The sequence below is a fragment of the Esox lucius genome, chromosome 12, assembly GCF_011004845.1.
Source record: "Esox lucius isolate fEsoLuc1 chromosome 12, fEsoLuc1.pri, whole genome shotgun sequence".
NCBI classification, from domain to species: domain Eukaryota; kingdom Metazoa; phylum Chordata; class Actinopteri; order Esociformes; family Esocidae; genus Esox; species Esox lucius.
Window position 1 is genome coordinate 17,290,697 of NC_047580.1, and position 71,840 is coordinate 17,362,536.

Below are 71,840 nucleotides of genomic sequence, written 5' to 3' on the forward strand. Positions count from 1 at the left end.
CTCCCTGCGCAGGAGCGGGGGAGTCAGGCACTACCCAGCGGGCACCGGTGGGGGGGCCATGCAGGGTACTGAAATCTGAGGCTGGCCCAGTGACACTGGGAACTGCACACACAGCCCTGACATTTCTGGCCCTGGGTTGTCTTTCATCTGAAGTTCTGGGTTCAGGAAGAATGGGAGCCATGATTCTGAAAACTAGATGATTCTGAAGACCGTCTCAGTAAAGCGTGGGACCCTCTGCTTTGAGCCTTGTCCACCTCTTCTACTGAACTGAGAAGGGACACCAGGTTGTTCTGAACTGAAACGAATGGCAGAACTGAACCACAGGGTGGGAACTGAATGACCTGAACGTGACGGTTGGTGGGTGTGATCTCTTGTGTGCAGGGAGACTGAAAGTTATGTCCATGTCTGTGGATCTCTTTGGTCCAATTTCATTTGAACCAGTGTAAGTATGTGTGCTCACACAACGTGGGGGTGTGACGTATGTGTTCTTGTCGTGTCATGTTGTGTAGCCAAGTATGTACATTGTGTAGCCAAAGCGCCTGGGTGTACGGAGGCTGTCACAGCCTTAGCAGGGCAGTAATTGGTATTTTTACTCATGACTGAGTGGAATGTTGACATGTGGCACTTCTCCCCAGGCGGTACCAGGTGAGCTGCTGTACATATCTGCTTCGTCCACTGGTGTCAAGATTAAGTCACTCTTGTAGCATTAAGTTCATCCATCATCCAAGAGTTAGTCATTCCATATTCATCAACCAGAATCTTCTCAAGATGGATGCATTTCTAAAGATGTGAGAATTCAAACTGAGTTTATTTTTCTTAAGAAAATATATTGAAAAAATTGGTTATGGGCCATTTTATTTGGGTGTTGGCAATGAGCGTAATATGAAATACAATTATGGCAGAATCCGAGTGTCTTGTAAAGAAATGTAGTCTTCGAGATTAATTGAAAGGCTGAGAAAAACATGTACTGTAATGGTGTTATTCTTTCTTAGGGATGTTTGAGCCAAACGGGGGCTAACTCACATCATAAGATTGTGATGCAAGAAGCAAAACCGTCCTTTGAGTTGAACTATAATTGTTTTCTTCAGAGAAGAAAAGGAGTCAATCGTATTTCTTTAGTAGTTGATTAACCTTTTGTTTTGCACTATTATTCACTTTATGAGGTTAAGAAATTACTTGAAGTCAAGTTTGTGTATTTCCAAAGTCTAACATGTCCAAAGTTTCATGTCTGAGGGTTTTTGTGTTGAACATACTACTGTTGAACAGCATCACTTTTAGGGGAATTATGCTTTGAAAACAAGGTTTGAAATAATTAGCTGTAACCACATTGTGAGTAGAATTGAGATTGTGGTATAGAAAAATATTATATTCTCTTTAACATAGAAAAACACTTGCATTGCATCCACGTATTTTGCTTGACATAACAGGTTTAGCCTTAGGGAAATATTCTTCTGTCCTTGTCTGATTGTTTTGCAGCTTTTTTCAACATGCACAACATGTGCATTTATTTTGTTGTCCATTCTTTCTGTTGCTTGACAATCACTTCTGTGTGTGTTCATTCTTATTTGACTCATTGCTATGACATCTAACACTAACAACTAGTGAAACACACACGAGCAGCAATGAAAAGATTGATGAATGACCTGCTTTGAGGCCTCTCATAGAACACATTTTTTACTACTTATTTCAATATCAGCTCTCTCCCGCACCTTGTTGGAATTTGTGGTGTGACTACACATTCTGCCTGTATGTAATTTCTCTGCACCTAACCCCCCCCACCCCCACCCCCCCCCCCAACCACTGTAAGTGGTTCAGGAAGCCTCTAAATGTTTAATAAAAGCCATATTCCTACTTGTAAGGGGAAGTGATTAAGAATGTATCTAGCATAAAGACAATAATAAAGGTAGTGAACTCTACAGTGAACATCTGTGACTCAAGTCTCCCCAGCAGTACATGGTGTGTGGGTCTGCACCAGCACAGTCTCTGTGACTCACCCAGTCAAGCCAAGGCTGACCTTTATCAAAATCACAGGCAACGTTGTGTGATCTGTTTCTCCTAAATGCATTCATTAGGACCTGAACTATTTTAGCTTAACCCCCATTGGGTTTAAAGAGTTAAACAATACCCGCTCACCTGGCACCTCTCAACAAAATACTCTTTTGCAGTAATGTATCTTAACTGAGGTCCATAACTGCTTATTAACCAAAATATGACATGTGCCAGTTTTACAGTACAAGCATAGCACTTCAAAAAGATTAACACAATTATCCAATTGAATTGTCCTACCTACTGTTAATGTACTGCTATAATGTCACATACAGTAGTTTCTGTCTTGTGACATTTTATTTTAGAATTTCATATTCCCAGCTTGTACCAGTATAAGGCTTATCATCAACAACAGAAGATCATGGTAACGGATTCATTGATTTGTGCAAAAAATCTACCCAAATCACAACAGCAGTCATTGGAGCATTCAGTAGTTCATGTATAACCATTGCTACATAAACTTAACATTGTGAAAATGTTTTAGGAAATCCGTTCTGAAAGGTTGTGACACTGACAAAGCAGCAGCCTACTGTGTAATGAAGAAAGCCTAGTCTTTAAATGGGGTAGTTACTGTATCTTACATCCTTTCAAATTGAACTCTCATTTCATTGTATCATTAAAAGACATCTCACCTCAGAAATATTATTTGAGCTTTCTATGTTTAGACCTGTTCTGAGACTCACTGTACATGTGTATTGATATGGGATGTGAAGATATGATCATGTTTTAGATTGTACTGCAAATCAAAGCTAAACCAACACGATCTTGGGGGAAATCATTTGAAGTCCCCTTTAAGCGATATTGTATTGAATGTAGAATTTTTCTTTGTCTAAGTGTCCAATTATTTGTTCGATGTGTAATGGGATCTATATGAAAGATGGTTTGAAGTGCTATAATATACCTGGAAGACATTTTCCCTCTTAAATGCCTTGGTGTTCAAGCAGCCACGATTATTAATAGCTATAGATAATCTTAATGTAAATTAAATATTTTAATGGCAATATTGGTGTACAGTACAGAAATCACTGTTCATGACTACAGATTCATTTTCACTCCCATCATAACATATATTGAAAAACCAAAAGGCCCTATATTAAACAGCATGGAGTAAAACTGACCCGTGTCTCCTTGGTCTTCTTTTAATTATCCCACAAGTTCTGTCAAATGATTTTAATAAGAGGTCATGGCTGTACAAATAAAATGGAATGAAGCCTTATTGTGGAATTTGCATTTTGGTTGGACCTCGTAATGGACATTTAACAACTGCGTTCTGGGAGGAGTAATGTTGTCTGTTGATAAAGTATGCAACTGGATATCCATTCCTCCTATACACTAATGTTGAGATAACTTGCCATTATTCTTAGCTAATTAAAGTTTGCCTTTGTGCATTTAATTCAGTCCATTTGGGGGAATGAATTAATCCCTCCAGTTTATTCTAAAAAATACAAACCCGATTCCAAAAAAGTTGGGACACTGTGAGTAAAAAGGGAATGGAATAATCTACAAATCTCATAAATTTATATTCAATTCACGATAGAATATAGATAACATATTGAATGTAGAAAGTGAGACATTTTGTAATGTCATGCCAAATATTGGCTCATTTTGGATTTCATGAGAGCAACACATTCCAAAAAGGTTGGGACAGGTAGCAATAAGAGGCCGGAAAAGTTAAATGTACAGATAAGGAACAGCTGGAGGACCAATTTGCAACTTATGTCAATTGGCAACATGATTGGGTACAAAAAGAGCCTCTCAGAGTGGCAGTGTCTCTCAGAAGTCAAGATGGGCAGAGGATCACCAATTCCCCCAATGCTGCGGTGAAAAATAGTGGAGCAATATCAGAAAGGAGTTTCTCAGAGAAAAATTGCAAAGAGTTTGAAGTTATCATCATCTACAGTACATAATATCATCCAAAGATTCAGAGAATCTGGAACAATCTCTGTGCATAAGGGTCAAGACCGGAAAACCATACTAGATGCCCGTGATCTTCGGGCCCTCAGATGGCACTGCATCACATACAGGAATGATACTGTAATGGAAATCACAACATGGGCTCAGGAATACTTCCAGAAAACATTGTCGGTGAACACAATCCACCGTGCCATTCGCCATTGCCGGCTAAAACTCTATTGGTCAAAAAAGAAGCTGTATCTAAACAGGATCCAAGGATCATTTACAGGGCCAAAGATCATTTAAAATGGACTGTGGCAAAGTGGAAAAGTGTTCTGTGGTCAGACGAATCAAAATTTGAAGTTCATTTTGGAAAACAGGGACGCCATGTCATCCAGACTAAAGAGGACAAGGACAACCCAAGTTGTTATCAGCGCTCAGTTCCGAAGCCTGCATCTCTGATGGTATGGGGTTGCATGAGTGCGTGTGGCATGGGCAGCCTACACATTTGGAAAAGCACCATCAATGCTGAAAGTTATATCCAAGTTCTAGAACAACATAAGTTCTAGAACAACATCCAGGCATCGTTCTTTCAGGGAACACCTTGTATTTTCCAACATGACAATGCTAGACCACATACAGCATCAATTACAATGTCATGGCTGCATAGAAGAAGGATCCGGGTACTGAAATGGCCAGCCTGCAATCCAGATCTTTCACCCATAGAAAACATTTGGCACATCATAAAGAGGAAGGTGTGACAAAGAACACCTAAGACAGTTGAGCAACTAGAAGCCTGTATTAGACAAGATTGGGACAACATTCCTATTCATAAACTTGAGCAACTTGTCTCCTCACTCCCCAGACATTTGCAGTCTGTTATAGAAATTAAGAGGGGATGCCACACAGTGGTAAACATGGCCTTGTCCCTACTTTTTTGAGATGTTTTGGTGCCATGAAATTTAAAATAAACTTATTTTTCCCTTAAAGTGATACATTTTCTCAGTTCTATGTTGTATTCTGAATAAAATATTGAAATTTGAAAATTCCACATCATTGCATTCTGTTTTTATTCACAATTGTACAGTGTCCCAACATTTTTGGAATTGGGTTTGTATTGTCAGATGTCTAGAGAACTAGTTTATTTGCTATGAAATGTATCCAAAGCCAATAAACTACCTTTTACTCAAGGCAGAAGATGGGTGTTCTCCAATAAACATGAAGTTGATAATCTGTGGGACATATCCACTGTAAGCAAAGTTGGGACACTGCTATAACAAAATCCATGTGAACAGGAAAGGATTATTTATTTGTTTTACAATAACTATCTTGGCTATATAAAATGTTTGATTCTACCATTTACAGAATGACAGCTGCATGAAGTGATTATCAAAGATTATAAGAAGAAAAATACATCCAAACAACAGAAAAAGTAACAATCTAGTATTAAAAATGAATTCACTGATAAGGTCATAGTTTTCAGTCTGGCTGTGGACATCAAATCAAGGAGTAAAGAATTATATCCTCCAAACATAAAACCCACACCGAGCAAATTATTGATTGACCTCTACATACGTACATTAGTAACGTCAACGTGTTGATTACTCTCCGGAACAAACAAATCAATACCCAGGGTTAACGTAGTCTTGTTGACAGATTTTCTAATACATTTTGACTTGAATGATAACAAAACTTTAAAATGGTTACAAGAAAGACAACCTCTAACAGGAAGTGGAAAGTGCACTTAGTGGGTCCGCCCACCGTAATGTCCCAGCGGCATAAGGGAACAGGCTTATGAACAACCATTGGGTCATTGGCTTTTACAGCATTTTGACACAAAAGGTGACAGATCGAGCCAATACTCCATTTCCGTGTTCTTTGAGGAAGCACTGGATTTATGGTAGCATGCTTGGTATTAAAATAAAGGTTTACTTCGAATAATGTACATACATAACACGATGAATGTAATGACTGGCTACAATTAACATATAAAAAGACAAAACGTGTAAATACAGAAAGAAAAACAGATGCAAAAAATACACATTGAATAACAAAATATATGAACCATGGGAAATAGAAGGCGTCTTTAGATTGTTATGATGAAAGACGATGACTGTGATTGTGATACAAGAGGTTTTTCATTACAGAGACAGAGTTGAACCCATTGGACATTTGCGAATCCAGTGGGAACTCAGGAGATTGTAGAAATTCTGCAGGAGTCTTGGTAACATTCTGGTCTTCACACCTCAGGCACAGAGTGGTCCATAGCTGAACGCAGCAGACCACCGGACATTCTAAAAACCAAACACACAGAATTGCTTTACCCAAATGACAGCAAAATGACTGACTGGAGGAAAGTGTAATACTGCCACCAACTATGCAGATTATACTGTGAGGAAACAGAATTATTAAAACACCTACTCTGTAGTGCATTTCTTCTACATAGCTTGTTTCTGACAAAGACTTATGAATGGCAGAAAAAAGTTAAATTCTCATAAAAATCAAATCTGAAAATATCCCCACAAACAGCACTGATGGGCAATTTGGGAAGAAATAATAAATCATGTATCTAATACTATTACTAAAGGTATCATCTGTAATGAATGTAAAAAGTGTATACTATGACTAGAACTGATGGGATTAACATATAATAACTAGGAGAAAACAAGGAATGCGGTTAGCCTGTCAACTCGTGGCAGGGGGGGGGTTACCTCTTGATCATGTGTTCGTAGATGAACTTGGGCATGATGGTGATGGTCATGGCTGTAGGGGAGGTGGTCAGGATGTCCTTGATCTGAGGGTCCTGCAAATGAAGAAATAAAGCATGAACCTTCATCTTTGGGGAGAGTACTCGCTCGACACCTCCAGATCAAAGCTCACCTTGAGGCCGATAACATTCTGGCCATTGATTTCACAGATGTAGTGGTCGGTCAGGAGGCCGTTGCGAGCGGCTGAACCATCCTTGACCAGCGAGGTGATCTTGCCCATCTTGAAAATAAACCCGACGTGGCCGGAGCTGTCTTTGTGCATGGTGATGGTACGCTGGAATGGCCTGAAATCAGACAATATGAAGAGACACTTAAGCATTCACTATTGAATGTGGGCACTTAAAACAACACAGCCTCTGACCTAACACCAATCAAGCAGACTATACAGTGTGGTGACATGAACAGCAGGGGGAGTCAGGACAACAGTGTAATTAAAGCAGACCGTTTGCACTTGACTGAAGAAAAACTGAATTATTTTACTGTCCTTCTGTTGTTAAAGTTGTCTGACAAAACTAGCAATGTTGCATCAAAAATGTCATCAACTTTAAGCAGAGTTTCAAGCCAATGACTGGTTATAGGTCTGACTCAAGCCATCGGTTCCTGGGACATAACTAATGACTCCAGAAATAGTCAGAGGAAGTCAAATCCAGACTCAGTACAGTACATACATTTGTGAGCATGCCATTTGACAAGCCAGGTTACTGTTCTACTAATTTATTTTAAAAGCATTTCCTCTAAAAGGCCAAACATCCTGAAAAACAAAAACGTCATGAAATAATTCAGGAAACTAGAAGATTTCAGGCAACTCTGCGACCCTCTCTCTTTAGGGTTTTGGGGTGTCTCTGGTAAAGCTCTGTGTGACTTCGTAGTTATTTCATTCATCTCCTCACCTGTCCCGGACAATGAGTTCCATGCGGGTATCAGCAGCAACTTTCAAGGCTTTGTGGGCTTTGTCCAGACTCCAGCCAGCACAGTTCTTTCCGTTGATCTGGAGGACCTGGTCCCCGAAACGCAGGCCCCCCAGGGCAGCCGGGGAGTTGGCCTGAACCAGCTGGATAAACACGCCCTGAGGATGAAATACACGTGACTACCAGTCAGAGTCAACAGAGTCGAGTATGTGGCACCAAAGGTAAAGTTACACACCACTATGGCCAAACTATGGTTTTGTCGAAGAGAACAAAACAGGGAGGGAAAGGGACCTACCAGAATTTGCCTACCAAAAAAATGGCTGGAAGGTGTAGGCTGTGTTTGGAGGGTGTAGGCTGTGTCACATTAAACATATCTTATTATCGGTTTTCATTTTATACATTGACTCCTGTGCTGCAGTGTGTACATTGGCTTTAGGGTGAAAATTCATTTGTGTTTTAACTGAACAGAAGTGACTTCATTGTTTAAGTAATTAGCTGTCCATGTTTCAGCAACACCATCACACTTGAATTGAACCCAAAAACCAACTAGGAAGGCTAGTCTTTTGAGAGCAAGCAATTTGAAGCAAACGCTACATCAACAGGAAGTAGTGGACTGTGCCACCCTCCTCTTAGTCACTACTGACATACCATTGTTCCGGTGCGGTCTTAACTGTGCGTAAGGCCATCAGAATGACTCACATTGTCGATAGCTCTCAGCCTCAGGCCAACCTTCCCATCCTGGTCCTTGCAGAGAATCACCTCACGGATGCCAGGGCGAATCTCTGCCCTCCGAATTCCCACATCTGACCCCGTCACGGGACGTACCATGCCAGTGATGCCCGTGCCTGACTGCACCGCCAGCTGCTGTACAAGGAGAGAGACCGAGACAACTTCTAGATAAATAGGGCAAAGACTGGAAGAGAGATTGTAACGGTGGAATGTAAAGTTACGTGAATAAGCCATGGAGACGGACTGGAATGTTATTCCCTATCACCTCTACTTGCTAAGCCAGGGGGACTTAACAACCAACCCCTCCTTAACCCCTAGATCTTTAGACGTTACATTCCAGTTTTCAAAACCACGTTACAAAACCAGCCCTGTGTTGTTTGACAGATTCGAGGATTGTTCTTGTTGCTGTTCTAATATTAATGAGAAACCTAGCGGTTACAATAGAGGCGAGCGTGAAAACTCACCCACAACCCCACACCCACAGGATGAAGGAGCAGAGCCCCCAAACACCCACTCACATTCACATTCCCAGCTGCTGGGGAATTACTAAGTAGGTCTCCACTGAACAGCTGAAAGTCTTGTTGTTAAATACTTTTAAAGGGATTTGAGGAACTTGATAGTTATTTATGACAGCCCACCATAATGTTTTGTTTGCTAAACGTATTTCTCTACGTATCATATCTAGCGAGACTGAATATGAACTTAACACAGCCAAAACTATTTCCTGGCATAAACATTTTCATTTTTCAATGACATTGATGTATTGTATCAATGACATTGATGTATTGTATCAATGACATTGATGTATTGTATCAATGACATTGATGTATTGTATCAATGACATTGATGTAATGTATCAATGACATTGATGTAATAACTATCAATGTATATGACGATAACTGACTTTTTTGTCAAGTGAAAAGATGAGAATCGTGGAAACCCCTCCTTTTTTACTAACCAAGGGGTTTTGTTCCAGCCTATATTACCCCAAATAGCATGCATGGATGCGTACTTCAAAAATCCACTAGAAATGGTCGCAATATAAACAGTTTTATTTTAGGCTTACTATAACGCAGCTACTGAAGGTTGTAGCCAGCAAAGTTTTTGTGTAACCAGAACAAATCCTAATGCATAACTTGCTTTGACGAGTTTCGAAAGCGGGACCCAATGGTTGCAGGTCTGCGTCTCAAACCACTACGCTATTTAACAAAGGGCAGTCAGTCAGTCAATCCCTCATACCAACAACAAGCAGGCATATATTCGCCTCCATCTCAGCACCAAACTGAAGGCCCAGTAACCACGGTACTTACATTGTCTGCCACGGGCACCAGGGCCAGGTTCCTCTGCACCTCATCACTGTTAAGGCTCAGACCCATGTATTCACCCAGCTCCTCCAGGTTAGGGTACAGGGCTAGGAGAGAACACAATAACACATATCACTGGACAGACTTGGCCAATGCAAATCCTGACTCCTAGGTGTGCAAAGGTGAACTAGACCACAGCGGATGCGGTCATTATAGAGCCATGCTGACCTGACCTTAAAGGACCACACTTCTGGTGTCAACCAGACTAACCACGAGGGGCCTTCAGGTACTGGTCAAACGAAAAAGGGAATTTGACCAAACCATCACTTCAGCATTAAATATACTACTAAAATTAACTTGCAGCTTTGAAAAGAATCAAAAAACCCAAACCAGAAATGATACTGAACCTCCCACATTACTGTAACTTGTTGAAAACCACATTTATTTTCAGAATTAGCAATAGGCACTCAATATGATGGGTGGGGTCCATGGGAGTCAGGACACAACATGGGTCCTGTTCAGTCACACTGACCACTGGAGGAAGCGGGGTCATGTCTGGAGCTGCCCTGTCCCGCTGTTGTGGATGAATGCTGCTAACAACATGGCTGCTGTGCCTTGGTAAAGTTCCTGGCTCAGAGAAAAAAGGCTCCCTTTCTGTGGTTCTCTATGCCTGACCTGAGACACTTTTCTTCGTAGGAGAAACCTAGGTCAGCCTGCCATCTTAGTATAAAGAGAATGGAGCGCCGTCGCAACAGCAATGCAAACAAGGTGAGTGAATTCAGGGGCAAACTCACAGTGGAGTTCAGTAACTCCAGAAAAAGGAGGGAATTAAAACCATTTTTAAGATGCAGCATTTCTGGTAAAATAACTCACATGATCGACACAAAAAGAGAACATCCTCCCACACAGACCACAGATGCTGTTTGGGAGGATTTGCAGACTGTGATTCACCCAACTACCGCCTACATCAATCATTACAACAGCTCTTTCAGTCACACTGTAACAAATACAACAGCAACAACCACCCACACAATGCCCAGACCACCCACTTCACTTGGTTAACACATACCCATTTCTTTCATTAACATGCACACATTGACATGGTGGAATCTGCTATAGCTCCCAGAGCTACGGTGCTCAGCCGTGCCTCAGGATAAAATGCAGTCTCAGAGTCACTCATCCCCTTTCCACTGACCTCAACCCGGACCTTTCTGGATCCCCAGGGCCGATCCTGACATGTAGTGGCAATGAACTGACACAAACATTGACTGGAGGAAGTATTCAATTCCCTCTACTTTTCCCACATTTTGTCACATCAGAAGGTGGGACTAAAATGTGTCTTACCCCACTGTACTGGACTAACAAAGCATGACTCCACAATGTGCAGGTTTTAAGGCTTGGTATGAAGGGGGTATAAAATATCTTAATCACATAAGAATTCTGTTCTTAATAATATTATTTGTAACATACATATTTGCCAGTGATTTCAGCTATTGGGTAAGATTAAGGTTTGCGCACCTGTATTGTACAATATTTAATATTACTATTTAAAATGTACCTTATGGTCTGTTCCCACCAAAGTTCTTTGACATTATGTAATACTATGTGTAGATTCAGGATGTAACAAAAAATGTGGAAAAAATTAATGGGTTGAATCCTTTCTAAAAGCTGAGTACAGTAAAGGCTGGGGCTTTATCCATGGCCTGGTTTCCAGGAAACAAATCTTTAATTTATAGTGAAACTCTTTATAGGACAACTGATAAATGTAAACAAGTGTTGCTACAAGTTGAACTTGGTGTGGCCAAAAAATACTAATCATTAAAATAAGCTGATCCATCATAAGTGCTGTGAAATAAAGATTTGAATCGAGAAAGCCGATTTGAAAGCAGCATCATATCACCTTTTCACCTTTCATCAGAAACATACTCCCACCAAAAACAAAAGGGTGTCCATCTATCCCCACAGTCTTACTATTCCTTGCCAGGAATAGTAAGACTATAAAGCACTTTGTAACAACTGCAGATTTTAAAAAGGGTTCATTAAATAAAATGACTGATAAACTATGTTAAAGTTCCCCCAGGTGGTGTTTAGAAAAATTTATAAAAGTTCTTAACATTGTTCATAACACGCACAGGCTGAAGTTTAATTGAGAAAGAGAGCGACAGGGATATTTGGAAAAAAAATTAATAAATGAAGAGAATCTAAGGAAGAAATATAAAAAGGGAATGGATCGAGGAAGGATTCAGAAATGACAAGAATTGATTGAATGAAGTAAGAGGAGGAAGCTGAGTTAGGGCTGTGCAGACTCAGTGACTCGTTTCCGGTCCACCCCCTTCAGGCCTGAGGAGAAAGAAAATAAAACACCCCCACCAGCCCTGTTGCCAGGCTAGAAATATCCATGGCAACCCTGGCTACACTGAGGGGGAGGGGGGCACAAAAGCCCAGAGGACCTCCCATCCTGAGAGAGAACCAGAGGGGAAGAGAGTGAAAGATAATAGAATGAATGAAAAACAGCAGAAACATACTTTCCTCTCCCTGGGCCCCCTGTCCATCTTCCTTGTTCCTTTTTTCTCACACTCCTGCATTTTCTCTCTCCCTCTATTGGCCTCTGCTCCTTCTTTATCTCCCCGCCCCTGTATCAGGCTCTCTCTCCCAACCTATCAGGCTCTCTCTCCCTCGTTCTGTCTAAGAACAGACTGAAGAGAGATCCACAGAGTAGGAGCAGAGGCTGAGCTGAGGGTAAGGCAATTTACTTCCTGGTAGGCCCAAGACCCCATATCAACTCCCTTCCTCTCACTATGCATGTCTTTATCTCACCCCAATACAATGACAGACTATAGAGAGGACAAGCCTTTAACTTCAAACAACAGACTGATTCACAGAAGACCCACCACAGTGACGGAAACCAAGAAATGAAAGGACGAGTAGACAAAAAGTGAGATATCAAGACCCGTGTTCACAACGCATCTCAGAGTAGGATTGGTGACCCAGGATCAGGTCTATCAATTTAGTTATGACGGAAATGATTAAACTGATCCCAGAGCAGAGGTCCCACTGGGAACATTTCTTGGTACATTGGGTCCTGGTCTGGAGGCAGGGAACGGAGAACGAATAAAATATGGTAAATAGTCTTTAATATGTGGTACAGGTCAGGGACTCACTTGATGATGGCATACCGAGCCCAGCAGCCTGCGGCTGGTAGGTCCCCTCAGCAATGGCTGGATAGTGGCCCTCAGCAATGGCTGGGGAGGAGATTGTATGGGCAAACTGGGCTTGGGCCTAGGGGGAAAGAAACAGTAGAGATGTGAATTAAGTTGCCATACTTAAACTAAATACAAATGCAGTAGTAACGATTAAACTACAACATGCAGTGGCTCGCAAATGTATTTAGTACTGTGGACTTCCCAATATTTTATGAAGTTAAAACATTAAATCAAGATTGGAGTTTTTGCCAAAGATTAACATAAAAAAAGTCCAAAGAATGTCAGTGAACAGTTTACAAATTGTACACAACAGGAAATAATTTACTGCATAAGTATTGCTTTATCAGCAATTATAGCCATGAGACTTTCGCTACCAGTGTTGCAAATCTGGACAAATCTATTCTTGTCAATTCTTCTTCACAAAATTGCTCAAGGTCTGGCAAGTTGGATGGGTACATCCTATTTACGCATTTTCTAAATTGGATTGATGTCCAACCTGTGTTTTGTATGGCAAATGACCTGCTGGAAGAAGAATCTTCTTCCACGTCTCTTATAGACTTCTCTTTCAGGATTTTTCTGTATTTTTCTGCTTGCATTTTGCCCTGTACCACTACAAGCTTTCCAGGCCCTAGTGTTCAGGCCAGGCCTTCCAGTTGGTTTGGCAAAATGTATGTGTTTTTTTTGGGGGGGTTTTCACCCAGCAATGGCCTTCTACTTGCCATTCTCCTAATATTACAGTATGCATAGTCGCCCAGCTCAGCCGTGGAAGCCTAAAACCTTTGCAGAGTTCCAACAGGCCTCTTGGTTGGCCTCCCTGAGTAGTGCTCTCCTTGCTCGCTTTCTCAGTTTGAGGACAGCATTCTGCTGTGCTATATAGTGCATTTCTTAAAAATAGACTTTACAGTGCTTCGGGGATATTGAAGGCCTTGGAAATATTCTAATATTCCACCCCTGATTGGTGCCTTCGAAGAACCTCATTCCGGACTGGCTTTGAATGTTCCTCCGTCATTACAATGTAGTTTTTGTCAGGAATTGTACGAACTTTGGAAGCTCCCAAAAACAGCTGTATTTAATGAAATATGGCAAAAAGATTTTTTTTGCCTCACAACTTTTCACTACCATTGCGTTTTTCAGTGGCAAACCCCCATAATTAAATCCATTTAGATTTCATTTAAAGATACAATGGGGTGAATTATTTTGAGATTCACTCTAAATACAATTTGTAAGAACAGCTATCTCACTGTTCTTGGAGTGGAAAAAAAACAGGAAAGGAAAAAAGTCATCTTACAATACACATCTGGATCAATACCCATTACAATACTTAGGCTATTTGGAAGACAAAGCATTAAGTAGATTGTGTGGTGTAATGGATCGTGGAACTCAGTCAGAAACTAAAGAGCACAGCTCACATTTTTCTTCCTCTCTTTTAACATGGACACAATTTCATAAAAGGTTCATATTTGTTTAAGCATTGGTGTTAGCAGGAAAAGCACTTAATCAGAAAAGTATAAAAAAGGTAATGGTGAAATATTCTGTCAGATACTGGATCTGCCTACCTTCATGACCTTGTCCACCTTAAGATCCTCAAGGGATGGATACAGAGACATTCTGTGGAAAAATACAAAAGAAACCATTTTAGTATAAAGAATAAAAATGTCCACCATAATTTACCAATAAATTCATTAAATATCCTACAATGTGATTTTCTGGAATTTTGTTTCTCATTTTGTCTCTCATAGTTGAAGTGTACCTATGATGGAAATTACAGGCCTCTCATCTTTTTAAGTGGGAGAACTTGCACAATTGGTGGTTGACTAAATACTTTTTTGCCGCACTGTATTTATCAGCTAGGCATGTTCTAGAACTAACATTTTGAAACTGTACAATATGGGCTAAGGCTTAAGGTAACAGTCATAACAGAGAGCAGGAAGAACGTGTTGACAATCAAACACCAAGCCATATCCTCCAGGAATGGTTTTAAATAGGAATGCACTGATCCAATACCGGAAAAAAATACAGGATCGTGTATTGGCAACAGCAATGAGCCAATGCCAAAAAAACAGCTTAATAGCAAGCCTACCAGTTCGGTTTGAACAGCCTTTCCTTTCAGTTTCATTTTAAACGGATTAGCCAGACGATCTACTAAAGCGCATAACGTTATTCTAGTGTCACTCTGTTCAAGTTGTCATTGGATGACAAGCTAAATGTGCCAATACACATGGAATATTATGACTATAAGCAAATAACTACAATGTTTGTCACAGCCCTAGTTCACTGCAGTGACTTATTTGTCCAATACATAAACTTTCCAGCTCTACATTGCTAAAGAATTTTGACAAACGCCTTACTCTACCTTGGAGTTTATATTAACATATCTGAATAAGATTTGATGTTGTAAAATTATGCAAGTTCTAAAAAATTTAGAAAGTTGTTAATAAAAAAAAAAGTTGTCATGCTAAATATTTAAGGCAATAACAGCACGTTAATAAATGAAAATAGCAGCATCGGATTGGTGCTCGTTATTTAACTCAGTGAAATATGTGATAAGCCTGACATGATCTGTGGTGTGACGCACTAAGAGTGAGTCCGTGCTCTCGCAACGCTGGTAACAAGGAAGCAGTCGTGGAAATCACATCACATGACAGGAAAATGGAGCAAAGCTAATGGCAGAGCTCTAATTGAATAGTAAGGGGAAATTCCCTTTCACTGGAATTGGTTCACCAGGGATAATGAGTAGCTGAGAGCTCACTCACACCCATTAGAAAGAGAAGAGGAAGAACATGAAACCAAGAGAGGGAGGGAAAAGGAACATGAAACCTCGAGAAAGGGAATGACAGAGTGGCTCACATGGCCTTGTACACCCCATTCAGGAAACAGTAGAAATCAGCTGTAGCACAGGGCAGAGCAGCCACTCACCTGGTCTCTATACTTCACAGAAAAGACCATGCGGACGTCAGAGCCCTGTCACTTAAAACGTACTCCTTGCTTTTCACGACAACGGCTTCTGCAATTCTGTTTAATTTGCTCCTGAACACAAATACGAATGTCACAGTGGATTGCTAAGTAAATCTTAGAATGTCAAAATGGGAAGTGATTTAAGCAACTCTAAGAGCGGCAATGATGTTTACTGAGAGTAGTGGAATAAACAAAAAGACTGGTCAGCCCTCGCCACAGACGGGATACTACAGCAGCAGGCGTATCCAGATTTCACACCTGTGGCTAAAAACAAGAAGCAGCCTCTCCTCTGGGGGCACCATCAGCAACTGGAGAGTGGAAAAACATGGTTCGACCGTCCGGTTCACTGTCATGTTGATGGCATCATTTGGCATTAGCTGCATGACTCCCTGATGCCAGGCTGAGGCGGTATAATGGTGTGGGTAATGCTTTCCTGGCACGTTAGGTCCCTTAATAACACCAATTGGGCAACGTTCCAACACCAAAGCATATCACCAATTGGGCAATGTTTGAACAACAACGGGTATCTGAAGATTGTTGTTAATCAGTGATTTCTGTGGTTCCTTAGGCACTTCTCTATTACCAATAGTGACACATGTCACAAGATGTGCTGTATGCTAGGAACAGGAAATAGGAACTAAGAGGTAAGCAATGATACACTGAACACCATGAGCGTGGTTCGTGACGAGACCCAAATGTACACAACCACATCACAAAGCAAATGTAACAAACAACACTCCTACACATGTACAAACTCAACACTTCAACGGCGATGCAAAATTAACACATTCCCACATACCAGCACTGACAAACTACTCATTATGCATACAACCAAATCTTTATTCCTCTACAACAACATATTAGACAACCCCACTAACACATTCCTAACAAGCTGGCACTACTTCACAGTAAAATGGATAATCCCCCTGAGCCAAGCTAAACATGCCAACCACAATCACATCACTGATAAATGTCCCACTCAGCCACAGACCTCACTATGCTGGGGCGACAAGTACTCAATTCACTGGGCACAAAGACACGTTCCATGTTTCCATCAAAGTGTTTGTTTTCAGATACATGAGCTAGGAAATTCCCAGGTAAAGAGGGGCAGAGTCTTGGAATAAAATAACCTTATTTTTAGCCTGCTTAACATCCTTCAGTCACTCTTAGGTATTGTTTGTTTACTGGGGTTTGGTCTTGCCACTATAATATGTCCAGCACTAATTTACCCTAAATACATTGTCCCAATACATGAGGAATGTTATCCCCATGGCAATGTATTCTGGTCTACTGACATGGTATAGAAAGTGGGTTGGGCTAATCATGGTCACAGGGTGTGGGGATGGTGGGGGACAAGGAAGACTATGGCAATCATCACAAGGTCTGTTGTTACGCATGTAGGAACTGTTTCACATCTACAGCAGCACTCTGCAAGCATTGCCCCTTCTCTTTCAAACAGATCATACCATGTTGTTGATATAGACCCAGGTGCCTACGTAGAATCTGTGCAGTCAGTTCTCTCTTTGTTTTCCATTTTGGTTGCCATGGGCCTTATAAAGGTAGTAGTGCTAACCCCATTTGGTCGAGTAATCAATGTGAGAACGTTTCATTGAAATTCTCAATGTGGGGATAACAGTTAATCAATTTTCCGAGCATGATTAACTTTATAATTTAGATTAATATTTCTCGCTGATATGAACGTCAAGTTTCATACCTTTTTCCAAGTGCGAGTCAAATTTGCGTTTAGAAAGCTCATCGGTTGAGCGTCTTCATATTTATTCCAGTTATTTAACCAGGTAAACCAGCTGAACACCAATTCCAATTTTAAATGAGAACAGAACAACGCATAGAGCTAACTAAATAATGTCGACACCCTCAGATGACTCATGGAGGTGAAAGGACCAGTGTACTGAAGTCATAAAAGGGCTAAAGCTAGTGTGACGTTTTAAATTTTCCAGGTTGCTTTAAGAAATCATGTGTTGTCAAGAGTTTACAGTCAGCTGCACTACACTACAACCTACTAAAGTTCCCATGGCTTGCCTAAATGAAAAAAAGTATGCCATATGGACGGCACATAATATATTTGATAGCTACCAAGCCAATGTGTCTAGTTAGCTTTATATGCTGAATAGCTAAAATTGTAGTACAGATAAGTAGCTTACCTAACGTTATCAGCAAGATAACTAAATGTACAGTACATAACTGTACTGTAGTTCTCTAAATAATTATTTGGTTGTGCGGCTAAATGAGAAAACTGGTTTTAGTTCGAGTGCTAGCTAGCCAACTTATTTGTTAACTAAATCAGAGTGTACCAAGGGGTAATACAGTACGATATCCTTTCCTTATTTGTTTTTCTATAATTGGCTATCGTACATGTTCATCTTGGCTAACAATAGTGAATTCTTTAATGACTTGGCTTCACTGTGTCCAGTTACCTAATTAGCAAACCTTTCGCTAGTTAAGCTAAGGGCTAGCTTTTTCTAGCTAACATTAGCTACCAGCCAGCTGTCTGACCAAAGTCTTGGGTCTTAACTAGAAAGGAGAAAGCTGGTTACGCTAACTGACGGAATCTGAATGGGAGATGTGATCGTAGTATGTAAGTACATAAACTCACCTTAAAAGTTGCAGGTGTCAATAAATCAAAATAAATCCCAGAATATTGTTCGGAAACACTTCGGATTCCCTTCTCTTTATTTGCTTCGCACTTCGAAAGAGTCTGAGCCACCCTTAATTTCCTGGTCGAACTCAGGTCTATCACTGGTGACGTAAGAAAATCCTCGCCTATAGGCTGCTGTTTTTTCTCCTCGCCACGTTCCTCGTCTCCTCGAAACTACCTTATGATGCACAAATGATTGTACAGAACAGAGCCGACAAACAGGATACACCTGTCAAGAAAATAGTATCAAGACTTTTGGGGCTATATGTAAAAACTGTGTACACTCCTACTCTCAAATGTTTTCTGACCTGTAGATTCTTCCAATTGAAACTATTATACAAAATAGTTGCAACACATTTTTGTATTACGGTATCACAGCAAGACAGAGTCAATTGTAAAATGGTAGTGTACTGGGAAAGGTGGTTAAATCTCTGGAATTTGGAGGGATGGAGTTAAAAGAAACGTGTTGGGTGTTCGAGTTGCTTTTGGGTTTAGGCATTATGAATTAAGGTGAGGTGTTTGTGTAGGTATGCAAATCTGGATCAGGGTGTGTAAGCATAAGTGAGTGTAGGTATGTGTGTGTATATATATAATATATACACACACATACCTACCTACACCCAGGTGCTGTAATAAAATCAGAAGGTGCCTCAAAGATTTCAGTTTGTTTTTCAATTGAATTGTTTACATTATAGGTCACATTAATAGTGGAAAAAGTTCTGACATGGTTTATCTTTGTCTCATTGTTTTAAATCACAAAAACCTGGCATTTTAACAGGGGTTGTAGACTTTTTATATCCCCTGTATATATATACACACACACACATACCGATCAGCCATAACATTATGACCACCTGCCTAATATTGTGTAGACCCCTGTCAATGGTATGTTATGGACTCCACTAGACCTCTGAAGATGTGCTGTGTTATCCGGCACCAAGACATTAGCAACAGATCCTTCTAGTCCTGTATTTTGTGAGATGGGGCCTAAATGGATCGGACCTGTCTGTCCAGCACATCCCACAGATGCTCGATTGGATCGCTTACCATGTGTTCTCCAGGTAAGTGACACACACTCACCCGGCCATCCACGTGATGTAAAAGGTGATTTATCAAACCAGGCCAGGTGCCATGATAACGAGATTATCAGTGTGAGTCACTCCACCTGTCAGTGATCATCAGAGGCGTCGTTAGGCCTGGGCGTCCGTGGCTACAGGCCCGGATCTTTTATGAATAGCCCTGGATCTCAAATTGACCCCAACATTTTTTTGATAAATTTATCTATAGCTCCGATCACGCATTATGACAATGTAGACATGTAGATGACACACTGAGCCTTGAATGTATTGTGATCTTGGCAATGCCTCTGGTGGTAATAATGATATGGCTCATCGGTGTATACAGGGGCGTTGGACTGGGGGGAAAAGGGGTACTAAGTATATAGGGCCCTAATATGTAGAGGGGCCCTCAAAAATGTTTGAATCTTGAATAAAGTGGGGAGGGGCCCTCAGAGACCGCCTATGTACAGGGCCCAGAATTTTGTGCTACATCCATGGGTGTATATACAGTATCTATTTGGTCAGAAACATAAACACCAGTAGTTTGCTGGAGGTCATTTTATGGGTCTTTGGCAGTGCTCCTCCTGTTCCTCCTCGCACTAAGGAGCAGATACCGGTCCTGCTGCTGGGGTATATACAGTATCTCACAAAAGTGAGTACACCCCTCACATTAATTATTACATCTTTTCATGTGACAACACTGAAGAAATGACACTTTGCTACAATTTAAAGTAGTGAGTGTACAGCTTGTATAACAGTGTACATTTGCTGTCCCCTCAAAATAACACACGGGTATTGTCCTGCACCAGGTGGAACCCAGGGCCCACTGCACCAGCATATGTTCTGATGATGGGTCTGATGATTTCATCCCAGTACCTAAAAGCAGTCAGGGTACCGTTGGAGGTTTGTGCGACCCTCCAAGGATATGCCTCCCCAGACAATCACTGACCCACCACCAAATCGGTCATGCTGGATAATATTGCAGGCAGCATTATGTTCGCCACAGTCTCCAGACTCACGTCTACATGTGCTCAGTGTGAACCTGCTGTCATCTGTGAAGAGAATGGGGCGCCAATGGCGGACCTGTGAATTTCGGTGTTCTTTGGTAAATGCCATCGAGCTGCATGGTGCTGGGCTGTGAGCACAGGTCCCACTAGAAGATGTCGGGCCCTCATGCCGCCAGACAGTTTGGTTAGAAACATGCACACCAGTAGTTTGCTGGAAGTCATTTTATGGGTCTTTGGCAGTGCTCCTCCTGTTCCTCCTCGCACTAAGGAGCAGATACCAGTCCTGCTGCTGGGATATATACAGTATCTCACAAAAGTGAGTACACCCCTCACATTAATTATTACATTCATCGAGACCCAATGTGTGATCTGTGTTACCTTACTTTTTTTGACCATTGTAGATGGTTTAAAGATAGATAATATTTGCTAGCTCATGGCTGACAGCTAGTTTTTCATTGTTAATACTAACTAATCCAGTAATTAAGCTGTTCACTATAAACCATACACATATAATACTGCCACAATTAATTTTGCTGCTTTTTATCCCTATTTGCACCACTGTTGTGACAACAACTGACAGAGGCCGGCTAAAATAAACAAAAATATTTGTTTTCCCAAAGCAGGCAGGGAGCACTTTATTGCAACACTAATTTGTTTTTATTTCATTATTGGTTTTGCCTGCATATGTAACTCAGCACACAGACTGTACATATGAGGACCATTTTTGTGCCATGCGCCTAGATAGCTGTAATATCAACACCAATGATGGCCAGCATCTGAAAATGTTCTTTCTCCATTACATTTAACTAACTTTATTCAATGTAATACAAAATGTTGACCCCTTTTTCAACTATAACACAGCATTTCATTTAGGCAGTTGGTCATTGTTACTAATGACACTGAAAATATTTGCCATTTAATTACAGGTAAAGTGTGGGTCATTCTAAGGAAGTTGGCATCTGAAAAATACATAATGCATGTTGTTAAACAAAATTAGGTGGGGAAGGTCACAGTTAAATTGATTCCTCAAACCCTTTTAGAATTTCAGGCATTTACCTTCTAGGACAGTATAATCACTAATCCAATGAATGTGCATTTATTGGAGGTTCCCATTATTTTCCCTGTTAATAACACGCTTATGGCTTTCACAGGTGTTAAATACTTCACTAGGAAAGAAACCGCAAAATCTGATTCAAATGCAAAGCTTTTAACAAATAGATTAGGATATGATTTGTATGACATGGGCTCGGCAGACTAAAATAGGTGATGGCTGTGTTGGGTAAAGCTGGGCAAAATTATGGGGTATAACAATGCTATGCTATGATACTTCCTCACAATCTCCTAACAGGAAATAAAAAATCAGCACTGTCTAGTAAAGGTAAATTACATATCAGATAACATGTTCTGTACACCGTTAAGGCATCCCATGACTAAAATATTTCACTACACTTACACCACTCAAGATTACATTAAGCCTCTCCAAAAAAACTCTAATATTTCTCCAGGTTTGAGCTGGGAGTGGTGTGGATGCAGACCTGTGCTTTTTGTATTCTTTAAGTTTGGTTCCACAGTTTAGATTATCATCAAGCACCACTGCTTATATCTCATTGGTATTTTATATTTTAAAATCTCATTGGTATTCTATATAACCACATGCAAAACCACTAATTTCACAAAACAAAGCAAAGGAAAACAATAAAACAATTCAAGATTAAGAACATCGAGGTTTGTAAGGTTATGGCCCATAGGTTTTTAAAATAGGAAATTTAAGGAAAACAGGATAACTGAGTCACAGACAAAAACACAGAATTTGTATGGATATTATAGTGACCAAAGTGGTGCAAACTAGACTTAAGCCTCTTATAGAATCAAGTGCAGACTCTCCTAGCTTTTCAAGCTTTTCATATTTCCAAGGTAGGAAGTGACCTGCAAAAACACGAAGACAATTTGGAAAAAGGGATTAGATTACAACCATTGTTAACATACCGTACTTATCACAGGACACTATCGCGCCAACTATATACGCGTAGTAAAGAATGTCAACTATTGTTTCAGTATTGTAAAAATAAAAAAATCATTTTCTAAAAGCACTTACAAAAACAAACAAAAACTGACAGTAGGGAGGCTTCATTCAAGGCTTAGTAGCTCAACGTCAAAGATGAGGGTGGCATTGGGGGGGATGATCCCTGGGTGGCCTTTGGCACCATAGGCAAAGTCAGGCGAGCAGGTCAGCTTGGCTCTCTGACCAACACTCATCTGCAGGACAAGGAAGGGAGGACAAAGGTCAGGCAATGCTACATTAGGTTATAGTTAATTTTGTAGAGTAATTTAAAGGGACCCTGAATGGCACAGCAGTAAAAGTATTGCAAGACCAGGTTCAGGTTTGAATCCTGCTCACAGATTAGAAGGCAATGTAGAAGGCATTGTTTGATTTTGACTACACATTATGGGTTCCATGTTGTTTGAAACTCAAGTAAGCCGAAACACAACTGAAAGCCACTGGCAAGACACATGAAAGAGGGCTCTCTAGATAGTTGACTCAGAAGTGGAGCTTTTTGTATGACATGGATCTTGTTATGTCGAGCAAATACTTTCACACTGAATATGTGCGCATCTGTATGTTTGTCATGCTCAGTTGGGATTCAATTCAAATGCAAAAGGCTGTTCTAGAGGAGCACCGTTATTGAAGTGAATCCTCAGCCCCCCTAAAGACTAATACAAGCATCTCTTTACTGAATATGTTCCCATAAACTTGCAAGCCAGTCTCAACATTTTACTTAAGACAATATGGGGACTTGTGCAATTAATTCCTAGAGTTGAACAGACAAAAATAAATAAAATACGCCACACTCTCCAGAACAAATCCAAAATCCTTGGGGCAGGCCATCATACTAAGTCAGTAACAATCAATTGACACACAAGCAAGAGATGTACATTTCTAAAGCAGACTCAGCCTATCTTTCAGAAAATACTTGACTCCAAACTATTGTAGTTGGAAAGGGCCAAGACCTAGTCTGGTGATGAGTCACTGCTGCTGTCCTAATAAACGTCCTGTCAAAAACCCAACCAAAACAGATTGCAGTACACAATGCCCCAGTATCTTCTTCCTGTTGCACCCACCACCATATTAATCTGCAGACTGTGCACTGACACAGTAATAGCAGAACCAACGTAACAATTTATACATGCAAGGTACACTCTAATATCTTAGTTTCATAGCTACCAAAAATATTACGTTGCAGGTTCAGATAGTACACTATGTAAAAAGATGAATATTTTCCTGGTAATACAAAAGGATGTACAGACACCAGAGACAACTGCACAGTACACCCACCTGAACTACTCCCTCTTCCCAGCCGCGGATCACTTCCTGTTTTCCTATTTTAAATCTAAACGGCTTATCCCGGTCACGGGAGGAGTCAAACTTGCGTCCATCCGTCAGGGAGCCTGAGTAGGAAATGAGAGAAGAGCAGCAAGTATTTTTTAAAAAAAGAATACTTCACAGATAGTGAGCTATTACGTTTTGTGGCTAATATTTCTGGAATGGTTGAACTGAAACCAAAATACACTTAAGTTTTAACAGACAGACAAATGTGAAAGACGTATTTCTTCTGATTATTGTAGGTATTTCCATATCTACAGCAACACACAAGGGACAGCAACACGAGTCATGCACAAAACTGTGAAAAAAGACGTATCTGCTGAGTTTTAATGTGGCTACCATCTTGGCACATCCTGCTGTGTGTATTTTCAGAACTCGAATGAAGAGATTCCAAGGATCACAGAAATAGCCCCTGCAGCTGTCTCTAGGGTGGACAGCAAAGTGACAGTAAAATGGGGACATGCCCGCAGAACAGCATCCATCTGAGGTATCTTCTACGTACTGTTGTTAACGCCAATTAGACCAGGAGGGGGTTAAATCTCTGCCATGCAGTGCAGTGTCACATCAGGGGGCAAGACACGATTATAATCCCAGACATGGTTTAGGTGGGTGGTCAGACTGAGATAGACAGACAGACCACTTTGTTATATATTAAGGATGGAATTCAGCATACATTTACAGTTGTTTTTATTAGGTTAAGCTTATGGTTGTTGAATGTACTAATGTCTAAATTATCTTTTAATGGCGTAGGATATAAATTAGACGGATTTTGCTAAACTATTGCAACAGTGAACTCAAAAAACATGCAGTCTACAGTAGACTAACGCAGCTACAAGAGAGCAGACAAAATAGACTCAATCGTAATAGACACCAACCCTATTCTCCTATTGGCTGTTTGGTTGTAACCAGGAATCCTGAGAATCATTCCAGACAGCGATAATCCGTTCTATCTAACGCCATCCTGTCAATTTTAACAAAGGCAGGAACTCAGACAGGATTTAAACCCCTTGCTGTGTTGTCTACCATGGCCTAAATAACAATTCCATGTACGCTGTCAAGACAGACATACTGAAACATTTTGTAAAAAAAGAAATAGAATCTCGCACGCGATGTTACTATGTTGTTTTTAAGTATTATCATATATACAGAAAAATTGTACAGTAATGCAACACATGGAGGCATGAGGAGCTATATCCAAGCTACATCAACCGTATTGCAAAACGTGGAGTTTAATAAGTTTGGCCAGCCACAGTTGTTAATGTAAATGCATCCTAATGAAATTCCCTTGAATATAAATATAGCAATTTTTTCAGAGGCTTTCGAGTCTGAGACAAAAAAATCCAATAAGGATACTGATAACGCGCTGCCAACAAAAAGTACGAATACAAAAATATGTATTTTGAAGCAGTAGTGTATCCATGCATTATTGGGAATTATTCCCCCGAACTCACCAACATAATGCACCACACACGTCTGCCCTTTTTTAGGGAAAGTCCTTCCTGTGGGGAAAACACGAGTAGAAAAACAGGATAACGATTATTAGAATACTGAAAAAAAATATTTTTATCGGGAAATAATATGCATTGCCGACAATCGATAACAAATAAAAACATGAACATTTTACCATCGCCGGGGGTTATTGTCTCAATTTCGACTCCCATTTTGTTCGATAATATCCCTCCACCTAGCCAGAGTCTCTCTCCTCCCGCAATCCGCGGCTGTTCTCAGCTGTCTCCGTGCAGTCGCGTCTACCCGCGTCCACCACGTGACGTGAACGTAGTCACTACGCCGGAGAAGGTGGGAGCGCGGATTTCGTCACAGTTTCAGAACGTTTTTAAAATCCGTTTATAATAACAGACCACGAACAATAAAATGGTTTGGTGTTTCATCTTTCCTCAATTAGTTTACATGTGTCCAATTTATTTTTAGAAAGTATATTTCCAATATCGGCATCGCTATCCTTTACAGTAGAACAAAACAAAACGTATATGGTCAACAGTAATGGCTCAACTTGATCCCTTTGAACACTTATGGTTTATAAGGCATGCAAAAACAATACTCGAGGTTACAGTTGCTAAACACTACTTACTGTTGCTAAATAATTACACAACAGTAATTTACAATGGTGAGGTATTATAGAAAACATTTGCAAGAGAAAAAACAATGCAAATACTCATAGAACAAGTGAGTAAACCAGTCACGTGTGCGTTTCAGTCTGTAAGTATGACAATATTCTTCCATCGTATACACATATTTCCTGTGTATCCTGAAACAACCAAGCTTTCCTTGCATGATGCCAGGCAAGTTGTGAACAGGCATGCAGTGTTAGGCTTTGTATGAGAAGAGTCTCTACAATTGCACAGAGTCCAACACTTGGCATCCATCCTTTTTCCTGTAGAGAGAAGGACCAATAACATAACATACATAAGTCAAACCGAATAATCATTTAACTACAATCTCCATCTCCTGTCATTGTCTTCACAGGCACTGATGTCTACCACTAGGGGTCACTCTACCCCCCACTAGGGGTATCAAACTAAGCATTTTGATCACAGCCAATAACATAAAGGAAACTCACTCCGCTTTCTTCAGTTCCTCCTGGATTTGTAGACACCGCTCTTTGTTGATTGGGTAAAAATAAAAGAACACCAAACCAATAACGAGGAGGACCATGGGCACAGGAGCAAACAGGACCCGCAACACCGTGATCACTGTCGCGTTGTGGCTGCAGGCTCCAGGCTTATATCCTGCAAAACTAAGAGTCAGAGGTGTATTATACACACTAAACAAGCAGTTAGAGGGCAACTTAACAGAAAAAGTTGCATTACTACAGATAAATATGGTCATACTGTGTATTTTGTATAAAATACAAGACTTGACTGAATGCATTGATTTTTTAAACAGCACCCAGTGAAGAGTAATGTACATGTAAATAAATCCATGATTCAATTTACATTTGTAGCAATACTAGCTTAACTTACTGCAAAACCAAAGTGGAGATGCCCACAGCCAGCCCCCCTCCAAATTTGTTGAAGAAGACAAAGCAAGAGTAGAACATGGGTTCCAGATCTTTACCGGTGGGGTTCTTCACCTTGAAGTCATCAACCACATCTGGCAGCATAGACCTGAACAAGTGGAGGAAGGAAGTTAAATGGTCTAATATTCAGCTAAATAAACAATTTACTAATAAACTAATTACTCTTCAATCTGTTATTAGATTAGTTAAGAGTGGCATGTCTCAGGAACAAATGATTTCAGATTGTTTCGGAATTTCAGTTTCAAATAGCAGTGACAGAGGAGAATACTGTGGAGTGGGTTTGTGTGTGTGTCTGTTGAGCCCCAGTCACAAAGGAAGCAGGGAAATTACCATAAACTGACAAATGTTTAATGTTCATGAATTTACTGACCCAAGTTTTTATTCTGTAGCTCTAATGATAGAGAGCTTTAGAAGCTAAAGATCCATCAATGTACACAAAATACTGTGTTCACTAACAAAGCAATAACATATTTTTAAAAAGTTGTGACAATTTAAAAAACCTGAATTCTCATGTACCTACATTTTCAGACCCTATTTTCAATACTTTGTAAAAACACTGTTGGCAGCAATCAAGGTTTTGAGTCTTCTTGGTTATGCTCTTACTTCAGAAATGGCTTTGTAACTCATTCCAGACTAATATGAAATAAAACTGTTTTCAGGAGGGGTTCAAGATTATATTGGAATCAATCGCGGGAAAATCGAGCGATGTGCGAACGCACTGTACAGAAACTTCATTCAGTTCGGAGAGAAGTTTTAGTTTGCCTAATCATTTCCATAGTCTTTGAATTTACACTGGCATGTTTGAGATTTACCACTCAAATCAAGCAGTATGCGTACGTACTGCAGCAAAACCTGATACAGTTCCAACATACACTGAACAAAATTATTAACGCTTTTGTTTTTGCCCCCATTTATCATGAGCTGAACTCCAATTTCTAAGACTTTCTCTATGTACACAAAAGGCCTATTTCTCTAAAAAGAAAAAACACAAATCTGTTTAAATCTGTGTTAGTGAGAACTTCCCTTTTGCCGAGATAATCTATCCACCTCACAGGTGTGGCATATCAAGATTAGACAGAATGATTATTGCACAGCATGATTAATGTGCAGTTTTGCTGTATTGGGGGGGGGGGGGGGGGTCCAGGGGGAACCGGGTGGGTGGGATCCGGGTGGGTCCGAAAACCAGTCAGTATCTGGTGTGACCACCATTTGCCTCATGCAGTGCAACATATCTCCTTCGCATAGAGTTGATCAGTTTGTTGATTGTGACCTGTGGAATGTTGGTCCACTCCTCTTCAATGGCTGAGCGAAGTTGCTGGATATTGGCAGGACCTGGAACACGCTGTCGTATACGCCAATCCAGAGCATCCCAAACATGCTCAATGGGTGACATGTCTGGTGAGTATGCTGGCCATGCAAGAACTGGGATGTTTTCAGCTTCCAAGAATTGTGTACAGATCCTTGCAACATGGGGCTGTGCATTATCTTGCTGCAACATGAAGTGATGGTCGTGGATGAATGGCACAACAATGGACCTCAGGATCTCATCACGGTATCTCTGTGCATTCAGAAGGCCCTCAATAAAATGTACCTGTGTTTGTTGGTCATAACACACGCTTGCCCATACCATAACCCCACCACCACCATGGGCCACTCAATCCACAACGTTGACATCAGCAAACCGCTCACCCACACAACGCCATACACGCTGTCTGCCATCTGCCCTGTACAGTGAAAACCAGGATTCATCCATGAACAGAACACCTCTCCAAAGTGCCAAACGCCATCGAATGTGAGCATTTGCCCACTCAAGTCGGTTACGACGACAAACTGCAGTCAGGTTGAGACCCCGATGAGGACGACGAGCATGCAGATGAGCTTCCCTGAGACTGTTTTTGACAGTTTGTGCAGAAATTCTTTGCTTATGCAAACTGATTGTTGCAGCTGTCCGGGTGGCTGGTCTCATACGATCTTGGAGGTTAAGATGCTGGATGTGGAGGTCCTGGGCTGTGTGTGGTTACACGTGGTCCGTGGTTTGGAGGCCAGTTGGATGTACTGCCAAATCCTCTGAAACCCCTTTGGAGACGGCTTATGGTCGAGAAATTAACATTAAATTCACGGGCAACAGCTCTGGTGGACATTCCTGCTGTCTGCATGCCAATTGCACGCTGCCTCAAAACCTGAGACATCTGTGGCATTGTGCTGTGTGATGGAACTGCACATTTTAGAGTGGCCTTTTATTGTGGCCAGCCTAAGGCACACATGTGCAATAATCATGCTGTCTAATCAGCATCTTGATATGCCACACCTGTGAGGTGGGTGGATTATCTTGGCAAAGGAGAAGTGTTCACTAACACAGATTTAGACAGATTTGTGAATAATATTTGAGAGAATTAGGCCTTTTGTGTACATAGAGAAAGTCTTAGAAATTGGAGTTCAGCTCATGATAAATGGGGGCAAAAACAGAAGCGTTTATAATTTTGTTTATAATTTTGTTCAGTGTAATTGTCTTCACACTTCCAAACCTCAGGGGGCTCTCTATTGAATATGTGGCTCACTCAGAAGGTGTTGTCTTGGGCTATTGACATCTGCAAGTTTACACAACAAAATAATACAGTCTTGATTAGGGATGGACACAGATAGACGAACAATTGAATTTCTGAAAATAAATTAGTATTGCAGTACTTGAGTGTTTATTCAATTTTTCCCCCATAATTTTTTTTAACGTATATGTATATTTTGTTTAAATAAATTGACCTGAATATTATTTTTCGAAATACTGATAAAAATCTAATCTAAAATGTTAACGTGACGATATGCCATGACATATCGTATGTTTCTAAGTCGTTTTTATGACGTGCGCTCAGTCACACGTGTTTGTTATTTACAATCGTCAGTCGGTAGTAGTGTGGTGGGGTCCTGAATGACAGCAAGTGGATGAAAGTTAACTAATCCAAGGGAACATGGAATATATTTACTGAATTAATGTTACTTTACCTACGGGAAAAAAATTTGCCATAAAACGCTACGTAAAGCTTGGTAGTGGAATCGAAAAGCGTTTTAAGAGTGCAGAAAACGGTGAGTTAAGCAAATATAGCATTTAGCTGGCTAGCTTAGGTAACTAGCTTCTCCAGACTCTTGCATCCAATAAACTCAATTATATGTTGCTAAATATTGTCTTATAGTTCTGTGGCAGGGTTTTGCGTGTCAACCACACGGCTTCCTCCATAGGCGCGGTCGCTCTTTTCTCACACAAACGGCCATTGAGCCGATGTTACATGAGAACGACACTCCTTCGCGCGTTATAGTGGGGCTCATGTTGTATCGGTAGTTTTTAAAAATAGAGATTCTATTCGAATAATAACACAAAGTATTCTGATAGTAAAACCTTGTCCAGTGTACATCCCTAGTCTTGAGTGTTCTTTGATATGTCTCTCAAAATGTATCCTAATGTCAGTAAGCCCTATTTTTTTACCAAAGTAGTAAACACATGACCTTAATAATACATTTCATTAGGTTAAGTTAACAAGGATGGGGAGTGTTTCACGCCTGAGGACTGCATGTTCGATTACCACAAAACAGATGAAAAAGGCGCTAAACCTAATAGTAATATTTCAGACTCAAAATATCACTACAACACACAAAAAGATATGGTAAAATGTGATGTGAACAATGTGCAATGCAGAAAATCTGATAGGGGGCAAACACTTTTTCATAGCCCTGTACATAAATGTACTGTATATTTGTTTTCTTTTATACTGGCTGATAATATTATAATTATTACATGACTTTGGTGATATCCAAGTTTTGATAACCCACCCCACCAAGTTGTCTTTTTCAATGCACATCCAATGTCATTCTAGTGCTTATCATGCTCTTTTGCTCAAGTCTATTCTGGAATCCTTATGTGCCGAAAGGAGAGCATTCTCAGGCATTCTACCTCGATTGAGCTTACTAGTGCCACATTGCGTCACTAGAGACTAGGCAACGTATTAGATTATCAAACTCCCAAACCTGGACAGTGCTTGCCTTGCCAGTAAGGTATCAATTTTGTTTTGACCACACACACACACACACACACACACACACACACACACACACACACACACACACACACACACACACACACACACACACTAACCAGGGCAGCAAGTAGAGGGCTGATAGGCTGGATCCAGATATGATGGCCATAATGATGAAGACAGGCAGGTTGCCCTGTATGAAAGCAATGATCACAAGGGCAGGTGCATATATCTGAAAATCAACCAGACAAAGAGTGGTAAAGTTAAAATTGTAAGGATTATTAATGAGCAATAATGTATATTCATACGTCTCATTTTATAAAACTAAACTTACAGATAGTCCAATAAAGAGTGTTGTCTTCTTCCCCAGTCTCACAAGGAGATTCTGCCATATGGGGATAGATAGTGTGGCAGCTGTCTAGACAAGAATAGACCAAAAAAAAGACATGTTACCTTAACTGTTTGTGACCATTTCAAATTAGTGTCATTGTGGTTACTTTACTCACAAGTAGGATGAGGACGAGATGCTGGAAATAGGCACCAAGACCGGCAGCATGGGTACAGAAGAGGGCAAAGTTTCCTTGAGCCATCTAGGGAAAGTTGACAATGACAGGAAATAAAGAGATTATGTGATCCAAGATATACTAATACATTTGTCAGTCCTCATCTTTATAATCACCATCATACATATGTAGGGGAAGGATGCTGTAAAGATTATACACGGGCATTTTATTTTGAAGTATTGGTGAAGAGGACCCTTTTTTTTGCCGGACCGCGTTAACGGAGCCAGCCTAGAAGAGCAAATGTCACTCACTCACAGCAGGTCTAGCGTTCTCCTCCCATCACTGATAAACATATTATGCCTCAGGATGTGTTCAGGACAGACAAATGCTTCACTAGCTACAACCTTCTGTAGCTACATAATTGGAAGCCTAAAATAAAACAGTTCTAATGGATATTAGGATTTGTTCAGGACTGACAAACACTTCGCTGGCTACACAATTCTCTCGTCTTTTCACTTGATGAAAAAGTCACAGAGCAGCAGGATATTATGCTGGCAGCACTCACATTTTCTTTATCACAATAAAAGCCATCATTGAAATTTACAAGGCAATATAGTTAACAATCTAGTCTTTGAAAAAGAACAGACAATAATAATATTGGAAGGGACATTAAACATAAAATGTACAGACTAGATTGTTAATTATAATACCTTATATATTTTAATGATGACTTATTTTGAAAAGGAAAATCTGAGTTAGCGCTGCTAGCATAATATCCTGCTGCTAGAAGAACAGTAATGAAGCCTCGAATGGCCATCACTATTGTCACCTATAATGATAGATACTGTATCAGCGTAATTTACGAATGTCTAATTAGCGGTTAAAATGGCCAGTGGCAAAAGAGGATTTGTTCAGGATAGACAAAAACTTTGCTGGCTACAACCTTCAATAGCTAGGTTATTTAAAAGCCTAAAATTAAACAGTTTACTGTTATATTGTGACTATTTCTGGTGGATTTTCGAATTGTCTTAAGATTTGTTCAGCATAGACAATGTTGCTGACTGCACAAAACTCTCGTCTTTTCACTGGACGAAAAAGTCAGTTATTGTAACCCTGTATTGATACAGTAGTTATTGTGTCAATGTCATTAACTAATGGCTAATAAGCTGTTAAAACGGCCAGCGGCAAAAGCCATAAAGTTCATAGATGCTATTTGTGGTGGAGGAAAACTTAATAAGAAATGTTACTCAGTTTAACACTATGGTTAATGATATCTAACGAAATATTCAAACTTGATATGATGTTAATGCGTGACAAAATTATATAATGTCATAAATTTGATGGGGTTTAAGACAACCTTTCACATGAATGACCCGGGTTTGAATCTTGCGATCTACACTTGTTGTTGTGGGTCGGCTGAACTAGGCTTGCCTGGTTTCTTGTTAAAAAAAAAAAAGAGGGATTGCAGTGAAGTAAACTCCTTATTACAGAGACAAATGCACATTTGACTGTGTAGTACAAAAACCATAGGCACTGGTCTTTAGAGATGTAGAAAAAGTGATGCATTTGGATGAGTCATTCTTCATAAAATTCATGTCAAGTGTGTGAGCGCAAGAGAACGATACACTGCAAATTTAATGAGTATGTGATCTGACGTGTGACAATATGCTATTGCATTCGCTGTAACCAGAGCTCAACCCAAATGAACACTCAAAACACATTGTGGACCAAAGAGTTGGAGCGCACTCTCCACCTTCAAAACTCCAAATGAGGGAATATCTTTTGGAAGAATGGGGTTCCATCCCTCCAGCTAAGATCCAGAGATTTGTAGAAGCTGTTCTGGAGGCTTGTTGTGGCCCAACACATTAATGATACACTTTGTTGGTTTTTCGTTTAATTTGTGACAGTCTGTACCTTTCCAAGAGTTAGGACACTTGAGGCCTCTTGTGCTCTTTGAATCAAGCTACAGACCATTGAGGAACAGATGAAATTCAAGTACAGAGCCAGCCTGACTGATCTGTAGTGCTGCATCACCAGTAATGACACCTGACCTCATCAGTTGTCATATCCAATCAAAGACTTGTGATTTACAGTTCGCAAAGGACTCGCTTATCTAACCCTAACCCTTTTTATAGACTCGATAGTCTGTTTTCAGTGACTCAACAGTTTATTTTGGATGCAGATTTCTACAACATTATTGGCTTCATAAGCGGTCCTCCAGCTTAGTGGTTTGACCAATGGCTATTTATGTTCACAGAGAAAAATAGATAAAAACAGACATAATTATAAATACGTGTTTAAAACTGATAATAGGCTCTGTGCACAAGGGTATGGACGAACTTCCACTTTAGCCAGATATCGGCATATAATTTTCCGGTTTACAGAAGGCGATCACCCGCGTTGCCCAAAATTTCAGTTTTTAGTAGATGTCTCCAAGACCTGCCTAAAATAAGCATTAGTGATGTCCATCGAATTGTTGATGCCTGGTCCCCTGCTTCAAAAAGCAAGCGGAACAACGGATTCAAACTCTACCTATCAAGTTATCTGCACAACTACGAGGGTCCAGACTCCCAAATATCAAACGATTTGTGTTGAAAACAGAGGTTGTGTGGGCATGATACAGAGAGTCCGATACAGCAAAGGCCTGCTTGGCGTAGCTGTCAAATGAGCAGCCTACCTCCAGAATGAGCAGCTCCCAGTGGCCTCCACCCACAACATCATTAGGTGTATTGAAGACACCGGAGAACACATTAACACTAGAAATGTTTGTGGATGGGCATAGTAGGCGAGACTACTTATCACATCTCTGTAGCTATCAGATCAACAAGTCGGGCATGTCTACGAATGTCCAGGTCCTGCAACAACAGCCCCCCCCTCCAGACACATGCATAAACAGACTTTACTGTAAACACACTCACCTGGAAGGCAAGTGAAGTAAAGAGAAATCCAAACACAAGCTTCATGTACGGGGTGTGTCCCACCACCATCTTCATACCTGCAAGGTAGGGCATGCGTATCTGGTCCAGGGTACTGAGTGGAGCTGGGGAGGAAAGTTAATAATTTATCCTTATATAGCCGAATGGCTCCTCTGCCACAGTCCAACTGTAATTTATTTAAATTTCATAGAGCCCCAAAGACACTTAACACTCACCTAACTTCTCCTTCACACCCAGAAACAGCACAACACAACACAGGAAGTAGAATACACCCAAAACTAAAGCAGCATAATTATAAGCACTTCTCTGAAACCAAGTTAGAAAATGACAAATTAATAGCAATCAAAATGTATATTAATTAAAACACAAAGCACCAAACTTATTGGAAAAACGAAAATGTATACTGTTTAGACAGGACATTTATCACTTAAGATAGCATGCTGTGATGACCAGCAATAAAGAAGTACATGTAACTGCAATGCTTCAACTGAACATCTGTAGTTCAGGCAAACACTAACAGTTTCTCTGTCACACTTCTGCTATTGCGGAACTTAAGTGACTAAGTGTTGTCATCTCTGCTACAAAAGATAGTGACAGTATTATGAGTTAAACGATTTGGAGATGTTTGACCAAACCGTGTTCTGAAGGGAATCGGTGAGGCGTGAGGTGGAGTTTTCACTCTGGTTTAGCTGGCTGCAGAGCTGTGCTGTCTTAGCATGATACACCCCCACAATTTGACCCTGAATGGTTGCACCAGCCAGTGTTGCAAACATCTCCATCCCCATTCCTGAGTAGAGAGAATTGAATTAACAAATGAGTTATGAATTAACAAATGAACATCGCAAAATGGCAAATCTACACTCAAACAATAATGGCAACACAAAAACAAGTTTTTAGAAATGTGTGCCAATTTTTTATGAACTTAAGTAATCAGATCCTTTCAGTCCTTTTAGTACTCTGAATCGGTATCGACAATGAAAAGGTGGTAACGGTGCATCTCTGTAAAATGGAATATTGATGATATAGAAGGTTATTTGGCAGTGTTTGATTTTCAACCGGCACAAAGTGACCCTTGTTGTTCAAAATGTTACTATAAGTTTACTAAAGTTTGCCAAAAAAAATTTGAAAATTGAAGATTAAAATTGGTTTATTTTATAGAAAGAAAATGTCTGTCACCTCGACATAGAAATGAAATTGTTCTGGCAAATTTTATGTCAGTCCTGAATTATGGGGATGTACTATACAGTTAGGTCTAGAAATATTTGGACACTGACACAATTTTCATAACTTAGTCTCTGTAGGCTACCACAACGGATATGTAATGAAACAACTGAGGTGCAAATGAAGTGCAGACTGAATGAAAATATATAGGAAACGTTTAGGTATCGCAAACATTTTCATACACAGTCCACTTATGCCAGGGGCTCAAATGTAATTGGACAAATTAATATAATTAATAAAATGGTTAATACTTTGTTGACTGCTTGAAGTCTGGAATGCATGGACATCACCAAACGCTGGGTTTCCTCCTTTGTGATGCTTGCCAGGTCTTTACTTCAGCTGTCTTCAGTTGTTGTTTGTCCGTGGGTCTTTCTGCATTACATTTTGTCTTCAGCAAGTGAAATGCATGCTCAATCAGGTTGAGATCAGGTGATTGACTCGGTCATTGCAGAATATTCCACTTCCAAAATCTTGGGTTGCTTTCGCAGTATGTTTTGGGTCATTGTCCATCTGTAAAGTGAAGTGCAATCCAATGAACTTAGCTGAATTTGGCTGAATCTGAGCAGACAATATACACTTCAGAATTAATCCGGCTGCTTCTGTCTTATCATCAATAAACACTAGTGACCCAGTGCCATCGGAAGGCATGCCTGCCCATGCCATCAAACTGTCTCCACCGTGTTTTACAGATGATGTGGTATGCTTCGGATCATGAGCCGTTCCAAGCCTTCTCCCTACTTTTTTCTTTCGTTCATTCTGGTACAGGTTTGTCTTAGTTTCAACTGTCCAAAGAATCCTGTTCCAGAACTGGGCTGGCTTTTTTCAGATGTTTTTTGGCTAAATCTGGCCTTTCTATTCTTGAGGCTTATGAATGGTTTGCACATTGTGGTAAATCCTCTGTATTTACACTTGTGAAGTCTCCTCTTTATGACAGACTTGGATAATGATTTACCTACTAGTGTTGTCATGATACCAAATTTGGACTTCGATACTGATACCAAGTGTAGTATCGCGGTACTCGATTCTGAAACGATACTCATGATTTAATTGAAATGGAGTAATTCGACAATGGTTTAGTCTTATTTTCAATTGGAACCTTCTACAATGTGTAGAGAAATGTAAGCATAAATAAAATGAGCTTTAAATAGAATATACTTTTTTTATCACTGATATGAACACAGAATTTAAACATTGAACGATTTTGTTAATATATCGTTTTGTAAAAATTACATATTTCTTTCGAATTGAATTCATTATTTTATTTATGACTACTTCATTTATGGGATTTGTAAACATTAAAAACATTTTATAGAGGTTTGGGTGACTGTCATTAAAATGCTAATCGATGTTCCTAGTGTTGCCTCCTTTCCTAGTGTTGCTGAACATGATTTGAAGCACTTCTTGCATATAGGTGCTTCTAAGTTTTTGAGGTCGCCTTGAAACCAAAGTATCGCCATATCTCACTCCGAGCTCCTTGTTTATCAACAAGTTTTGGTTTTGCAGCCGCCATTTCTCTAGCAGTATCAATCGCTAGTCCACGACGATCCTCCTTTTGCCCTTTTGGCTCTGGCTCAAACACAAACCGGTCGCATGTAGCAGAGCACGTGGGTGATGTCACACGCAGGTCCACTTTTCTTGAAGACACATTACAGCTTTTATCGCTGAGGTTCAACTGCCTTTTGCGGCGCATAAAAGTACCGTTTTTTTTAATGCCCGTACAGTACCGTTCCGAAAAAGCCAGCTTGGTACGGTACCAGTACTGGTATACCGTGCAACACTAATGCCTACCTCCTGGAGAGTGTTTTTCACTTGGCTGGATGTTGTGATACGGTTTTTCTTTAGCACAAAAAGGATACTACAATCATCCATCACTGTTTTCTTCCATGATGTCCAGGCCTTTTGTTGTTGCAGAGCTCACCAGAGCTCTTTTTTTCTCATAATGTACCGAACTGTTGATTTGGCCACTCCTAATGTTCCTGCTATCTCTCTGATTTATTTATTTCTTGGCAGCCTGAGGATGTCCTGTTTCACTTGCACCGAGAGCTCCTTTGACCGCATGTTGTGGGTTCACAGAAACAGCTTCAAAATGCAAATGCCACACCTGCAATCAACTCCAGACCTTTCACTTGCTTAATTGATGAAGAAATAACAAAGGAATAGCCCACACCTGTCCATGAAACAGCTTTTTAGGATATTGTCCAATTACTTTTGGTCCCTTGAAAAAGAGGGGGCTACATATTAAAGAGTTGTAATTCCTAAACTCTTCCTCCAATTGGTAAGTGAATACCCTCTGCATGAGACTGCATGTTGAGCTCATGTTCATTATTTAACTGTTACCTGAATATATTTTAGTCAACAGCCAAAATAACCAAACTTGTCAGTGTCCAATTATTTCCGGACCTAACTATACAAGCATGCTTCAGCATCTATTCTGAAATCTCTGGATTCAGTTCATCATGCAGAATTATTGTTTATTACAATTGCAAGCTTTTGTACACAACTGTCTTTTATATGCGTCAGGGATTCCTTGACTTCCAGAAGGGCCAGACATTGGTTTGCTTGGCAGTCCTACAGAAACCTCCAAGCTATCTTGCCTCAAAAATTAAGTGTAGAAATAGCAGCTAGCAAATTTGGTCACAGGATTGGCTAGTGCTAGAGATATCTCGGGCTTACTCTGATATAGGTAAATTGTCAATTAACTACTTCGCCCCAACTTTTGGAAAGTTCTACAGGATTAACTAAAGTTGAAGGCCACAATGCCTATGTTAGATTCTTTCCACTTTTGAACCATGATAAAAATCAGAAACCCATAGTCAGGAAACGAACGTCTGTATTTGCACGAGTCCATGATGTTGATGTTCTTTGGTGTTAAATGTTCTCCAATAACTAAAAAGTTAACAGTCTTTTATTTTAGAAAAGGCAGTAAATGATCATATAGGTAACCCCAACACAGCCTATTATCCTCCAATCAGAAACTGACAGATGATCGTCTGTGGAGTTTCAGTCAGTAATTCATGCATTGTGTTAAGCTTTCATGCCCATAACCTGACACCTATGACACAATTTGAAGATGTGTTGAATGACCATTTTATAGTAAAATTAGATTGTTATTTGTAAATAAGGTTTGTCTGTATTTTGTTTTTATTTTTGTAACACAGGGCTCTCCACTGTAAATGAGACCCTGGTCTCAGTTTGATCTTCCCTGTATAAATTAGGTGTAAAAACAGAAAACTGAAAGGACCTGTAAATAATTGGGCTCCAGGAACAATGTTTAATGAATCAAAATAAAAAATGTTGGATGACTTGGAACCTGTTTAATCACATTACTTAAAATTAGGTTCTGGTTGAAGTTACAAAAAATATTTTTTAATGTCTGATGAGTGATTTAATTACTGAAGTTACAAAAAATATTTTTTAATGTCTGATGAGGATTCCTTACTGTAGCCGGTGGCAGAGTCTCTGTCCTTCTGGTTTCCCCCGAGAAACATTGTCAGGGAAGAGTAGGGGACATGGTAACACTGGATAGGGAAGAAATAGACTGTAACTACAGTGCTATTGGGTTCACCTTAACTCTATCAACTCTGCAAGAAAATGGAATGTGTCTACAAACTCACAGTCATGAAGGCATCAAAAAGACAGCTCCAGATAAAGAACCAGAAAAAACTGAAGGAGGGAGTCATGGACTGCTGGGGCGTGAACCACATCAAGAAGTACGCCAAGACACCTAGTGGCATGCTGAACACAATCCTAAGGGTGGGATGGAATATTACTGATAACTTGAGTTCTGAAAATCATGGGCAGATCAGCTATCCTAGATGAAGTATTTTAATTTAGTAAATATTTTTTTCTCCAGAATTTCATAATAACATTCTTGATTAAAGGTCTTGCTTCATTGCATCCACTCCCAGCGGATTCAGGACAGTCAATGTTGAGGTACCTGTCTCCCAAAGCGCATCTAGTGCCTCTCTTTCTTATAACGCTGCTTGCTCAATCATGAAGTGTACACCAGAAACTTTATGAACCCGAAGGAATGCACTTTCTGGCCTTCTACATCGATTGAACTCACAGGCACCCAAGCCGTCTCAAGGAAAGCTAGAGGAAGGCAACCATATTTGATTACTAGCCCCCTAAATCTACACAGTGCTGGCTAACTGCTCGACCCTCTGCGGGACCCCTGGAATAATCTGCCAGCAGGATTAAAACTCTGGTCTTGCAGTGAGGCAGATAACTGTAAGCCAATTACTTCACAACTGCAACATTCAGGCGCTGAATAAAATACATTGTCAGTTGTCAGCTAATGCCAGAGGTGCATACATCTAAAACTGCTCACCAGGGGATAAGTTTGCCAATCCGCGTCCGTCCACTCTTGGTGACCATATATCCTACTAGTGGATCAGTCATGGCATCCCACGCACGGCCAAGGAATAGGATGAGTGATGCATAGAAGGCCTCCATCTAGAGGTAAGGAAAAATGTTTGGGTAATTGTGGGAGTGGTTTGGTGGTTAACAAAAAGTGCCTCTATCTGTAAGTTTAGTTACGACATTGTTCAGCGTTCAATGTAATTAAGAGGAATGTAAGAGGAAGACGGAAGAGGAAGTAAGAGGAAGACCGATCTGCCTTGTTTTGACTGCTGAGAACTCTCTTTAATACCAAATAGTAATAATTCACAGGATACATTAAATGTGCTGTGATGTTAGTAAAGTAGTATAATATTGATATGGAGTTAGAGCTAAGGAAGCATTTCAGGCATAAAGGAGAAGTTAGTGGAAAGGAGAAACAGCTTTTTTATGAAACTCAACAGAGCAGCTGAAGCAAGAAAATAATCTTAAATCATATATCAAATATATTACTTAAATATTTGTAAAAAAAACAACAACAAAAAAATACCACAGGCTTATAACTCAAACCCACAAAAATAAAACATTGCAAAATGTAAGAACTTGAACGGAGAACACCCAGTTCGTTGGGAAACAATATCAGTGGATACACACAATAATTAATGATAATGCTGACATTATAATCATCATTATGAATATTGGTGTGGAGAAGTTGACATTAGAATACAACGATGGGTCATTAAGGCAGGCCACAGCACTGACCTGTACAACGTCTAGCAGGAAAATTTGCAGAAAGAATCCCTTTGCAGTGGACGTCATCTGATAGGGCATGCCACCAATTCCAAAACAAATCTTCGTCGAGAGAGGAATGCCAGTGCCCCTGGTTTTCTGCAATTAATGTAATGCTTTAGAAGTTTCAAATCACATGCAAGTTTGATGGATAAAGGTTTGGAAATCTGATACATTTACAAAATAATAGAGCGGGATATTACCAGTGTCTCGTCTCCATCATCTGTTGTAACCAAATCATTTTCCTTATCATACAGTGATACATCATTGCCCATCATCTCTGCCATTCTTTCGATTTAAACTTTTTTTAACACGCGGTATTTATATTCCACGCGGAAATATTGTCACTGCAACTGCTGGAGGGTTTGCGTGCTCGTGCTACAATATGAGACAATCCGTCTTTCAACTTCTCAAGTAGATCCGTGCTTTCTCTTTCAGGATATTGTGTAAGCAGGGACGGACTTGGGCTCAACGTAACGCCTTAAAGTATTGTAGGCAAAAAAAAATTAAACGATTAACTTGTTAATCAACGCTTTTGCATTTTGTGGTTGTATTTCGGGATCTGTGCAGCCGTCAAGACTTGCGAGAAAACATTTGCAACGGTACTCCTTTGCAAGAGTTAAAAACATTAGGCCTAGACGATGTAAGAATTACACATACAGCTGCATATTTACACATAAAAATGCTTTGAGAATGTTTTCCCAGCAGATTTTGGAACATTCCCTGTGTTCCGACTGCTGAGTCCAATAAACAAGAAGCAGCTAGCTGAAGTCAATTATTAATACTACTGGTCATGATCGTGATAAATATACATTTCAACAACAACAATACAATTATATGAAGTTCTGTATATTTAGAAATCAGTCTTCCAAGAAAATTACAGTACTTACACCAGGCCACTGGTTATACCAGACACAGGTGGGTAACAGTTGATTATAACTGTAGGCTATAACTCATCAATGGACTGTCATTTGGCTGCCGCAAATAAGCCAATCGTTACGATTCTCTTCCATTGCAAACACTCACGTGAAAGACAACCAATACCGGTACAATTGCATTTTTAAAATCAATTCGAATTTTGGATATCAATAATTGAATTTCTGGTATCAACCATTGGAATTGTTGATCATCATCATATTCTACCTATTAGCCTAAAGAAGTATGTTTTTAATTTAATACATTTTTCAGATTTTCTATTTTGAATATATGAATACAACGAGAAAATTTAGATTTTTTAAACTCCTGGCACACTTAAAATGTGTGGCTTGGGGTTAAACGCCTCCCTGGGTTAAACGCCCCCGCAATTCTCCACAAAACCTACAAATGACGGCAAACGTTATTTCCACACATTCCTTGGTTGGCACTCTTCTTGTTAATCTATAAAATGTGGTGAAATCCTCTCAACTGAGCAAGCAATTCCACAAAAATGGTTTTGACCTAAGTTGATCCTATCTTTTGTCATTTAGAAAATATTGTCATGTGATGTGATGAAGATAGACCTATAAACTGTTTTTTGATATGTCAGTGGGAAGGCTAAGTAATCCACTTGTTCAGAGAAAAAATGTACAATACTTTTTCATATCAATCCTGTTTTTTGTGGCCATCATGTTTGGGGCTAAACGCCCCCTCTCCTTTGTGGGAAAACGCCACGGGGGTAACAAAATGTGCTGAAATAAAAGTTCAAGCTATTGTTTAATAAAATTAGTTAAGTCTAATTGCTAGTTTACTGAGCATATATTAACATCTATTATAATAGGCCTATCAACTGGCACTGATATTGAATTGCTCAATATTATTAATTTAATGTTTTTAACTTAGTACTTTCACATGGTTAACAAAACATTTAAAAATAGTCATCAAAAGATATTTTAAATTGTAATGTTATACAGAGCTTTTTGCCTTTTAATATTGTAATGTACAATACCACGGTTAAAATTGGTTTTGTTAACTCACATAAATACTGCTATCAAGATTGAATTATTTTCAATGGTATGGTATAGATTTCATTGATAAAATGATTTGACACCAAAATATGTAATAAATCTTTATTGGGGGTATTTTACCCAACAGTAAGGGGCATTTTGTCTTTAGTGTGGTGTAACACCCCATTTACATAAACGCACCACTTTTCTTGCCCCCATTTATCATGAGCTGAACTCAAAGATCTAAGACTTTCTTCATGTCCACAAAAGGCCTATTTCTCTCAAATATTGTTCACAAATCTGTCAAAATCTGTGTTAGTGAGCACTTCTCCTTTGCCGAGATAATCCATCCTCCTCACAGGTGTGGCATATCAAGATGCTGATAAGACATCATAATTATTGCAGAGGTGTGCCTTAGGCTGGCCACAATAAAAGGCCACTCTAAAACTATTCAGGGTTTTTCTCTGCTGAGTGATGACAATGTCACGTATTTCCTGAGCAATTTCAGGAAATGAAGATAGGGGAAGCAGCGCTCATCATGTCACCATCTGCATCTTTGACCTTCAATCGCTGCTGCAATTGGCCTTCATGTGTGGCTATTCTTCCTTCTGAAGTAGCTCTGCATCCTCATCCAGAAATACTTTTGATTATACTTGGTACATCTCACTTGGCCTGCTCAGCATACACCTCCTGAAGTCTTTTCAGACGACATGGGGGGTGTGGTGGACCAGGAAAGTTCTGAGGCACCAGATGCCCGACTGGGCCTGCTTGGCCAGATGCTTACCAGACCCCTTTCTCACTACCCCCAAGGTGAGTACATACTTTCGGACGACATCAACATGCTCAAACCTTGGGAAAACCGAGTATGGCCAGGACTCAAGTGTTGGAGGATAAACTGTTCTGGCTGCATTCCTATCCGCCCCTGGAAGCTACCAAAGTTGTGATGTCCACGACTTGGTTCTCCAGAGGAGTACTCAGGAACCATGGTGTGGCACTTTCTGAAGGAGTTCTGCAGCCTCTCGCAAAGGGACTTACTGGCCTGCTTGGGTGCTGCATCTCCAGCCAACTCCGCAATCACCTCAGCAGTCACCAGATGGATCTGTTCTGAGGCATCGGTTAAGGTCGAGGCATGCTTTGTCGTTACGAGGGCATGCTACCCAACGCCATGCGAATGGATTCCAACATTATTTTGGGGAGAAATTACTCACTTTGGGCTTCTTTTCAAAGGTTGGTGTGCATGATATTTTTCGTTGCAAATGTCACTTACAATTAGATATAGCATTAAATCATGCTCAACAACGCTTCATTATCTAAAAGAACAAGGCTAGGAAATATACACCAAACAAAAAAGTATTTAATTTTCAGTAAGCCAAATAAATGCAACGGTCTATTTCTTTTACCCAAGATGGAGGATATCAGTGCAAGACATACCTGCCATTAAAACCCAGAATAAGTGTTCTGAAGTGAGATTCAGTTCAATCATTGTTTTGATAGTAAATCAATATAGCTATAAATGTCACATATCAAAATAATTTCATAGTTTTAGGAGGTACAACCCTAATATTGGTAAAAGAAAGTCTTAAAAAAATAATTCCGGCATTTTAATTTTAAGCATTCTAATGTGATTCTGAATGTGATTCTGAATGTGATTGAAGCCTAAGACTATTCGTTATGCGGGGGTATAGTTGTGGTAGAATTGTACAGATGGGAATGTGCTGAAAAGTTTTGAGCCAGAGGATAAAATAAAATTATTAACAAAATAAATGACAGTATTATGGACATCTAGAGCATTCTCTGAAACTGTTAAGAAAGTTTTATTGTTACTGTGCATGTTCACCTATTTTAAAACCAGCATTCACTTCCAAATCCACTGTTTTCCACATTTCTAGAAGCCCTGTCCGTTCCCCACTTCCCAACATATTCCCCTTCATTAACCGTAGAAGAGGGAAAATGTATCATCACTATAGAAAAAAAAAAAGCAATTAGAAGTCCGTAAGTCCATGGTGTTTTGTCCCTCTGAGGGGTCAAAGAGCTGTGAATCACCCAGGCCACCAGGGGGCACCATCACTTTAGCCGTTGCACAATGACTGCATTGAGCAGGTTGGCATCCTGTAGTGTCTGGCTTTCATCAGTTAGCTCCTTGTTGGGAAAGGTTGTCATGAGCACAAACTCGGTGGCAGCCATCATGGGACGAGCTCGCACCACAAACTGACGCACGTCTGACACCCTATGGACAGGAAAAGAAATGAGAGAATAGCAGTAACAGTTGGCCTTTTAGAAAACGCCACTCTTAGTTTCCATGTATTGAACTAGCATAGGTGATTTGCCTTTCTAACATCAGTATATGTGAAGGCAATCCCACTAATGTTTTTCCTGTTCTGTGTAGCTCAGACAGTACAGCATGACATTTGCAATGTCAGGGTTGTGGGTTCAATACCCAGAAAAACCCAGTATGAAGCCAAAAAGTATAAAAATGTATGCACTCACTACTGTCAGACAATACAGATAAGAGTCTGCTAAATTATTTAAATGTACATGCCACATGGATTTCATTTACAAAATGTATAATTTCCCCTTAAACAAGTTGTTTTGGTTAAAATTAGGTTACATTTAATCACAGTTGTTTAGCCTTATCAAAAGCTAATAAACAAATCTATGTAACCGACATTGTTTTAGATGTCAATCCTCAGCCATGACGAAACTTAAGTCTAGCCCCTATCTATCTGAAATCTATAGCATTTAATATCAAAGCCAGGCAATAAGTTAGAACCACTGAACTAACTGAAGCCATGCAAAAAGTCTGATATTACATAGTTTGACCTATGTATTACCAGGGCTAAGATGTAGCACTGCATTAGATGTTTCAGACAACAGTTGTCTTCATCATGCCCTTGACAGAGAGATCCTAAAAACACTGACCTGTGAGTGTGATTGAACTTCTGCACCAGTCTTCCCCCATCGGCCAGTCTGATCTGGATGTTGGTCACAGGCTGGGAGGCATCCAGGTCCACAGATGCGATAGCCTGGGCCTCGCTGGCAACCTGGTCCTGGTCACCCATACGCGGGGCAGACACAAGCTCAGGGGTGGCACTGGGGAGACGGGGAAAGGCGGGAGGGAGACCATTAAGGCACTGCTTTATGTGGAATTGCACACAGGCAAAACAAGCGTTCCATTCATTATTTTGTTCCATTCATAACCTCAATACATTTAACCTCATGTCATCTTTCCTTGTGCAACAATTTTCTCTAAAATGTACATGGCAACCGGTGCAGGAGAGTCTAAGACAACAACATATGTCCTCTGATGTAGATCAGTTCAAGACTTTCAGCTTTTTAATCACACTGCTTGCTCAACAGGGACCAATGAAAAGGTGTTGGAGGGGAACACATTCTCCTGACAGCAATCAATGATGGGACTTTCAGATACCCTAAGGCAAGGAGTCAATACAGTGTTAATAGATAGTCTCTGAGCCAATACTGTGCTTCCCTCTGGACTTGGGTGGCTAATAGCAATGCCGCAAACTTGGTTTGAACACCTGGCCACTATGACACAGCTGTAGTGTGAGGCTGTGACTTACACCACTTTGGCGTGTCGGTGCCCAAAAAGCAAACCTGTTATAGAAGAGCATTAACATTTTGTTTCGTATGAACAAAAATAATAGTAAAGACCACTTTTTAGGTCTGGGAAACAGTGTAACAGTGCTAAATTAGCACACACTGAGGCTAATTTATAATTAATGTTTTTTGGAAAGCCATTTAGTTCACCAGAAGACGTGTAATTTAATTGGTTAGCCTACACAGCAGTAGACCTGTGCAACACTCTCACGAACAGGGGTAGATACATCCCACACACAAATAGGGGGAAAACGTGTTTGATTCAGGAAATATTGTTGTTCATATCTTATGATAAATGACTTCGCCCCAAGACATTTTGGAAAATTGTTGAATGACATTTTTATGCCTGAATTCGATTATTTCCCGGCTCTAAGAATCAGAGATGAGTAGGGCTCTAACATATCATTATACCAGTTAGACATTGGCACCATTGTAGGATTTCTACATAGTCAGAATAACCAGCCAACTCCTTTAGGGTGCACTGCTGTTAAATAAATGAGTTAACAGGGAAACAAACACTGACAACCCACCACCACCCTTCTCTTTTCATTGATAGGAAGCTTAAGACCTGGATGAAATCAAATTGCCCTTTTATACAACGCTTACTTGTGGGAAGAGGGCAACCTCACCTGCCCAGTTTCTGTCCTTCCCCACCAAATGCCTTAAAGGCAACCTTGGGTTTGGAGAAGTCCTCATCTCGATGGTCCTCCATATCTAGGTTGACCTGACCGCCTCGAGAGCGCTGCCTCAACTCCAAAGGAATCTCCCTGAAGGGAGGAATGAATATCATGACAATGCTTCTGCAAAAATGTCAAAGACTTCCAAGAGGGACATGTACCCTCTAGCTGTTCGGAGCGAGCAGCATGTGTGCCACACAAACTAAACATCTAAAACCATGCGGTTAGAATCCTGAATGCTGATTGGCTCACAGCTGTCGTATATGAGACCTGACACCAAGTGTATGACATCAGTTTTGCAACTCTAGTTGCTTGGTAACCAGTTAGACATCTAAGGGGTTGGCGTTAATACTAAGCACAGTGTTCAGGTAGTGGAGACTACACTCACCCCCTACGGATGGACTCCAAGAAAATAGCATTGCCAGGATCACTGTAGTTTCGGAGTTCACCGTCGTCCAGGCTGAAACCGGTCTTCCAAAGTTTCAGGACTACATGCACCTTCAGCAATTAGTAAATAACAGGATAAATCAAGTAAACTGAAATAGATAGTGATAAAAACAAATGATCACATGGACACAGACTGCAAACTAGCTACACAAAGCTTTGTAGGCTGCCGCAAAGGGAATCTGAACGCTGTTCGCTAGAATAGTCCAATGTTTAAGCCTATGTAAAGGTGCCTATTGTATTTCTTGGCAGCCCATACATCATTTGAGATTTTTTATACTGATGAAACCTCAAATCTTGTGAAAAGGCATTTTAGAAGCATTGCCTCTATAGCTAATAGCCTACCAGATACTCATTCATTCTTCATGGTGAAGTCTTCTCCTGCCAAGATTATTATATTTTTTTAGGATTATACTTTTGTAATGCTTTTTGTGACGTGGATCAAAATTACAGTTACAGTTTATCACGTAACTTTTTGGCCACTAACGATTCCTCTTCCATCTCTGTTGTTTTGTTCTCTCCCTGAGCCACACTAATCTTCTTACTTTTCTGTCTCTTTTCTTTCGCTCCACTGACATGTTTCGCTGTCTCTCACTCTCTCTTCACTCAAACGCTGTCGAAATATGCACACACGTCACGTGGTATGCTCCATAGGGTATGTTCGTGTAGTGGACCCGTTGCGCCCACACTTGCATGTGACAGGGCAACTGGCCAATGAAACATGATCATTCTAGTGGTTTAAAGCAGGCTCTAAAACGAACACAACTAATTTTGATATTATGCAACGTGATATTCTGATAACGGTATTGAGTCAATATATCGTGCACTCTTACCAGCAACCCAAAATATATTCATAGAAATGGACCGTCACTCACATCTTGCTGGCTGTTAGCAGCTCTCCTCTCTCCAGCCACATAAACAGGCTCCTCCTCAGGTGCTGCCCCCAGCCGGTAGCCACCACCAATGAAGGGCTAGAGAGCAGAAAGAGTTAGGACACACCAAGGGCCAGTCCAACCAGGCTTCAGAAAAGGCATTCTTTGATCCAGATAAGAGAACTAGAAAGTTAGCAGCATCATCATCGTCATCAAGCAATTAATGTAGCTAAATGAAAATTAAAACGGCATGTGTCTCAATCCTTGTGCATTTTAGGTAATTTCCCAGAGCAATTCTGAGGTAGCCAAGTTAAAAGACAGTTACAATAAACTACCAACCAAAGTTACTAGTCCTCGTTCAATTGTGGCCAAAAGTATTGGCACACAAACGCTTTCTCTGAATTGAAAAACACCCTGAAATCAATATGTAGTAGCAAAGACTTCAGCCAAAATAACCGCAACTAAGCGCTTCCTATACCCATGTATTAGCTACTGGCAGTTTGGCCAATTCTTCTTGTGCAAACGGCTCCAGTTCTTTAGGATTTAGATCTGGAATAATTGTTGGCCACTTCAGAACACTCCAGTGTTTTGTCTTAAACTATAAGTCAGTAAGTGAAAGAGGTTGTAGAAACTTTTCTTACTCTGGCTCGACTAGACTCCCCTGGGCCCCTCCCAGCTTTCTCCACAGGTACGGCCCCGTGCTCCTTCGCCCCCTTGAACAGGTCCTCCACCACCTCATTGGAGCTTTTCTTTTTGGGGGGTCCCACAATCTGCTGCCCACTGCGTTCAGAACCCCCAGCAAAAAATCTAGAAGGAAGCAGAGGGTGAACAACATAGTCTGAATTCTGGATATTGTTCAAGAGGCATATAGTTTGAACACCAGTGTAGGGAGGAACACAGGGATACACATCCCCATCCAGTAGAATTTGTTGACCTGGCAGAAAGCAACACCAGACAAGAGAGAACTGTATAGAAAAAAACTGGATTGGCACATTCTGGAAGCACACTACAGACTACACATTGTCCAAAATGCCCATAACCAACAGTGCAGAACTACATGCAACCTAGATAAATATGGGGGGGGGGCTGTGTCGATTTAGTTTTCCCAAAAACATGCATGTTTGCACACCTAGAAAACCTTATGAATAAAATCACATTTATATTCCAAGGATTTGACATTTGAAGATAATCTTTGGGAATCCACAGGGGTTTAAACATCTCCAAGCATCAGAAGTTAGTTACACCTCAGGGGTTACCAAATCTCCAACATTTGGAAAACACCTCTATGCAAACAAGTTATTTGGAAGGGTTGCCAGAAAAAAGCTTGTACTGTCACTAGATCAGAATCACAAGAGCCTGGAATATGCTAAATGTCACTGGAACCTTGATTGGAACCAGGTCCAACGGTCTAAGAAAAATTTAATTTAACTTTCTGGCAACGAAAACACAAGATGTGGTTGGCGTAAAAAGAGCCATTTTCATGCAGAAAATATCCATGTCCCCAATATGAAGCATGGTGGCGGATCTGTTTTACTTAAATGCCATGGAAACCTAGTAAGGACACATGGAAGCAACCAAACACCAGTAACTTCTAGGCCAAAACCAGTCTTCCTCTGGTAGAAAGATAAGACGGAATCATTGTTGGATTTTCTAGCAGGATGATGATCCAAAGCATAGCTCCACCTCCACACTCAGAATGGAGCTTTTGTAATGGCCATCAAAGTACCCTGACCTAAATCTCACTGAAAACCTGTGAGTTAACCAAATAGCTGAGTCCACCAGTGAGGACCAAGGTCTCTTTAAAGATCTGGAAAGTCCCAGTGTGGAGGAATAGTCTCAAATCATTTCCTATGTTTTCTTCCACCTCATCAAACATTATAGGAGACAACGCAGAGCTGTTATCTTGCCCAAGGGAGAGCCCACAAAGCACTAAATGGAGGGGTACCAATAACTGTGGCATGCATGGTTTTGAATAAAATAATGATTTCTTGATAACCTCTCTTAGAACCTCTCTTTCTAGTCAATTACATTTTATTAATTGAGTGTAAGATCAAGAAGATAAACATAAACAAAAACAAATTCACAGCCTTTTTTGTTCATATTTACCTAGGGTGCCAATAACTCTGGCAGGCACTTTGTCTGCAAGCAACGTGAAATTCATATATCCCAAATTCCTAAAAGTATTAACGAACTTACCTTTGCCCCTCCTCTTCATCACTGTCATCTACTTCCTCGTGCATCATATCCCTGAAGGAGGTTACCCTATTTTCACTCCTTTACACACAAAAACAGTGAATGAATGAATTAACATCAGCTGTTTAATCTAATACTAATAAACAGAAAAGGTGATGAAGGCAACCTGAAAAAGCATTTTATACAGAGTAGAGTGTAAGTACCAACAGATTCACAGAAGTCAGCTAAACCATGTACCTGCCGGTTCCTGTGGAACGTGGCACAGAGGATGCGCCACTCTCTGGCTGTGGAAGTGTTACTATGTCATCCTCAGCACCATCTTCAAAAAAACTGGCCAGGGCGAGCTAAGGAAAGAGACCAAATGGCCATGTCATAGAAGGATCAAGACATCAACAGTTTCTAGTCATATTTTAAAGCTGTTCACTAGGTAGCTTTAGAGCTTAGTTGTGATATTGCAATTACAAAAGATAGCCTAACTAGGTTAAAAGGCTGTTCTTAAACTAAATGAACAGTAAAACGTTGATTTATGATGAGTTTGGTTAACATTTATACTAAAGCAATTATATCGTAAGTCAAAACAAATATAAGCACAGTACCAGTCAAACGTTTGGACAGACCTACTCATTCAAGGGCAAGTTGTTATTTTCACTTAAAAACAATGAAATAGCACATATGGAATTACGTAGGAACCGAAAAAGTATTACATCTGAAAATTATGGTCTTCAGCACACCAACTCCACCTTTCAGAAAAAGAAATTTAACTTTTAACAATGCACACCTGTTCATTGAAATGTATTCTAGGTGGCTAGCTCATGAAGCTGCTTGAGAGGATGTAAAGAGAGCACAAAGCTGTCACGGCGAATGGGGGCTACTTTGCACAATCTACAACATGAAATGTATTTTGATCACTTTGTGCATACCACATGATTCAGTGTTCTTACATAGTCTTCACTGTTACTTTACAATGTGCAAACAATACAAAATAAATCCCCTTGAATGAGTAGGTGTCCAAACTTTTTACTCATACAGTATATCATTTGTATTTATTTTGGTTAGCTGACTTGGTAAGATCATAGGGTTTGCAACCCCAGGGCTGAGTGTTCCATTCCCGTATGAAATGAAAATGTATGCACTTAAATCTGGATAATAATCTTTTTAATGACTTAACTGTAAAGCTTCAGATTGAACCAAGGCCAGCACAATCTACTCTTCCTAGGTGTGCAGTTAAATTATCAGATGCGCTATTCAAGTCGAATAACTTTTTTTTGGCTTAAAGAGGTTTCGGCTGATGTAATTTAATCAAGTGCACAGCCACTATAACTTGCTAACTGGGCTGCTAGCAAGACAGCTAACGCGTAAGTTAGCTACAACGCAGTTAGCCATTCAAAAATGAAAATGATTTATCAGCCAGTTAACTATATAACCTAACTGACTACTAGACAGTACCAGTGGTAGTAAAACATAGGTATGTATTAAAGGGATTCAGATATCATTTGAAAGGAATAAGTCAACAATTGTCACACGAGCAAACGTTATTGTTTGTGATTTGAGAAAGAGTGACTTGCACAAATCGCCAGCAGCAGAAACGAGCAGCTAGCTACTAGCTCGTTACATTTGCCTTAGTGTTACTGGCTTGCTAACACTGCCGCTGACAGTCAACTTAAGCAAGCAAATTAGCAAGCTGCTGTCATTCATTTTTCAGGATGAGTTCAACTTAAATACCACATTTCGTACGCCTAGTAGGTCATTGTGGTCTGTACGTACTTGCAAATCCCAACCGGCAGACTCCAAAAAAAACCGGGCCCTCTCCTCATCAACATCAGTAACAGCAACGAACTCCCTCACCGACTCTTCTTGGTCCGCCATTTTGATATGCCCATTCAATGAATGTCCCGACCCCACCTGGAAAACGGCTACAAATTTGGTTCCTAATGTGAGCTAACAATGGTTCCCATCTTAGCCACCTGCCGTGGGAAAACAGGACAACGTTAATGCAATATTGTATTTTTCTACGATACTTACAAATAAGTAAATACATTTAATTTGGAGTAAAAATATCGAAATATGTTTCACATTTTATTAGTTTTTAAATGCTTATTAGAATAGGTTATACCTATATTTTATTGACAAATCTTTTCTGTGTCCGAGTCTGGTTTAACTAGGTTCCCGACTCTGGACCAAACATGCCCCCTGGCGACAGGGATTTCTTGCAGGAGAACCAAAAACAAATCTGCAAAGACGAATGTTGGTCACCGTTAAAATGCAGTTTTTTAACCTCTTAATCAGTCCTAGCAATTTTTTCAATACCGCATAATGTTATTGCCTTTAAATTATGACTAAATTCAAACATACCTATGTGAGAGACTCCTTCATGTCATTAATGAAAAAGGACTGGCCATGTTTGAAGTCTGGCTCCTCTCTATGTTTTGTCCTGAGTTCCTGCTTTTCTAGGTAGTTTTTCTTGCTACTGCGCTTCTGCATTTCTTGTTCTTTGAGGATTAAGGCTGGGTATCTACAAGCACCTTACCACTGCCGATGTAAATAAATATGACTTCACTACTGTTTTATAAAAAACATGATTAATTGCTTCTCTGCCACTACTTGACTGTTTCATCTGGTCTCAATATTAGCTGTTGGCCAGGAACTGTAGAATGTAATTCTCTTCCCTTTGGGTCTGGTTACAAACTAGCTGGGGAGGGCTAAATAGCTGACCGTAGTATAACCACTATGTCCCCTACCCAGACTAGAGGGGTACCACTAAAGATACAGTAGTTTCAAAATTATTCAAGAAAAAATATTGGAAGATTGCCAAACTACTGAATCTGAGGCATATTTTGTCTATAATTCCTTCCCCCAATTAATCTGAAGTTATTGACTACTGTGTAGTTTGATCAAAATATTATGACAAAATATATTGACATTATGTTATATCAAGTCATTGGGTAACCCTAAGTGTCTGACCTTATAATTTTTTCATGTCTACATCGTAAAATTAACATGGATTTTAATATGTTGTCTTATTGTTCTCATTCAATTTGCCTGTTTAAGCTTATCAAAACTAGGACAGTCACGATATTAATATTTATATACATGCATATACAATATGGTCAATAAAATCTATAATAAATACAAATATTTGGAAATATTTCCTGGATTTCTAGAGTTATACGTCCTGGTCACCTAGAATCAACTTGATGTGTTGCACCATAGCGATGGTTAATTAATTTACTAGGAGATAATGTGTTTTAGCACTGACATAGATATTTACCGTATCCAGGGGTGACTGGTCATTAGGGGCAGGGGCACCTGTTGTCAACAGAAAGAACTGGAACAAAATTATGTTATTTTTATTTCTCGAAGATTACGTCCTATAATTTATTATCTATGAATATAGCATCTTCCTAAATTGCATATAATTTGTGTTAGGATTTTATTTCATGTTCATTAGTCCCTGCCTTGCTGCTTTAGACTGCGTTCTGCCGATTTGAGTTTGCAGTAATAGGCCATAGGCTAAGCGTGAATGTGGGGCTAGCCCCTCTCTCACAATGCAATGTACATTGTACATGTTCAAATATTAATGCACATGCTCAGAATGTTAGTGTGATCAATGTAGATCACACAAATTTGATGCCAAGTGGGGCTGACAGCTGGTAGCCCTACTACAGCGTCATTCTGTATTTCAGACCTGATTGGTTGTCTGTCTGGCGCCAACATTAGTTTTCAATAAGAGTGAGGAGGTTAAATTGTCTTAGCTAGCTTGTTAGCTTCACAAATAACTTGAGAAAATGAATAAAGTGGATTTCATACTCGAGCACCGGTTTGAAACCCTTAATTTGGAGGAGAAACTTGAAGTAAAGCGACTTGGTGCCCATCAGCCCCAGGATATTGTCATCACTCAAACTGCTGGTAAAAGTAACTGCGGGTTTAACGTGGAGTGGTTTTTGAAGAAAAAGTGGCTAACGGTTAGCATGCAAAAGAAGGCACTCTTCTGTTTTCCATGTCTGTTTGAAACCCTTAATTTGGAGGAGAAACTTGAAGTAAAGCGACTTGGTGCCCATCAGCCCCAGGATATTGTCATCACTCAAACTGCTGGTAAAAGTAACTGCGGGTTTAACGTGGAGTGGTTTTTGAAGAAAAAGTGGCTAACGGTTAGCATGCAAAAGAAGGCACTCTTCTGTTTTCCATGTCTGCTATTTGATGGAGATGGTACTTGGTCGTGGAGGGGTTACAAAGATTTGAAACATCTTTCTGAGAGGATTGCAAAAGATGAGAGCAGCGGGAGTCATCTGGACAATGCTATAAAATTGGGCTTACTTGGAAGGGTAAATGTCGCAGCCCAAGTTGACAGTGCATACAGGCGCTCCATTGAGCAGCATAACAAACAGGTGGAGGAAAACAGGTACGTTCTCAGTAGGATCATAATGTATTAAACTGTGTGGAAAATGTGAAACTGCACTGTGAGGGCACGACGAGTCGGAGGACTCCCTGAATCCTGAAATATTCAGATGCATTTCCGAGACAATTCGAGACTTCAGAGGCACTATGACGCTCAGCCCATCTTCAAAGGGACATCTAGCACTGTACAAAACGAACTGTTTGACTGTATGTATGAAGTGCACAGGGAGGAGATAGCCAAGCAAGTGGACGAGACATTATTTGTTGCCATACAGGCAGATGAGACAACTGATGTCTCCTGTAAATCACAAATGGTGGTTGTTTTGCGATACATGTTGCCTGACAATACAGTGACATAGAGGTTTTTGGAGTCTGTGTTAGTCAAAGATAAAACTTGACTCGGCCTCTCTAATAGTATCAAGTGTGTGCTGGAACCACTAAAGCTGGGGTAAAAGCTGATCGCTCAGACTTATGATAGTGCGGCTAATGAAAGACGCTAATGAAAGAGACATACCCACATGCCAAGTTTGTTCACTGCTATGCTCACCAGCTGAACCTGAACCAGCAACTTTGTTCAGCAAGGATGAGCATCTTGAAGGTGTTTTTTGGAGATTTAATTTATTTTGCCACATTTTTCTCTGGCGCTTCAAAAGGTGTTGTGGCACTTGCTGAGGTGACACAGAGACGCATTCCAAGGACACCCGCTGTACGATGGAACTTTAAAAGTAGAACTGTCAATGCAGTTTGAGAAAACCGCACTGCGCTGCTCCTGTGTATGGAGGACATACGCACAGAACCAGGATGGGATGAGGTCACCATAAGTGAGGCATACGGCCTGTCAAAAAAACTCAGGGACCGAGCCTTTCTGCAGCTGCTGGAATTTATCTTCCTTATGCCAGAAGTTGATGTTTTATACAACACTCTGCAAAAACAGTGCATTGATGCATCTGAGATAAACAGTGCGCTCACCTGTTTCAGAATATTCGGAAGCAAACTGATGAAAGGGCTGCCAGCGTTCACGATGGAACAGACGAGCCAGGCCGACGAGTAACCCACACAGTGCTGGTGATGAAGGAGGCATGCAACACAGTCATCTCCCAGGTGGAACAGAGCTTTTCACAGTGACCACCTGATTGCTGCCAAGCTGGTTGACAGCTTACTCAACCCACAATTTGTCCTGTCATTTCTTGCATCTGAACTTGACTGTGCGGTGAAACTATGGCCTCTAGGAAATGAGGAAAAGTTGAAGTCTGAGCTGACCACTCTGTAGCGCCACACTGAGCTTCACACTGGTAAGACGGCCCTGTCTCTGTTAAGATCCATCCATGAGAACAACCTAGAGGAGGCTTTTTCTCAGACTGTCACTGCTGAAAATTATCATAACAACTTTTCCACCTTGAATGCCATGGGACAGCCACGACTCAACACATTGGCCATGTTGTCCATCGAAAGCCAGCTGATTCAGCAGACATGACTTCATTCCCAAAGTCATCAAAGTTTTCCCAGAGGAAGACCCGCTGTGCCACCTTTCTCTTCAAGTGAGCCCTTAGCCTTTGTGAGTGAAAGGATATTTTATCATCCTGCCTTTGTGGATCGATTGATATAGATTGTGACAAGTGTCAGTGTGTCCATGCTTATCTATTAAGGATGTTGTCATAGAATGGATCTGTATCCCTAAAAAGTTGTCTTTCCGCTTCGTTGTGGCCTTCAGTGGTGTTTAGCTCATTGCTGTTCGTGTATGGCCCTGTAGGTACATTAGTTCTGAGCTTGGTTGCATTCCTAATTTACATTTGTAAATGTGACAGTGGTAATTTTACATGTGTGAGAGAGAAGGAGAGCAATTACACAAGAAGGTCTCTCTCTCTCTCTCCAGTATGTGTACTACACCGCCTGGTAGAAGTCGTTAAGTGTTTTGTGGAGCCATGCTGTTTGTTGATGTGTTAAATAAACACATCAGTAGCAAGAGGAAGTTTTGTAGCTTTACTGGTACGTATTCTATATTTTGAAATGGTTTTGTGCCCCACCAATTCTTTACATATAAAAACGCCACTGACGGTATCCACTGCAATCAAGTGTGTGAAACCTTCAATTCATTGGCTGATCCCTCCTGATAGCTCCAACCAATCAATTATACTGAAATGTATTTCTTGAAAATGGAGATGGTCTAAATGGTGTTGCCCTTGCTGTAACACCATACATTACAATGCCACAGCTATAGAGGTGGGTCCTCTTCCCATTTCTACTGCATGTGCTGCAGGCAACTATTCATTCTAATGTATTATCAAGCTGCACCACTAGATGGCAACAAACTATTAAAATTGGTTTAGACTTGGAGCTATGGGGACAGAACCGTGCCACAATGTTTGTGAATAATGCCTTTATGGTTATTCATGATGGTTAATAATCATGGTTTGCCTTTTTTATAAAGAAAAAGTGTATTCTGGAATGTACAAAAAAAGTTATGATCAAATGATCAAGTTTTTTGGTGGCTCTGTTTCCATTCGTGCACAGTATTGTGTCACTAACATACCGTAATTCTATGGAGGAATTAACCATAAAGGTGAGTTGAGACCACTGGTTGAGATCACAGCTCCGGGTAGTAGGAGTACTGGGGTGCTGCAAGCCCCCCTGACACAATCTCAACACAACCCATGATGAAATTCCGTCCACTATGGATGCTTGCAGGTAGTCCATTTGTTTTTCGGCGAGGAATGAGTCATCAGCAATCCCTGCTCAAAACATCTTCCTGAGGCAATGGCTGAGATCTTGTTTAACAATATGTTGGTGTCTGCCTGCCAGTCACGTAACACAGAGGGATGACGTTATATCCTCTTTTGGTATCTTTCTCTAAGACGAAATAGGTAGCTATGTTAAGCTGACTTAACTGTAGGTTAGAAGGGCAATACAACTCGTTTAATATTCTGGAAAGTTAATGCCAAACGTATGTTGAGATTTTTTCCCTGCAGCCAGTGTTTTCAGGGTACATTTTCACGACTTAAATAAAGATGTCAAAATGTAAGTACCATAATTATGGGAACAAATGGAACCAGAGCCACACACAAAACTTGATCTACAAATGCAGATTCAACCTTTGGGCATATTATAAGTTTCAGACTACGCATTTGTGAGTTTTATGCTGTGTGTGTATATGGATCATGGTTCCCATTTGTGACTTGGATGCTGTTAATATACAGATCAAAGTTCTTTCCTTAATCTCTGTCTAAGGGAGATGCTTGGTGACCCCTCACACATGCACACTGATGACACCTGTCATGTTTAGATAAAATACTCCAGCGGCCTTTAGTTCCCTACACATTGAGATTCCTGTGTTCCCAAACATGGATGTCCCAGGCATGTAGTAAGTGCTGTATGGAGTTATTACATAGGCTCCACAGGGAGCAAGGTGGAGGAGGCATCAAATTAGAACTGTCTTAATTACTTCTGGAGGGAATAAAAAGATGGATCTCTTCCACATGCTGTATGCACACACACACACACGCACACACATACACACTGACTGCAATGTTTCTTCATAGAAAAATACAAAATTTTGTTGGTTTTGCTCAGGGTCTGAATGAGGCAATAGTACATAGATCCTAAGAAAGAGGGAAAAAGAAAGAGAACAACCAGAGCATCTACAATGAGCTCTATACCCCTGAGACATAGTCATGGAAAATGTCCCCAATTCTCATACTTGAGTAAAAGGGAAGATAAGTTTGTGTAGAAAAGATCCCAAGATAAAAATGCAAGTCACCCAGTAAAGTAATACTTGGTGTCTAAGCGTATTTTGTTTAACAAACTGTATTTTGTAAGTATATATGAGTAGAAGCGTAAATCATTTCAAATTCCTTACTGCCGGACTGCATAAGTGGAGCCAGCCAAAAAGATCGAATGTCTCTTACTGAGTGAGTGAGTGAGTGAGTGAGTGACTGACTGTGACTGACTGACTGACTGACTACCCCTTGTTAAATAGTGTAGCGGTTAGAGATGAGGACTGCCATGCAGGGGACAGGTGTTTGAGCCTCGCCACAGTCAATCAAATTATGCATTAGGATTTGTACCAGATAGACAAAAACTTTGCTGGCTATAACTTTCAGTATAGTTATAGTAAGCCTAAAAATAAATCTGTTTACGGTTATATTGCGACTATTTCGCATCCGTGCAGGCTTTTTGGGTAAATATACAGTATATCACAACCCCTTGCACAGTAAAAGAGTATGGGTTTCCACAGTTCTCTTGTTTTTTCACTGGATGAAAAAACTGTATTTATCCACTGTATTTATAGTTATTGTATCAATGTCATTCACGAATGAAAGAAAAACGAACGTTGTCGTGACATGAAATTAAATAGCTTTGGCAGTGTAAAGTTAATCTTCAGTCTCGCTAGAAATTGCTAAATTCTTATGACTATTCCAAGTAGTAAATAGATTCTAGTACCCTTTTACCGCCCTGCTAAGCATTCTAAATGTACTTTTGGGTGTCAAGGAAAACGTAACGTGTTGTGAAGTAAAAGTTGTCAAAAATATCAACTGTAAAATATAGATCAATACATCAATGTTTTTTGTATTAACACTCAAGAAAAATACAATAATGTACAGTGTAGCATTAATTCAAATCCAAGCGACACCATGGTATCCTGCCTAAGGACTAATATTTCATCTTGTTTGAGGATATATTTGTGGTTTGGGGGCAAGGATGGCATGCCTATAGTGTTTCAATTATTATTTGGTAGTACAAATAGGTTAAATGTCAGCCCAAATATATATTCCTATATTTCTTGAAAGTCTTTACTTATTTCTGAATCTCCTTGAGAGAGGAGAGCTTAAAATAAGTACATTAATAGAAACGGTAGAAATGGAAGCAAATATGATGGTCAGTAGTTGGGTTAATGTTAATGACAAACAGTATGGCAGTTTAATGTGTAAGTAACGTTACACAACAGCATCAGAATTAGGAGGTTTATGGAACTGATAAAGCCAATTCCTCCATTAACCACAGACAAGGGTGTCACACACAAACAATGAGTGGCGAATTGACTCTGCTCTCAGTTCCCACCTCAAGAAATAGCAGCGTGTCGTAAAATAACCGTTGCATCCTTTATGACTGCTGACAGTTTGAGAGGGCTGGATCTGCTTTCCACACTCTCTCTTTGTTCCACACCAAATTCGTGTCAGTTGATGGAACAGGGCTGACGGTATGACCTGAGGGGCACAGAGGATATTTTTTTAGAAACAGCCATGGTATATAATTCACATGAAAGTGATTGTACTGTCTGCCCAGAACAACTTCTCCATTTCAGTGTTTCATAATTGTTCACGTCTCTCTTCATTGTGCATCTCCCATTATGTAGGTCAGGTAGCAGACTAGGTAGTAACATGTTGTAATCTCTCCTCAGTCCCCTCTTGAGTTGACTGGTGTCTGATGGGTTAGGGGTGGCGCTGGAAAGACAAGGCCTTAAGGTAAGCTGAGAACTATTGTTTTTAGCAGTAATAGACTGGGTGTTCTGTAAGTCTCTGGTGAAATGGAGCATGTCCCTGTATCAGGTTATAGTTACAAGGACACAGACTACACATCTAAAACACTCATGTAACACACCCTATTCTGAAAGATTACACTTCTACTAAATGTACATTTTCCAACAAAATTGCTTTGGCAGTGATTAAGGAAATATCCGTGAGTGGAAAACAAAACAGTAGCACCCACTGAAATGACTGATGCAAAATCTACAACCATACTTATCTTAATACAGACAAGCTTCTCCCTAAAGTAATTCCCTGGGTTTTAAAATGATATTTTGAGGTTGCATTTTCTCAAACAGAGGCCCTGTGGTATCTACGGGAACGAGCCAACTAAAAGACCCACAGGAGATGTGCTGGAGACACAGGGATAGATTCATCCGTCTCTGTTTTTGCTGGCCCTTCTCTTCCTTTCTAGTGTAGGCTCCCACATGCACTCACTGACCCTGCTTATTTGTCACTCAGATATTTTAATCAGTGAGTGAAAACCACACAAAGGGGTTACCCATCCATTCACAGGCATTCTCCTGGGTTTTTATTCTCTCACCTCCCTCGTAATGTTCTTCCCCCCTTTCCATCAAACACCTAAGACAACACCTGTACTTTTACCTTGTTTTCGCCCCAATTCTATGATATCCCATTTGGGATTAACGACCTGATTCATTGCTGCGTCTCTCAGCAGACTCAGGCCAGTCGATAAGTATGCATTGAGGTATGAGTTGTCCAAAACACATCCAATGCCGTTCTGTTTTTTTAATCACACTGCATGCTCAAGCAGAAAGTCTGAACCAGAATCTATGGAAGCCGGAAAGAGAGCACTCTCTGGCCTTCACCTCAGCTGAGCTCACAGGCGGCCAAGCCTAGACGGCGTTGGCAGGTAGCCCAGGGCCCCGGGTCTAATCCGCAAGCCGGATTCAAACCCTGGTCTCCCAATGACGCAGCTAACCTCATCTATTCTTTTCTAATCTTCATAGCAGAAGAATAAAAAAATTTCTTCCTTGTTGCAACTAGGCCCTGTCGAAAGGCTTTTTAAACAGAGTACAAATGTCATCCTATTAACGCATATTATAAGCCTATATGGTTTTAAGGCCAAGGTGCCCCTTTCACTCCTGCTTGTTGTATGTGTTTTTGTCATTTGATCAACGTAGCCTGAGAAACATCAGAGTCCTCTGGGCAGTTCCAAGAAAGGAAGAGTATCTATTCCAGTGCACAGGGTCAACAATAGATATGAGAATCTAAACCCTATTATGCGCCCTTCAACAGCAGGGAAGGTCTGGTGCTTAGAAGACACTATTGTTCCCGAAGGACACGCTGGCCTTATATCACTGTAAAGTGTGATTAAACATGGTGATTTACTGTTAAAATGGACAGAGAAGAATGGTGGACACAGAAAAGCAATGCTCAAATGTGATTACATTTTAATTAATTTGAGCATTTTGTGAAGAGGAAATGAAAATTGGAAATATATGAACGGTGTTGGTGCTGTGTTACACTGAACCAAGGATACTGTATGCTAAGACGCATGCACAATATCTAGTCTGCTGTCCTTAATCGGTTCATGGACATTTCTGGTTGAATTGCTATGTGTTTAAAATGTATTATATTTTACACCCCCACAAAGGAATACGTGTGAGTGTATGCATGTGTTACTGGCACATTATATGCTAATCTAGATTCATGGCTGCTTGTGCCATTTCAGAATGATACAATTATTTAGCGATGTTCAGAATGGGAGCCAGTATACTTGTGTATTTTCTAAGCACTAGCAGTCATGGTTAATGTGAATGGGTAATAAAAGACAAAGCTATTAAAACAACCCATATAGGGACTTTAATTAGACAACCCAGTGTTAATGTACATCTTAGGACCTGTGTCCAGACAAACCCACCCCCAACCCCCTCCATCCCCCAGCCACTCCAAGGGTAATTGCATGTGACGTTCCTTTAACTGCCTCCTAGGCAATCCTTCTCTTCATGGCTTTTGAGCATTTTTATTGGTGATGAATGGAGAGGGGTCACCGTGGTAACCACATGCTCCACTGGAGGACCTCATCTGGCCAAATAGACGTCTGGGACGTGCCTGCAAGCAAATGCCCCAGATCTCAACTGACATTTGGCAGTCTGTAGTGTCTGGGAGTGTGTGTGTTTGTATATGTGTGTTTGTTTTATGTGCTTGTGTGTGTGGAAGAGGGGTTTGTATGTCAAAGCATATATGTTAGTATTCATCTGGGCCATTTAGTGATGATGTTTGTCTGACCTTTTTGTTTTGTTTCCCTGGTAAAAAGACATAATTGAGCTGAACTAATGAATGTAGAGCAGTGACAGTGACTCATGGCTCATCTATGTATGTTTCCTCCTGTTGCCTTATGATAGATGTTCTGTATGTTCCTCTTTTCCTCACAATGTACCTTCTCACTTGAATTTAATAAATACAGGCTGTCAAGTGTTTCTATTAGGTATTGTGGTGGAGATCGAACGGACAACAATATACATGTATACAAATGGTGGATACAGAGAGAGAGAGAGCGAGACAGAGAGAGTACTAATAAGGAACTAAACAGCAGCCATGTGACAGAAAGTGTAGCTTTCCCCATCAGTGTTCTGCAGGTCAATGTGTCACTTCAACTTAAACCTATTACTGATCAATAGCTCTCAGCATGCAAGATTTTGCACACATCAGGTGTTAGATTTAGAAACGAGATCTACCCTCTGTACACAACATGCATTGTAAGGTGCCCTCCCACCTGAAATGGATAACAGTCTACATATTTCAGATAGTACATCCAAATCACATGCAGATAAAAGGGATTTTGGAGCCTGTGGTTCCGGATTGTTCCAGATTGTTCCTCTGACTCCACCCGCTCCTGATTCACATCCAGACAAAACAAAGCCTTGGATTTACTGCAAGTATTATTACCCAATCTCTGTTTCTGTCTTGTTTGGTTCTTATTTTCTTTCAGTCTACCAGCCTTCATCATCTCTGTCATCTTCCCTCCCCCCCCGATTTCTCTTTTCCTCTCTGTGACTGATTGGGCACATCGCGGATACTATATTTTTTTCCTGACCTATTTCAAGAACAGGAAATACATCTGTTTGATCTTACTTCATTAATTACATAATTGGTCCTCTTCAGGCACATTTTTCTGACTCTCTGCAAACAATTCCCTCAGTTTCATGATCTTCTTTGCCCTTTAGTTCTCAGAAATTAATTTCCTCTTTCTCACCATGACAGTCATGACTTTTAATCCCTTTTCTCTTCATCTTCCTAATATTCTTCCTTTCTTTCATTTTTTCTTTCCCTTCATATCTCTCTCTCCTTTTCCTCTCACCCTGTGCTACTCCAAATTTGTCTCTTGTCTCCTCTGGGGTTTCCTCCTGGCTCTTATTGCCCTACCTTCTCTCTGTTATCAAACAGGAAGTGGCATTCTGTTCCTCATGTAAGGGGCATGATAATACCCACCCCCCCACCCCAAAAAGGGGAGACAAATATTCATGAAATATTCAGAGGATACAGCCAAGAGCTCACTCTGACACAGCTTCAATATTTAATTGTGGGCTTTAACAGTCATGGATTACTATAGTGTGTAGTAATGCACATCACAGAAGTATATTGTCTCTTTATGCAACTCTCTTTTGGCTGACCCAGATAGATGGCCTACAAGTCTGAATGTTCTAGAGAAGTTTCCTGTCATGTTCATTCATCCACTCTATTCTGACAGGTAACTAAAAACAAGTAAACGTTAAAAATGTATGCAATATTATATGTACGTTTCTTTGAATAAGAGCACCAGGAAAATTATTAAAATGTGAATTTAAAAGTTGTCAAATGCCATAGTAGCACTTTCAACAAAGAGAATATTTGGCTCATTAGTGAACTGTTCTCTTTGCTGCCTGAGTATTCAACAGCAGGTCATTATTTTGCCCATTATCAACTTTATCTCTGCTCCCATAAACAGATAACTGTCAATGTCTGGAACCACACAGGCTTGCCCAGCAAGGTGGCCCACGCACAGCAGCTGCAAGCTTATTCAACAGACCATAGCAACAGAAACATACCAAAATGTATGTGTATTTTTTACGGTTTTTGAAATGCATGTCATACATTTCTAATTGTATTTGGAATACATACATTAGTCAGGAAATAAATAATCACAAATCACTGGCCACGTTTTGACATTTGGTAGTGTGTTTCATGAGCTGTAATTAAAGATCCCAGAGATTTTCCATAAGCTCTAAAAGCTGATTCTCTCATGTTTACATTGCTGTTAGTGAACATTTCTCCTTTGCCAAGATAATCCATTCACCTGACAGATTAAGCAAATCAAAAAGGTTACTAAACAGCATGATCATTACACAGGTTCACTTTGTGCTGTTGAAGACCACTGTAAAATGTACACTGTAAAAGGGCATTCTAAATTGTGCAGTTTTGTCACACAACACCACAGATGTCTTCAATTTTAAGGCAGCGTGCAATGGGTTTGCTGACTACTGGAATGTCCACCAGGGCAGATGCCAGAGAATTGAATGGTAATTTCACTGCCATAAGCCTACCATAAGCTGCTTCCAGTGTTGTTGTAGAGAATTTGGCAGGATCTCCACATGTGACAAATGGTCACATTTGATAGCCACTGCCACGCTGAAGAAGTCTCTTCACAGATGGGTTTCAAATGTATCATGCAGTAGCTTTGAAATTGTTGCATGTTGTGTTTCGACTTTTGTTCTGTATATTTTAAAAGCTTTACATGTATTTTAAATAATTCCCATATCACATGTAAGTAATGGTCCATTGCTGGTTGGACATGCATGGTATTTTCTGATGTTCAATGTGCAGAAAGTAAAAAGGGTGGTGTGGCCTCTACCTTGAGGTGGAGATTGGTGGCATGTGGGAGCAGGAGACAGAGGGATTGTCGGGCTAAGGAATGAACAAAACAAAGACAGCTCACACATTCTGATCTACATCAGAGTGACGCCGGCCAACAGGTGAGTCAGGTGACTAACGTCGATACCAGTATGGGGATCGGAGGAAGTGTGGGTTGGTTTGGCTGGGGGGGTGAGTGGCGAATGAACAGGATGTTGATTGACAAATTTAGGGCTGAGACAAGAAGTTATGAGCTGTGGTGAAATACGTTCGGAGCAGAACCAAACGGCCAGTGTTGAATGACGATATTATTATGTTACTCCTCCTCTGCCTGGGGAGATGAAGAAGAGTAATACAAGCCTCTCTCTCTCTCTCTCTAAGTCACACATGCCCACAAACCCTAGCCAGTGAAATTCCACACCTTACATTTGTTTCGGCCTCAGGTTACGTTGAAGCTTATGAATGGAATCTCCACTAGAAGCCGTCTGACAAAAACAAATGAACAATGTGGGCATTACAGTTCTTTCTGATTGCTTGCACACTGAAAGTGAATGCTTAGAAAAAAGCATCAAAACCTAAACTTTTGTAACCATGCCTTAAACAAAGCCACCAAAAGTACAAACTCATTTTCTGCTTGGCACACTGTTTCTTACATTAGACACTTTGGGAATGAAATCTCTTGCAATCATTGGGAAAACACTATGCAAAACATACCTGAAATTGGCAAAACCCACACACACACGAAAACACGTATACAGTATTTGAACACCAACTAGCCTAAGCACTACAAATAGACCTACAAATAAGCTCCCCTCTTTTGTGAGAACTTTGCAAACATGAAGGCAGCGAGAGGAAGAGGACGAGAGAGAGGGAGATAAAGTAGGTGTAGGAGGAGGATGAGGACAAGAACAAAGGGAACCAGGCAATAGACGGAAACATATTTCCAATGACATTAGGGCCAGTTTGGTGGACCATGTCATAAAACATGGCCTGACGATGAGGGAGGCAGAGATTCCAGCCCAAACTGAGTCGCTACACGGTAGCATCCATAATACGGACATTTAGACTGAAGAACATGTATGTCGTCATCTTTATACACTAGACTGTACCTATGTAGTTGGGGTACATCATTGTGCATCACAGTACAATACAATGTTGTCCAAAAATATCGGGTGTATTTGTAGTGAAGAAAAAAAATAGGTATGCTGTTAAGAACATGTAATACAGATGATACCGCGTACAGAATGACAACACAGTATGGAAAACAAACCTAACCAAGAAAATCATATTCTGACATCTTCTACAAAACTGCCAGATGGGCAGTTTTGACCTCCTGTGGGTGGAAGGCAACGTCTGCTCAGCCATGAACAGGAACTGTCCATTGTCCATGGTTCCCCAACCACAATAACTTCAGTTGTGTACTTGCCTCCTTACTCCCCATTTCTCAATTTGATCGAGGAATAATTTTGGGCTTGGTTTCGGAAAGTGTCTGACCACCAAGCACATGTCCTCCTGGCTCTTCTGCAAGCAATGGAAGAGGCATGCGGAGACACTGAGGTGGGGTCACTCCAGGGGTGGATAGGGAAAGCAAGGCAATGTTTTCCCCACTGCCTTGCCAGGGATGACATTGCCTGTGATGTGGATGAGGTGATGTGGCCAGACCCATGAATCCTCCTCCCCATCCCTTACAATTCTATTTTTGTGTTCATTGAAATGTGAGTAGATGTACTGTACTAGAACAATCCTTCACTGAAACCTGTATGAGACAATTAAGGTAAAAAAGGTATACCAAGTACTAAAGACAGCAGTGTTTTGTATGAAGCACATCAGTGCGTTATTGCTGCTTTGAAATAATTTTTCAAATGGTGTGTCTGTATCATACTTTTGTAAAAATGCCGTTTTGAAAAAGGATTGTTAGGTTTTGATTGCAGAGTTTCATTTTGACATAAAAGTGAGATGTTTGTCTCTACGTGTTGTGTCTTATTGTGGCATGTGTGTAGAGTTTTGACACAATTAGCCAAATTCTGCAACGTGTGTGTAAGCAATCACAAAAAAGTATTACTTCCCCCATATATTTTACAGAACATTTTATAATTTCTCTTTACAGAATAACAGGTAAGTCAGATTTCTCTACAAAGGTGTGAAAAAGATTATTCCACAAAAAGGAAACAATGATTGAGCATTGCGGCCGTATTTTCTTTACTATTTCTGTGTCTACTCAACATGGTCCTCAACACGGTCTGTGTTGTTTTGACCAGAGGGGAGGGGTTATTGGGGCTGCCCCAGCAGCCACACACGGCTGGTATAATCAGGCTATTATTTCAGACACTTCCTGTCTATCTGTCAACACATGACCCCTGACCCTGGAGCTAGCAAAGATGTGCAGATCGAGATAAAGCATAAACCCAAAGCAACCTTCCTGCCTCATGGAATGAACACCAAGTTAAGTCCATCTGACTAGGACATGATCCCAAATCAGAATCCAGTTCAGCTTTAATCATAAAAGTATTAATAGACCGACAGCACGTGATTGACCTGGACAGACCGACAGCATGTGACTTACCTGTACAGACCGACAGCACGTGATTGACCTGTACAGACCGACAGCACGTGATTGACCTGTACAGACCGACAGCATGTGACAGACCTGTACAAACCGACAGCATGTGACTGACCTGTACAGACCGACAGCACGTGACTGACCTGTACAGACCGACAGCATGTGACTTAGCTGTACAGACCGACAGCACGTGACTGACCTGTAAAGACCGACAGCACGTGATTGACCTGTACAGACCGACAGCACGTGATTGACCTGGACAGACCGACAGCATGTGACTTACCTGTACAGACCAACAGCACGTGACTGACCTGTACAAACCGACAGCATGTGACTGACCTGTAAAGACCGACAGCATGTGACTGGCCTGTACAGACCGACAGCACGTGACTGAACTGTAGAGACCGACAGCACATCGGCTGAACAGAAGATCCTTTTTTTGGAACAATGGGTCACCATGTTAGGAGGGTTCAGCCATGACCTTCCTCCATGCTTCCTTTCCCTGGAGTCATGTAGGACCTCAGTGGAGGTCAGGGGGGCAGATGGCGACCCTTTCCGCGGACTGTAGAATGCTTAGCAGTTAACCTCTGCAGCGGGCGGATGCAGACCCAAACCTGATGCTGATGGAGGAGGCCAGGATGGAGTCGGTGAATGTTATACAAAGCTGGATCCAGATTGACTGGGAGATTGTTTGTTTCATTTCAGCTGCCACAAGTGGAACATCTGCTAGGTGCTGTCCCTGAGACGGTGGGAGTTAACCGTCTCATCATCTCCCACCATTGCATGGAATTTTAATATTTCAGCTGAACTCACAGCTGGACCTCAATCCCAAGGGGGAGAGGTGGTGGTGGGGTTCTGAAGTCAACCATTACTTGCATGTTTTTTTCTGTTCAGTTATGATTGCACCAGGACACTTGCCGGTCAACTTCTCAACAGTTGTCAGTGATGAGATGGACCAGGTGTTATTGTGCAAATTTGAGTAGCTTGTAAGATTCTTTTTTTTTTGGGTGGTGTAAAGTGATTAGGGAAGGGTTGAGAACGCACATCCGTGCTGATGGACAAAGTGGCTAAAATGTGTTTTCCCATCTTAACGTGTTGCATTCTGTTGATCTGTTAGTGATCCTTTAACAGATGGAACTGGACACGTTAAACTGGATTAATTTGCCTAGCAGTAGTTCTGGGGTGCAGATGTTGAATGCAGAGCTGAAGATTTTGTGTTATATGTCCTGAGGCACATATGGATAATGTGAGTCACAAACATGTTGGATCAGTAGGCAAAATGCAGTGGCTTGAGGGAGGTGTTCCTGCAACATGGTCTCAGGGGAATACGAAACATATGTAAATCTGTGACACCCCATTTTGTATGACATGTCACATAACATTAGCTTATATTACAATATGACACCCCTTTTCGTATGATACGTCACGTTACATTAGCTTATATTACAATATGACACCCGATTTCGTATGATATCCCACGTTACATTAGCTTATATTACAATATGACACCCGATTTCGTATGATATCCCACGTTACATTAGCTTACATTACAATATGACACCCGATTTCGCATGATATGTCACATTACATTAGCTTACATTACAATATGACACCCGATTTCACATGATATGTCACGTTACATTAGCTTATATTACAATATGACACCCGATTTCGCATGATATGTCACGTTACATTAGCTTATATTAAAACATGACACCAGAACGTAATATACATTATGAATTACCTAAAATGTATTATATAATTTACGATATGTTACGAACGCTACTAATATTCGAATCCTAACAGTATATTCTGTCATACAAAGAAGCACCAAATAAGAAATTGCTACAGAGAATGATATTGCACATTTTTCTTGTGCCATCCCAGAAGTAATAATGAGATAATGTTGTGCCCCTGCTAATTCAAACTACAGCCTGAATTAATAATGGGAGCAGTTACATGAATTGAATCATAGATCACAAGCAATTGGAGAGCATTGGGGAGACCACAGGCTTTCAAATGGATTCAAGTCTGGAGGGCGAGATGCCCATTGTAAAACATTTATTTTGTGGTCCCACAATTGATTTTCAAGCCTCAGTCTCCTGGCAGAAGCAACCATGCTAAAATGTCCTAGTACTTAGTGGAATTCATTATGTCGTTGTTCTTAACAACAACCCCTGGACCACCAGTAGAAAAAAAGACCCAGAGCATCAATGATCCACCACCATCAGGTGCTTTTCCTTGTATGCATTCCCTTTTTGTCACCAAACTGAAAAAAGTTATATTTCCATCTGATCTGACCACAAAACAGTAAGGGCTTGTATTCCGTGTAACCCTTCCAAAGACCCTGTTGACACGGAGGTGGGGTCCATTTATTTACAGACTTGATAACCACAGGATTCCACTAGATTACGCAGTTCTGAGACTGTGATCGTTGGATACTCCTTTGCCTCCCTCCCATCTAATGCTCAATATACACTTGGATTCTCTTGGCGGATTTGCAACAGTTACAGACATCCGAACCATTTTGATTATTGCCATGAATATGCTTTGTGGTATTTTCAACGGTTAATCTATTTTTTTATTTCCTTTACCTGATCTGGGTTTGTCAACAACCTCTTTTCTCGGCTGAAAGTTCTTTGGTTTAACCCATGGTGATGGATGACAAAGGGATTTTACGTAAGTGCAACCTCATATTTACACCCCAGGGAAACAGGAACAGGTGAAAGGCATCAATATAATTCCTGGAGAGTCCTGGAGGACCATCTAAAAAACTGAATTTCCTAACAGACAGCACTTTGGATTTATTTTAAAATCCTTTAAAAGTGCTAATACTTCCAAAATATTCAAATAATTCAATTTTTTTGATAAATTCATTTGTTATCAAAGTAAACAGCACCCCCTCAAGTTTGAGCCCAAAATATAACCTTTCCAACTAGGCTATGTGCTATAATGTAGTATGTTTTATTCACCAGTCCTGGTTGCTGTCTTTGTTGTGGGCTATATTGGGTGGTGTGGATTAAATAGGGTTTCTTGTAAGGGGACTGGTAATGCAGGGTGAGCACCCCTCAAAAGCCAGCAGGAGAAACGGCATCTCCGGTTAACCAGTACCATGATCTTCTCTTCTCTACTAGATCCACTGGTAATCTCTGTCGTTCTCCTACGTGAGAACTCCCACTAAGAAAAAAGCCCCAAAGGATCACAGTTCACCTGACCTGGTTCCATCACATTAGCCATATGCATGCAGAGGCAATGAATTTTCAGACACATCTAGCTCGACACACAGTGCATTACCCACCACACCACACACACACACACAGACGTGCACAACAAGACATGCATGCCCTCAGCCCATTTAATCAACCCTGTTACACAGCAGCCTCCACCATGTCTAAATGAACCCTAGACTATTCCTTTCCTTCCCTCCCCCTGACTCTGTAACTTCACCACTGGTTGGGCCTCAACCCAGTGACCATGGATCATGAGTAAACACTTCTGTGTGTCATTGTTTAGCAGTGTTTCTTCCCCCTCAGGTCACGCCGCTGGCCATTGGCCAGGTTTCGAAAAAGCCTATTCCTCTCCATAATTCATCTTGCCACTGAAACACACGGAACAGGGTTAGAGACAAAACTGCTTATGGAATTGCACCTTGCATATTTCATAACTCATATACACAGCCAAAATCTGGGTGAGAGATTATAGGCTCCAGGGTCCAATGTCTTACACCGGTTGACTCAAATGCCTGAGCGCTGGTCAATACATTCACATACAGACACACAGTATATGATGAAGGTACAGAAACAAGGCCAGTGAGAATTTATAGAAGGGCTAAAAAAATGCAGACCATACCATAATTATCAGGCTGTGTCACGGCTTTTATGTCCCCACGGACCAAATGATACAATTATCCACCCATGCAAGCCATTATAATTTAATGTCCTCCAGTTCTACTCCCAAACTTTCCTCTCTTGTAAAATACTTTGCTTACGGCGACCCAGTTTAGCGACTTAGCCTCAGAGACATTAACGTTTCCG

At 40.5% G+C, this 71,840-nt stretch overlaps 5 protein-coding genes across 8 annotated transcripts in view; 1 reads left to right on the forward strand and 4 right to left on the reverse strand.

The window, feature by feature from the left end:
- snphb (syntaphilin b) overlaps positions 1-1,788 on the forward strand; it is a 19,945-nt gene extending 18,157 nt beyond the window's left edge. Inside the window, exon 5 of the mRNA XM_010875575.5 lies at positions 1-1,788. This exon is cut by the window's left edge and continues 1,578 nt beyond it. Coding sequence (XP_010873877.3) covers positions 1-79 — 79 coding nt within the window. The 3' untranslated portion in view covers positions 80-1,788.
- Positions 1,789-4,991: 3,203 nt separating this feature from the next.
- Positions 4,992-18,576, reverse strand: sdcbp2 (syndecan binding protein (syntenin) 2). 2 transcript variants are annotated; one of them, XM_020052065.2, is made up of 9 exons: positions 18,421-18,576; positions 14,408-14,459; positions 12,810-12,927; positions 9,655-9,755; positions 8,315-8,476; positions 7,598-7,773; positions 6,820-6,991; positions 6,651-6,742; positions 4,992-6,233 (listed from the first exon to the last, which is right to left on the reverse strand). In XM_020052065.2, exons 2-9 carry the CDS (start codon positions 14,456-14,458, stop codon positions 6,179-6,181), a joined length of 927 nt encoding a protein of 308 aa, XP_019907624.1. In that variant the 5' UTR covers position 14,459; positions 18,421-18,576; the 3' UTR covers positions 4,992-6,178. The 2 variants fall into 2 exon arrangements, with proteins under 2 accessions (XP_019907624.1, XP_010873834.1); XM_010875532.4 differs by having other exon boundaries at positions 8,315-8,479; positions 18,421-18,574.
- A 2,556-nt stretch (positions 18,577-21,132) lies between these two features.
- Positions 21,133-25,682, reverse strand: fkbp1ab (FKBP prolyl isomerase 1Ab). 2 transcript variants are annotated; one of them, NM_001310845.1, is given in 6 exon segments: positions 22,127-22,453; positions 22,623-22,699; positions 22,702-22,783; positions 23,862-23,974; positions 25,361-25,408; positions 25,534-25,635. In NM_001310845.1, coding segments are annotated over 5 exon segments (300 nt in total). In that variant the 5' UTR covers positions 25,571-25,635; the 3' UTR covers positions 22,127-22,453; positions 22,623-22,679.
- Positions 25,683-25,808: 126 nt separating this feature from the next.
- Positions 25,809-41,636, reverse strand: LOC105013762 (sodium-dependent lysophosphatidylcholine symporter 1). Its single transcript, XM_010875528.4, has 14 exons — positions 40,959-41,636; positions 40,729-40,854; positions 39,959-40,083; positions 39,243-39,375; positions 39,068-39,146; positions 35,043-35,194; positions 34,623-34,713; positions 34,390-34,511; positions 31,475-31,558; positions 31,303-31,386; positions 31,088-31,200; positions 26,891-27,034; positions 26,488-26,664; positions 25,809-26,301 (listed from the first exon to the last, which is right to left on the reverse strand). The coding sequence occupies exons 1-14, from the start codon at positions 41,040-41,042 to the stop codon at positions 26,259-26,261; spliced, it is 1,557 nt and encodes a 518-aa protein (XP_010873830.1). The 5' UTR covers positions 41,043-41,636; the 3' UTR covers positions 25,809-26,258.
- Positions 41,637-44,011: 2,375 nt separating this feature from the next.
- Positions 44,012-52,421, reverse strand: nsfl1c (NSFL1 (p97) cofactor (p47)). Of its 2 annotated transcripts, none has more exons than XM_010875526.4 (9): positions 52,243-52,421; positions 50,716-50,822; positions 50,482-50,559; positions 48,927-49,092; positions 48,289-48,384; positions 47,358-47,470; positions 46,922-47,059; positions 45,597-45,767; positions 44,012-44,904 (listed from the first exon to the last, which is right to left on the reverse strand). In XM_010875526.4, the coding sequence occupies exons 1-9, from the start codon at positions 52,342-52,344 to the stop codon at positions 44,742-44,744; spliced, it is 1,134 nt and encodes a 377-aa protein (XP_010873828.1). In that variant the 5' UTR covers positions 52,345-52,421; the 3' UTR covers positions 44,012-44,741. The 2 variants fall into 2 exon arrangements, with proteins under 2 accessions (XP_010873828.1, XP_010873829.1); XM_010875527.4 differs by having other exon boundaries at positions 47,358-47,467; positions 52,243-52,419.
- Between the last annotated feature and the right edge of the window lie 19,419 nt (positions 52,422-71,840).

Excerpts from the sequence above, each read along its gene's own strand:
- sdcbp2 (XM_010875532.4), bottom strand. The coding sequence starts at position 14,458 with ATGTCTCTGTATCCATCCCTTGAGGATCTTAAGGTGGACAAGGTCATG. Across the intron at positions 6,992-7,597 it reads GAACTCATTGTCCGGGACAG|GCCATTCCAGCGTACCATCA; the intron begins GTGAGGAGATGA and ends GTCTGATTTCAG. Across the intron at positions 6,234-6,650 it reads TACGAACACATGATCAAGAG|AATGTCCGGTGGTCTGCTGC; the intron begins GTAACCCCCCCC and ends TTTGGTTTTTAG.
- fkbp1ab (XM_010875530.3), bottom strand. The coding sequence starts at position 25,570 with ATGGGAGTCGAAATTGAGACAATAACCCCCGGCGATG. Across the intron at positions 25,409-25,533 it reads GACAATAACCCCCGGCGATG|GAAGGACTTTCCCTAAAAAA; the intron begins GTAAAATGTTCA and ends TTTTCCCCACAG. Across the intron at positions 23,975-25,360 it reads GTGTGTGGTGCATTATGTTG|GCTCCCTGACGGATGGACGC; the intron begins GTGAGTTCGGGG and ends TTTCCTACTCAG.
- LOC105013762 (XM_010875528.4), bottom strand. The coding sequence starts at position 41,042 with ATGGCAGAGATGATGGGCAATGATGTATCACTGTATGATAAGGAAAAT. Across the intron at positions 39,376-39,958 it reads ATTGGCAAACTTATCCCCTG|GATTGTGTTCAGCATGCCAC; the intron begins GTGAGCAGTTTT and ends TCCCACCCTTAG. Across the intron at positions 39,147-39,242 it reads TTTTTGATGCCTTCATGACT|TGTTACCATGTCCCCTACTC; the intron begins GTGAGTTTGTAG and ends TTCCCTATCCAG.
- nsfl1c (XM_010875526.4), bottom strand. The coding sequence starts at position 52,344 with ATGGCGGACCAAGAAGAGTCGGTGAGGGAGTTCGTTGCTGTTACTGAT. Across the intron at positions 48,385-48,926 it reads GGGAGTCTAGTCGAGCCAGA|CCCTTCATTGGTGGTGGCTA; the intron begins GTAAGAAAAGTT and ends TCTGCTCTCTAG. Across the intron at positions 44,905-45,596 it reads AAGTTCAATCACACTCACAG|GGTGTCAGACGTGCGTCAGT; the intron begins GTCAGTGTTTTT and ends TCCTGTCCATAG.